The sequence below is a fragment of the Phyllostomus hastatus genome, unplaced genomic scaffold (genome assembly GCF_019186645.2).
Source record: "Phyllostomus hastatus isolate PE091 unplaced genomic scaffold, TTU_PhHast_1.1 phas_scaffold_21, whole genome shotgun sequence".
NCBI lineage: Eukaryota > Metazoa > Chordata > Mammalia > Chiroptera > Phyllostomidae > Phyllostomus > Phyllostomus hastatus.
In genome coordinates this window covers 47,716,276-47,783,540 of record NW_025334017.1, presented here as the reverse complement: position 1 = coordinate 47,783,540, position 67,265 = coordinate 47,716,276, and the positions used below count along the sequence as shown (strand labels likewise).

Genomic DNA, 67,265 nt, shown 5'->3' with positions numbered 1-67,265 from the left:
GTGGGGCCTCTCTCTCCCCAGACTCGCCTCTGTCCAGCCTCGTGCAGGAAGAGCACAGGCTGCCCGCCCACCTCTGGGTTTTGGCCTTGCAGCCCACTGGAAGTTTTATCCGTCATCTGTCCTCAGGCTGACCTTTAAGAATCCACCTAAGAGTGTGTCATCATGAATTTGGACTTGTGTTTGGGGACAGGACACGTCCTCGGGCTGTGAGGACAGCCCTTGTTCCCAGAGGTCAGGGAAGCTGGGGGGCCGTCGCCCTTCCCGGGGGTGGGGTCGGGGTCGGGGTCGAGGGAGGCCACAGCCCGAAAGCACGGTGCCTCATCCGCGCCCTCTCGGCATCCTGGACCTTGATACCGACCCACACGAGATTTCCGGTTCTTACAACAAAGGCTCAGAGAAAGGCCGGGGCTGCCGGAGGAACTCGGCACAGAGGAGGGGGTTGCTTGTCCTAGACTCGCCCCCCTCACCTGGGGCTGGAGTCCCACGTGCAAACTCCCAGCCCTCACGCTGCCTGAAACAGGAGTCCTGGGAAGGCCTAGCCTGTGTAAAGCTGCAGTAAAACCCTTTGCACCACAAGCTGGGAGCAGGGCCCCTCCGCCCTGCTCACTGCTACCCTCTGCTGGACGGAGCCAAGGCTGCATCCCAGCCGGCACCCCCGCCTGTGCCCCGGGCCCCTCTCCCCACGTGAAGGCAGCTCCGATCTGTGCAGGGGTGGGCTGCAGGGTCCAGAGGTGGCCTGCTCTTTGATTTGCCAGGTCGGGCCCAGGAAGGGGAGCCCGGGGCCTTCCAAACATGTCCCGCTCACCCTTGAGGTGTTTTTTTTTTTTTTTAAGATTTTATTTATTTATTTTTAGAGAGGGAAGGGAGAGAGAAAGAGAGAAAGAGAGAGAGAAGCATCAATGTGCGGTTGCTGGGGGTCATGGCCTGCAACCCAGGCATGTGCCCTGACTGGGAATTGAACCTGTGACACTTTGGTTCACAGCCCGCGCTCAATCCACTGAGCTACGCCAGCCAGGGCTGAAGTGTTCTTAATTCTTAAGAGGGCCCGGAGGGGCCCTGTGCCTTTCGTTCCTTAGAAACGCTGCAGAGCCCGCCGGGCCGCCCCTGGCTTTGTGTCCTTGGCCCAGGAGCTGCCCGCAGGTCCGAGCGGCAGCCTCTGTGTTGTGACCTGGAGCGCGTGACCAGCGTTCGTCAGCAAGCCCTGGGGAAATGCCGCACGGAGGCCGGGGCCCGTGCGGAGCGCTCGGCCGTGTGCCCTGTCTGCAGGCCCCGGCGAGGGCTGTGCTGCGCCACCTGCATTTTGCAGAGAGAAAGGAGGACCAAAGAGGCACAGAGAGGTTAAGTGACTGGCCCAGAGCCACACAGTAAGTGGCCAGGCCTGAGTGTGGACTTTGAAGTCTGCCCGAGGGGTGCTGGGAGCTGGGAGTGGGGGCGGGGCACGGGGCACCCTTGCCCACGGGGAGAGTGGGCTTCACAGGTGCCCCGAGAGTGGGTGTTTGCAGCTGGGGGTGTGGTGTCTTTTCAGTCCCGCGACTGTGTGCAAACGTGGGCGACTGTAAATGAAAGAAGTGATGTTGAACACCGAACAGGAGTGGGGCCGTGTTTTCAGCAAGCGAGAAACCAGCGGGCGACGGTTAGTTACACTGAGAATTCCAGACTCTGTGAGCGGGGACGGAAGCCTCCGGCAGAGTCGTGGCGGCCAGGTGATGACCATGAGTGTCCCCGGGGGCGGCCCCCGGTGACGTGGTCGCCCCGCTGGTTATCGGTCTGTGCTCGGCCCGGCCTGACGGTTTGAGCGGCCTCCGCGGGGCGGCTGCGGGCCGATAGGAGAGCCGCGTACGGTGTCGGTTCGTGGTGTGAGGCTCAGATAGGGTTTCGGTGCGGCCCCGCGGGTCTGTGGGGCTGCCTGGGAGCCAGGAAGTGCAGGCCGTGGTTTCTGCCGGCTTATGATATGGGTTTGGAAAGTAGCATTTTAGCCATTTGTCATGTGGACTTCCTCACGATCCCTCAGAACCCGGTCCATCTGGGGATTTATCCCTGCCCACATGGTCCTGCCGCGGGTTGGAGCCCTTCAGACGTGGCCGGCATCCCAGGCCCGCCTCCCCGATGGCACCGCCGGCCCCCGGCCACACGGCCTGCTGTGCAGCTGGAGGGAAGTCCTTGCCGCTCTGTGCAGTCCTGGGTGCACTTGGCCTCAGTAACCTAGGTAGAGGGCCCGGGGTCCCGAGCAGACTGTATTTACAGGGAAGTGTCCAAAGGGCACAGCTTCTGAACTTCTTACTTACAAGACCGTCCGGTGAGCTGACCACATGTGGGGGGGTGGGGGGGGCTGAAGGTCAGTTCCAAGGGACGGGGTCACCCGTGGAGCTGGCGACGCTGCGCCTTGACTGTTGGTGAGCCTGGGTGTCACCTCTCCCCCTGAGTGCTCCTGGGGCCCTCGCAGCCCCACAGGGACCCCATGGCCACCTGCGCCTTTGACAGGTGCCTGTGAGTAGGTGGTGGGGCCAGGCTCCGTGTGAACGGCCAGGGAGACGCAGACTTGACGTCTGACTCTGCCAGCTGCGTGCTTGGCGCAGGAGCAGCGGCGGCCCGTTTTGGAGGTGAGAAAACTGAGGCCGGAGACCTGAAGGGTTCCAGCTGGAATCCCTTCTCCTGACGGAATATCTCCGCCAGAAAGGGAATGCACGAGGGACCGTGGGAGAAGCGAAAGGAGTCTCAGCCTGAGCAGAGGCGACAGCGGAGGAACACGCCAGCCGGAGTGGCGATGGTGTGCTTGTCTCCCCTGCAGGGAGCGGCCGCCTCCTCCGCGTGAGGCTGCTGGGGCAGGAGTGCCCCTGGGGGGTTGAGGGAGGGAGGCCTGGGCGGGGGCTGACCCCTGGGAGGGAGTTGGCAAACGGGGGGCCTCCAGTGGCGCTCAGCACTGGTTTTCGAGGGCGGGGTGTGTCTGGAGCCAGGCAGGGCCCCGCTGCTTGGCCGGTGCTAACGGCAGGGCAGGGCGTGTGGAGGGGCTGCGGCCCGAGAGCCTGGCCGGCTGCTCGGGGTCCTCCTTCCTGGGCAGGCCGGGGCCTGGCTGGCCACTTTTTGCCACAGACCAGAATTTCTGAACTTTTTTCCAACCCATTGTTTCTCATGTTTTCTTCTGCAGATTTTTACGCCAGGAAGATCTTGTCTAGAAACTTTTTTTTTTTTAATTGCAAAACTTATGCGTGCAGTATTCATTTCCAGGCACACCCCCTCCCCCAGCCTAGTCCCCGAGGGCACAGGGACGGGGCACTGACTGCGGTGGTGGCTTGTCCGGCTGCGCCGCGCCTGGAGCGGGGTGCATGCGTCTTCTCCCACTCCGCTGTGGGGCTGATGCAGGTAGGCCGCCGTCTTTGCGGTGGATCTCGGATTCGCGTTAACTGGGCCCACGTCTGATGCGGTTTGTCTCTTGTCTGCGGGTCCCCATGGCTGGAACCTGCACGCACGTTCTGCAGTCCGGCAGCTGAGGGCCCGTCCAGGGCTGCTGCTGCTTCCAGACCGGCCTGGATAACACACTGGCCCAGAACTTCCGGAGTGGGCCCTTCGTGAGTGTGCAGAGGCCACAGTTTTGGTCCCCGATGGCGTCAACGCCCCTGTGGGTCACGGAGGGTCACCCTCACTGTGTCTGCGGCATCCTTCTGTTGCCAGGAAGCAGTTGGCCTCTGCACACAGACGGGAGAGTGGGGAAGGGCCACGGGAGGGTGGGCAGGGTTCACGGAGAGCCTGGTGCCGGGCGCCCCCCACCGCATGGCTGGAGCAGGTCCCTGCGGGAGCCACCGGGAAAAAGGCCGAGGGGGGGCACCTGTCGGGCCCGCACTGCCCTGCCCTCCGCTCAGCCGCCTGGTGCCAGCCCGGCAGACCAGCCTCCCTGGCCGCCTGGCACGGTTTCCTGTTTGGTGGGAGCAGAGGGCTACGGGTTCATGGTGACGGGGGTCTCGAGGAGGTGGCAGGAGGAAGCCGCCGCGTTGGCCGCCGGAGCTGACAGACGCAGGCCGAGTGTGCTCGGGTGTCGCCGTGCCTGGGCGTGTCCGGGCCCCGTGGGGACGGCCACGTTCTCCCTTCCTAGGGGCTGGGGCTCCTGGGCAGCCTCGAGTTCACCCGAGGGCGGTCTGAGCCCCCGGCCGGCCGCATGCCAGCCGCAGGCGCGCCGTGGGGGCTGGAGGAGGGGTGGCCCCGGCAGACCCGAGTTCGAACCCGATACGCACGCTGGGCGGAGGGCGGAGGGCAGAGGCGGACAGCGGGGAGGCGCACCCTGCTCCTCAACCCCGAGGGCGAGGGGCCCTGCCCGACCCCGTGCACCCCGTGTGCTGATCAGATTAAGGTCTTATCTGGATCGAGGCTCCTGGTTGGTTATGAAACTCGAGACCAGTGCATTGCTGACCTGGTTTCTCCCTCACTCGGGCTTTCTGCTGCGCGGTCTGCCCTGGGTCACTTTCACAGCCTCGAGCTAACACCGCGTTCAGGGGTTCGGAGCAGGCTCATGATGGCCCCGGCCGGCCTGCCCGCCTGCACTTTCCCACACAGAACGCCGGTCACCCCACTTGCGGTCTGCCCTTGTGTGCGTTCCTTCAGGGTGGGCTCTGGAAGCAGCGGCTTGATCTGTGGTTTCTGGTGTGGCTGCCTCATGACGTCCAGAAAGTCCTCAGCTCTGTGATAACCTGGGCCGGCCCTGAGAGTTCTTCCTCAATTTAAAATCCATCTTTCTATTTTTTCACCTGCCCTTTTTTGTGTATGAGCCTAAATTGCTCAACCCGGTTCTAAAGGAAACTGCAAAAGGAGGGACTGACTTTTAAAAATTATGAAAAGATTACATAATAACCATCTCGAGGCAGAAATCCCACTGCCCGGTCCAGTGAGCCTGTGCACACCCGCCTCCCCGTGCCCCACAGGGGTGCCTCGGAACCTGTTTGCGGGCATGGGTTCCTCTGACACCTGGTGAAAGCTCGGGGCCTCTCCCGCACGAAACTGCACAGAAGACCCCGTTTTCTGTTTGCTCTGTTTGCACGGCCTTCCGACACATGCAGGGACGACTCCCCCGCTGAGGGGCGCTGCCCTGGGGCCGAGGCCCGGACCAGGCTGGCGTTGGCTGTGGGCGGGGCCGGCCCTCTGCGGAGTGAGTTAGAGATAAACCCCGAGGGGTGGTTGTCAGGTTCCCTGTCGTGACCCCAATGAGCAGCTGCTACCGGTGGGACTCAGGACGTGTGTCCCGGACACTAGGGTGTGTGCTGCGACGCGCTCACGGCGGTGACATCGGGGTGCTCCCGTTTGTTCTGTGTGGGGGGGAGCGTGGGGGAGCGAGGTGTCCGGAACAATCGAGCAGTGTCACGCTGAGATAAGGCCTGGGAGTGGGGGTGGCATTCCTGACCCTGAGCCTGCCGGGCGGAGATGGCACTTGGCTGGCTCCTGGCTCGGGGGCTGGGGGGTCATTGAGGGGCCTGCTTTGCTCGGAGCGAGTGGGTTTCCCTGGTGGGGCTGGAGGGCCCTGGGCTGCCAGTGCTCTCTAGAGTCCACCAGCCTCCCGGGTGGGGGCCGCCTCTGCCGAGGCCACGTGCCCCGGGGACCCCTCGCGTCTCTGGCACGTGGCCACTTAGCTCCTCTCGAGACAGGACCGGGGCTGCTCTCCCCAGCTGGGAGAGACCCGGCGCCCCACCATTTGTAACATCACCTCTTCGCACCCTTCCGGGAAAGAGGGTGCAGCGTCAGTGTGAGCAGTGCCGGTTCCTGACGGTTCTTGGCAGCCTGCTTGGTGGCCGTCTCCGCGGAGGGGAGGCCTCGCCGTGATGGGGAGTCGCGGGGCCGCTGCCCCTGTGTGTCTGCACCCCGCTCTGCCTGCACTCGAGGTGCCTGCCGGCTGTGCGGCACGCAGGGCGGGCGCGGGGAGGGCAGCTTTGAACCGAGACGTTCGGCCCGCCCAGGTCGGAACCCCTCCCGTGGAAAAGAGCGAGCACAGCCCCGGTGCCCCCTTTCAGGGCATGTGCACGCCCAGTGCCCCTCGGCTGGCCCGCCCTCCCGGCCCTCAAACCCCAGATGCCCGTGTCCAGCGCCTGCCTGGCACCTTCCGCTGTGGGGGCTCGAAACTCCCCCAACCCCTCTAGTTCTGGCTGGTCGAACAATTCAAACGACGGGCAGGACAGGAGATGAACAGGAGAAAACCAAGTTTTGATGCGTGTACAGGAGGAATCCCCGTAAGTGTGGAAATTCCAAAGACACTGAAGCAAACTTGAGGATATATGTCATTTTGGACGAAGGAGAATGGGGGTGGGGTCTTTGATTTCAAAAGTGGAAATGGGCCGTTCACAGGCAGCCGTGAACCGGAGGCTGGCCAGCAGATCCACCTGGCAGCCTGGAAACAGTGGGGGCGGGGGGGGCAGCCAAGAGGCCCCGCTCCTTTCAGTCTCTGGCTAAGGTGGAGACGCTGCAGGTCTTTATGCTAACAGCCCCTCCTGGAGCAGGTTTTCCACGGGAGTCTTTAAGAAGGAGGGGGGAGGTACGGAACCAGCCAACCTGCCCTGCCTGAGTTGGTTGGGTTTTGATTCAGCGGGAAAAGTCCGCCCGCCAGGGCAGTGCACTCCTGGGACGCTGGAGCCCCAACCACAGAACCAGACGCGGGGTTGGGGGGCCGGCTTGTGCCCTCCCCTCCCACTCCTGCTGCCTGCCCCAGCCCCAAGGTGACATTGTGTTCGCCAGCTCTGGGAGGAGGCGGCCTGTGCTGGCTGCAGCCCTATGTGTCCCCCGCCCTTTGGGCCGGTTCCTCCCCTGCAACCTGGTGCTGACTGACGCCTGTGTGGGGCTGCAGCGGGGGCTGCAGCGGGGGCTGCGTGGGCCATGGGGGTCCGCGGTAGCCGCCGCTCCCGGGAAGCACTCCCAGAGCTCCAGCTGCACTCTCGGTGCTGCTGGTGTCCTCCGTCCAGGACCCTGCAGTTCCCCAGGGGGAGTAGGGGAGTCTGTGCTGGAGGCAGGCTGGCGGGGTGTCTGGTGGGGAGAGCTGGGGTGCTAGGAGCAGCGGGGGTGGGGGTGGGCGGCGCTCAGAAAGCAGCTGCAGAAACGACGGAGGCCTGGAGCGCCCTGGGTGGGACCCGCCCGCAGGCAGCACGGGGCAGGGGAGACGTGGCTCCAGGCGCCACGCCTCGCCACTGCGCGCCCTGCCCGGGGCCCCGGTGGAGTCGCCCTCGTGAACCGGCCCCGAGCACTGGGGGCACCTGTCTGCGGGGCCTCCCATCTGGTCACCGGTTGGAGCGACTGGTGGCGCAGGGGACTTTTTACATTGAGTTTTTTTTCTTGAGTGACTTATCAGATACCCACAAGAAAACCTCTGTGACCAAACACATGAGTCGTTTTCATGTTTGTACTTAGCTGCCTCTAACCGGCTGTTCAGCCAGCTGGGGCAGAAGGCCGGCGCCCGGCCCTGGGACTGTTGCTTAAAAGGAATTTGCAGCCCAGATGTGTGTGGGGGGGGGCCGGCGGAGGGCGGCCGGGGAATGCGGCCCAGGTGCGGGGGACGTGGCCCCGGCAGAGGGCGCTCAGGGCGGGCCCTGCAGTCCTTGCCCTGCGTGCGGGCTGCTCCCTCCTGAAAACACCATTAGCGTCCAGGTGACCTCACCTGGGAGGCCGGCAGGGCCGCTGAGTCACGACGCCGTAAATCATATCCGCAGGAGAAGCTTGTTAGCTGCGGTGACGGCTTCTCCCTGTTAACCTCAGCCCTGACGGAGGAGTTCCCCGCGCCGAGGAGTTTACGGCCGTCTATTACAGGCTGCCCGCCGGCCCTGCGGGCCCTTTCCCGGCGTGTGGTCCTCGGGGCCGGACCGAAGCTCGCGGCAGACGAGACTCGCGCCCTTGGGGCCATGCTCTGCCCCCTGCGCCCTGCCGACCCTCACGGAAGGTGCAGCGCCCGAGGACGGCACGGTCGTGGAGCTGGCACACAGAGGTGTCGCTGTAACGCGGCAGGGTCGCCGCTGGTGCACGCGGTTTGGGAAGAGCAGCTGCTTCTGCTTTCCCCACGGCCTCGGGCTCATGGGGGTGGGGGGCGCTCTCCCAGACCCCCAGGGGTCACCTGGCACACCGCAGGGGCACTTGGGCAGGCCCGGGCTCCGGCCGCCCCCATCCTGCCAGCGCCTCGGTGGGGACTCGCTTTGGACCGGCTGCTCTGCGTCCACTCCCCTGTAGTGGGACGGGTCGCGTGTGGTCTGAGTAGACACCTGCTTGAAGGTGCGTGTGAGGTGTCCTCGCAGGCATGCGCGCCGGCCTCACGTGAGGGACTTGGGGTGGGGGCTGCGCCTCCCCGGCTGCCAGCCCCCTGGGGGTGCAGAAGGTGGGCCCCAGTGAGGACAGGCTGACTGTCCGTGCCAAAGCCACCATGGTCCCTCTCTCTGTTCCCAAGACCCGTTTCGGAAAGGGGAGAAGGAGGGGGATCCTGAGCCAGACCCCGCCTCCCTGCGAGCCGGGTGGGGGTCCCAGTGGGCCAGAGCCAGGCCTGTCTCCCTCGTGCCTTTGAGGCGGCTCACGCCCACAAGATGCGAGGCGGGTTGGGGGCGGTTGGGGCTTCTCCAAGCAGCCGCCAGCCTCCCGTGCTGGGTGTGTGGTCAGTGCTGGGGAGGGGCCACCCAGGATTCCCCGCCACCTTCCCTGCACATGACACCCCCTGCCTCATGCTGGGGGGTGGGTGTGGCCTAGGAAGCAGTGACTTGGGGGCACCCAGCCTGTGGACTGACTTTCGGGGGTGGATTCTGCCGGCACTGAGGGTGATCCCTCTGTATCGTTGCCCCAACGCACCCCTGAGCATCTGCAGGGTTCTCCGGGCAGGACGAGGGCCCCGAGTCTGCAGACTCGCCTGCCGGAGGAGCCGTGGCCGTGGGAGCAGGGCCCAGACCCGCCGCGGCTGCTGCTCCCTCTGCCGCCTCCCAGGTTTGCCCGTTCGTCTGTCCTGGTACTCTGTGTTTTCTCATCCGGTCTGTCTGCACAGCCGCAGCGAACATCCTGGCCAGAGCGCCAGCCTCCCGGGGTCCGGAGGCGAGTCTGCCTGAGGCAGGCTGCTGTGTTGGGAGCGTGCATTTCGTCTTCCCGGTGCGTCCTCCTCCTGTGGGAGAACGGGCCATGTCCAGCCCCCACCGAGGTCTGTCCCCCTTGTGGGGACTCAGTGGTGGGCAGTGAAGCTCGAGTGGCTGTGTGAGGCCGTAGGGCCGCTGGGGAGTGCCTGTGCCCCATTGCGGGTGGGCGGGGCCTGTGGGCTCAGCTGAGACGCTCAGCAGAGGCCTGTGCGGCACCCTGACCCACGCAAGCCTGTGGCGACATAGAGGGTGGGGGCGGTGTCGAGGACATCAGGCCGAGGGCCGTGCCGTGAAGGCAGGAACTGGCATTTCCTTGTCGCTCACCGAGCACTGGCCGTGGGCAGCTGCGGGGGTGGAGGGAGGGGCCCTTGTCCGGCCCGTGCAGGACACCTGCCCTCCCCGAGCGGCCTCGCTGGGGCCTGGGGCGCTCCGTGGGCCGCGGCTTTCTCCCACGGTGGGGAGGGGTGCCCCCAGAGGACCCGCCCAGGGTGCAGGCGGTTCCCTCCCTGCATCCCGGCCCTCCACAGGCACGGACAGAGGCGGCCGCCCGCTGTGGGCTCAGTGTTTCGCCCCCCAGGAGAGCTCTGCTGCGACCGAGTAAACAGAGCAGAGCTGCCTCGGGCCACCGGCCAAGGGAGGAATATTTTGGATCTGGTGACCTTTTTCTTTGGGTTACCACGCGCTGTGGAAGGTTTGCCCCGTGTTCCGTTTCAGAATAGGAGGGACAGCTTGTTTTTCGGAGCGGCAAATAAGGAAAAGAATGAGGCGTCTTGGAGCCCGTCTCCAGAGGCTCCCGCGGGAGGGACGTTCCTGCAGACACCAGACGTTCTCCCAGCCCCAGCCAACTTTCCGCCCGAGGTGGCGGGGCGCGCCCGAGCCAGCCCACCCCGCGCAGAGCCAGGCCCCGCGGCTGGCGGGCAGGCGGGCACACCTGGGCAGGCACCCTGCGCCTGCCTTCCCCGTCGGGGCCCGGCCTCGGTGTTTCCCGATGGCGGCAGGCCGCTGGCCTCGCTGAACCTCGGGGCCCAGTGCTCGCGGGCGTCGCTGGGAGCCCGTGCGGGGTGCGCTGCTGGCCGGCCGCCACGGGAAGATGCACGTGCTCCCCAGGAGCGTGGTTGAGACTGTACAGCTGAGACCCCACAGGACCGTGGACCCCGTGCCCGGCCCGGGCTCTGGTTTGCTGCCTCGTGGTGCCCGGGGCTTTCTCCTCCCCCGCGCCGCCAGAGCCCGTCACGGGTCTGGGCGGCCCCTGCTTCCTGTGCCTTCGAGATGCAGGGCGGCAGCCGAGGGGAAGTCCGGGAGCCTGGTGCCCTTCGCCCTGTGGCCCCCGGGGCCGCCCTGAAGCAGCAGCTATGTCGCAGCTGATGTTGGCGCCGGGGACTGGGGGAGGAGCGGAGGGGTTCTGGGCTGCGGTATCGAGAGCTTTCTCGCTCGGCTTCTGCAGGGCCCTCCACGCCCACCGGCCCCGGGCTCTGCGCCGGGAGGGGGCCTGGGGCACTGGACCCAGGCCTGCTGGGCGGCTCTGCATCGGCTCAGGACAGGCACATGGGGGGCATGGTGGCGAGGCCCACGGCACGCCGTGGTCCCAGCACACAGGTAGCCGTCCTGGCAGTGGTCGGGCTGGCTCGTGAGCCCTCTCTGTGCCTGCCGCTCTGGCCAGAAACGTCTGTGGCCGCCAGCACGGGGCCTGGGTGGAGGCCAGCCAGTAGGCCTGCTTGGTGTCTGGCCCTGGCCCTGCTCTGCACTGCGTGGGGGGCGGGACAAAGTCCCGCAGACCCTGTTCTGCCCCCTCCAACCCGGCCCCACCCAGCTTGTCCCGGGCTCCCCGGCAGCAGGAACTGGGAATTTCAGGAGGGAAGTAAATTAGCTTGGCCCCAAACCTGTGGCCGCTTCACCCGGTGCCAAGGGGCCCAGCAGACTGGCGTGACATTGTCCCAGATCACAGGGGCTGCCCCCACGGGAGGCTGTCTGCTGTGTGGCCATGGCCTTGGACCATGAGTAGGAGCAGCAGCTGGCTGTTTCGGCAGGGTGAGGGAGCCAGAGCAGGAGGGGCTGAGGGGCACAGAATCCTGGGTGCCCCTCCTGTCCTGGCCCCCCTCGTTCCGGGGACAGAGTAGCAAGGGGCCTTGACCGTCTTCAGGAGGAGTGGCTGAGGGGAACCCCAACACCACGCTGCCAGTGGGGCAGGGCTGCAGGTGGAGGTGGGGCGGCCTGGGGGGCGAGGGCGGGCCCGCAGGCTGTGGAGACCCGTGTCACTGGTCACAGATGCAGCGAGTGGCATGTTTGTAGGCCGGTTTGTAGAGCTGGTTTGGCGGCCTGGTCCCCGGTGAGTGTGCTGCGCCCCCCTGTGCCGTCCGCCTGGCCGTCTCTCGCGTCCCAGGCGCGGCACCATAGATCCCGGTGCAGGCGAGTGGGGGACTCGACTCCTCGGGCGGTTTCCAGCTTCCCGCCCGAGGCCCCCGGGCGCAGCCTCCCTGCACTGCAGGTGGAGGGCACATGGCGTTTAGGCACGGGGTGCCCACCCCGTCCCGGGAGCGCCCCATGGCTGTGGCCCCCTGTGCAGACAGGGACTGGGGTGGGGGCGGTGGGAGGCCCGGCCGGGCAGGCGGCCTGGCTGCCGGTCCTCCACAGCACTCCCACTCTCAGGCAAGGGAGCCGGCTCGTCCACGCGCACCACGAGGAGCGGGGGCTGCTGGGCGCTGCGGGGCCCCGGGGCCCGGCAGTGGGACCCTCCCTGGCTGGGCCTGACCACCGTCACTCACTGGGGCAGCCCTTCACGTCACCTGTGCTGTGCCTGGCTTTCCCTCCAGTTCTGGGGGCGCAGGCCGTGGGGCGGAATGTGAAGGGCCCTGCCAGGTGACGTCCTTCACGCTAGTGACATCTGGGGTCAGCGGTGAGAAATGGCCGGGCAGGCCCACCCTCGACGCGCCCACCCGGCCCGGCCACGTGTGGGGGTGGCCGCCGGTGGCAGGCCCCTGTGGCAGCAGGGTGGCCCGCTCTCTGCTCACGGTTCTGCATTGGGTCACCCAGGCCGCGTAACTGTCTCTGGCGAAATCAAGTCTAACTGAAATTTGAGCAGTTGCGTTTCGTGCTCTGCGTCCCGGCAGTCGCTGTAAGATCTCTCCTTTTAATTAGTTCTGTTTGCCAGTCCTGTCTGCCGGGGGGGGGGGGGGCAGGCTGTCTGCTGAGCGCCTGGTGCGGTGCCAGGTCGGGGCCCGGGGCTGCCCGGGCGGCCCAGGGCAAGGTCAGAGGGCAGCGGCTGCAGCCGGGCCCTGCCACCCCGTGGCCCCGCTGCTCCTTCTCCTTTTCTTTCAAAAACTGCTGCTTTGGCAGCTTTCGCTTCTCTTGTAGGCGAGTCCCAAGCTAATATTTATCCTGCGAAGTATCTTAAAAATGCTGGGGGGGTGAGTGTTTGCGGAGAACTTTATCAGTCTCTGAAAGGGAGGCATTGTTGCCGTGATAAACTGAGGCACTGTTTACAGTCACCAGATTGTGTTTGAACTTGCAACCTTTAGCTCAACAGTTAGTTTCTGTGAGCAGATAGACTCGCTCCCGTCCTTGTAAAGAGCGCTTTATCGCCGCCGTGTGTGTTTGTTCCTGGCCAGCGTCTGCGCGGCCGGGGGAGGGGGGCCCGCGGGGCGGACTTTCAGGTGCCGCTCAGCTCGCTTTACGACTGGCAGGCTTCCGCGGAATGTGACTTCTGTGCCTGGAGCCCCGCCTCTGTGCGGGGTGGCCCTTTGAAACTGGACAGAGACACCTCTGTCCAGGGGAAACGCTGGCTTCACCCTGAGAGAGAAGGGGGCGCGGACCCCAGAACTTGGGGTAGGTGGAGGGTCCTGTTTCGGGTCCGAAGGAGTATGACACTGGCAGTGAACTTAGACCTTAGGTAATGAAGTCCAGTACAAACCTCTTCCGAGAGGCCGTCACTTCCCAGTGGAAGGAGCCACTTTCTGGAGCTGACACGGAGCCCGTGCCCACTCCCTGCAGACTGTGTGTGCAGGCAGATGCTGCCCGGGGGGCTGGGCTGGGGCCGGCCTGGGCCCAGGGCCTGGCGCCCACACGGCTGTGCCCTGGCGGAGCCCCGGACACAGTAGGGCAGGACACGGAGCAGGTGGCGGCGAGGTGGGCAGGGTGGGCGCAGGGGTGGGTGGAAGGAGGTGGGAGTGGTGTCGGCGCAGCCCGGAGACGGGACCCCGAAGGGTGTCTACAGGGACAGTAATGGAGACGGGGGCCACAGGACTGGGGAGGGAGGTCTGGAGGCGAGTCAGACTTCGCCAGGGCTGGGAGCACAGGGCAGGGGGTCAGGCTGGGCTCTGGAGCAGGGCCCCCCATCCAGCCGGCCGGAGTGGTCCCCGCCCGAGCATGGCCCTGGCGAGGCCGCGGCCCCACTCTGCGCAGCCCTGTGTGAGCTCCGTCCGACCTGACCGCAGCAGCCGCCGCCGCACTTCCTCCCGGGTCAGCTGACTCACCCTGTCCTGCCGGCTCGCCACGCCCCTCCTGTCCCTGCCCGTCTCCTTCTGTCTGTGCGCCTCTCCCCACCTCCTGACTCATCCCCTGAGCCGGGCGTGTGGTCAGCGCGCTCCTCACTGCGGGGGGGCGGGCCCCGTCTTCCTGCCGTCCCCACACTGCCGCGCCGGCGGGTCGTCACCCCCGTCTGTGCTCCAGGGGTTCCGCATCCGCGCTGAGAAGATGATTGGTTGGCTGAGTTCATTCTGGGGGTGCCCTGGGCTCCCACAGGGGAAAAGCCCTCTTTTTTGCTTATGCGACTTCCAGGTCATTTTCTAGATGTGTCCCTCGCACGACACGCGTTGAGTTGACTCCACGTCGCAGTGAAGTACACCTGAGAGGGACACGGCCGTTCAGAGCGTGCGGTTCTGGGGCGTGACGCACGGCCGTCCCCACGCTCCGCCCCCAGAACTCTCTCCTCCTCCCACGCGGACGCCGGCCCCACCGTTGTGGGAAGTCTGTCCTCCCTGCTCGGTGCCGAGTCCGAACGCTCGGCCCCGCCGGCTGCCCAGAGGCCGGCCTGAGTCTCGGGTGGGGCGTGAGGCCCAGCTTCCCCGTTCCCGGTGGGAGGGGCACCGGCCTATTTGAAGCCCTGTGGCGGCAGCCGCCTGGAGCCTCCTGGCACGCCGAGCCGACCGAAAGTGATGCGAGTTTCTGTCGGCTTGGACTTCAGTCCGTGAGTCCCGGGCATCGCTGTCACGAGTGTCCGTCCGGCTCCGCGGCCGGGCGTTGCTCTTCGGGGAAGTGGGCGTCCTTCTCTGCGTCTGTGGCCTCCTGCTCGCACGGCAGAGCCTGCTGGCCTCCCGACCCGGCGGCGGGACCCGCCCTGTCTCCTGGCGGTGTCACCTTCCGGAAGGCATGACGGGCATCTCTGACGTGCTTGGGTCCAGCCAGCCTGTCCAGGGCCCGCCTGGCTGGCGGGCGCCGGGGACGGTGGCCCTCGTTGGCGGCTCGGGCGCCTGTGGCCGGCGCTGGCTCAAGGACAGCAGTCCAAGCCCCGAGGACAGGGCTCAGGCTGGCGCCAGCACCCGCAGGGCAGTGCGCTGGGGGGGGGCGGTGCCTGTTGGTGTCCTCACCAACCCCAGGCCAACCCCAGGCTGGCCCGTGTGCAGTGCATCGTGGGGAAATCCAGACGAACCGCACCTGGCCCTGTGGGGGGGGGGGTGGCCCCTGACTCCCGTCCCGTGGGGAGGAGGCGGAATAAAGCCTCGTGAAGTCTGAGCCTCGAGAGGGTGACAGGGCTGCTGAGCGCAAAGTCCTGTCGCTGCGACGGAGACCTGGAGGAGGTGCTGGGGCGGGGGGTGCCCCGCCGGGGACCCCGCAGGAGTGAACAGTCCCCGGGTGCCAGAGCACGGGATGGGCTGCAGCACCCACAGTCCCCGTCACCCCGGTGCTGCTGGCGGGGGAGGGGGCGGCTCCGGGGGCCTGCCATCGGCTCCCACGGAGTCCTCCCCCCAGGACCCCCCACGTCCACCCCTCCCGGGGACAGGTTGGCTTGTCCTGATCTCTGCTCGCCCTGCCAGGGTCTGAGAACTCGCGGTGTGGGGAGGCCTCTGCGCAAGATGCGGGGCGGCCGGTACCGCTTTTAAGAGGGAGCACACGTCGCGTTTGAGGGCTCCGGTTTCCCGGGAGGCGCGTGTGGCGGCGCTGGGGCTGTCCGACTCCGCTCCCGTGGCGACAGTGGCGCGTGGACTGGGTGGGCTGGCCGCGGCAGCTCTCCCCGATGCCGGGACGTGCCCCTTCCGGATGGCTGACCCCTCCCGATGGAGGGGAGCAGGTGGTGTAGCTGCCAAACCGGGTTAAGGGGGCTGCTTGTCTCCGGACTGGAGGGAGAATCTGCGGGTTCGGAGTCTCCTTCACGCAGTCAAGGACACTGGAGCAGTCCCCCCCCCCCCCGGGTTCTGCTCTAGGGGAGCTGTCCTCCCTGCACCTGGCCACTGGCCTGAACTGGAGCAGGGTGGGGGGCAGAGCGGGGGCTGGGAGCGCCTGGAGACCTGGTGAGATGCTGAGGAGCGTGGCCTGGCGTGGTTTTCTTTGCCAGCCCACGCTGTCCCGCACACGGCTGTCCCGCACACGGCTGTCCCGCACACGGCTGTCCTGCACACGGTGCCGCTCTGGCGCCTCAGTCTCCGGCCCGCCGCCCCGTGACCCCAGCCTCAGGTGCCCAGGGAGGTCGGTGAGGGACCGTGTGTCCTTTACGGCCCTGGCCAGGGGTCCGTTTGCCCCAGGGAAAGCCATGCGTGAGTTCTCTGTGTTCATCAAAAATTTACCTTTTTTTTAAAAAAAAAAAACCCTGTTTCGATTTTGACATTTTTTCAGTATATTTCATACTTCCCCTGTTTAAAAAACATTGACGTTTTTGTGTGTACCTGACACACATGGGCCACAATTCAAATCCGCTCCGTCCAACCATTAGTAAGCCGTTCCCGGTTTTCACCCGTGCGCCCTGCCGCGCCCTCTCCTGCGCAGGGTGAGTCCGGGGCCCGGACCTGCTTCCGTCGGGCGCCCCCACGAGCCCCGTCAGAAGGTTTCAGCCCATCCGGCGGCCTTGAGCGGCGTCCGTTGATCACGCCCGGGTCCGTGAGGTCGGCGCTCAGCTACACGTGTGTGTGTGTGTGTGTGTGTGTGTGTGTGCGCGGCACGAGGGGTTTTTACTCTGTCTCATCACTCGGTTGTCGTGAGTGGCTCTAGGCCGCTGGCGGGGCGCGCCCTGCCTCTCGCCCCCGTGTCCTGAGCGCGGGAGGCAGGTCCGTCGGTACCCGGCCTGGCGCCCCGACGCAGGGATCGGACCCTCGGAGCCGGGCTGGTTTCCCCAGAGCCGCCGGCAGTGGTTGCCCGTGGGGCGGGTCAGGTCGGTGCTGGAGCTCAGCGCCCCGGCGGCCGGCAGGATGCCAGGGGCTGCGCCGTGGAAAGCGTGCTGCTTGTTGCCATGGCAGCCAAAGCTTCATTCTTACTCAAGTGGCTTCAGCGAGCAACAAGGGCGAGGAACATGGAGAAGAGGGGGAGAGGAAAAAACCGTCACTGATTCTAACTAAGAAACGAACCCCCTTCTGCTCGGCCGATGGTGCACAGCGAGGAACACTGCGCGAAGGTCAGGCGGAGGGCGAGGGAGCACGTCGGTGCGCGTTCCGGCAGGAGGCGGCCGGGGCAGAGGGGGCTTCTGGGGGGCAGCTTGTCCTCCTCCACGCCACTTCCCCCTAAGCGAGCTCCGTCCCTCGCTCTTCGGCGGCCGTTTGGGCAGAACGGGAAGGGGGGCTGGGTCTGGAACGGCGCGTGGCCTGCCCGCTCCTGCGTTTGGGGAAGTGGGCTGCGAAGGGCTTCCCGTCACCTGAGCCGTCACGCGCCTGCCCCCTTGGCCTCCGTCTGCCGTTCTGCTTGTGGCGACCTGGAGGTGCGGGCGGCACACGGGCAGTGGGCCTGCTGGGCCGAGTCTGGGCGGGGTGCGGGGTGGGTCCGTGCCGCGGGCCCAGGCGCAGTGCTGGCGGCTGTGCGGGCATGCTGCAGTGTCGGCCGGCTTCGGCGGTGGGGTCGGGCCGCGTGTTCTCCCGGGGGCTGGCTCGTGTCTCCCACATGGATCTTGGAGGCCTGGGCGGGTTCGTGGCCCTGGGAACGTGCAGGCGCGCCCTGTCCCCGTGGCCCTAGGGTTCCCCAGTTGGATGGACCCAGTGGCCCTGTTGGCACTTCTGGTATTTTCCTTCGTGGATGGAAAAGTGGCGTCTGGCACTGGTGAACCAGCCAAGAACATCCAGGATCCCCCGGTGGTAGTGTTGATCTCGGGTACTCGGCCCCGGGAAGGTCAGCGTCCGCCGACACCTCTGGGTGCCCTTCAGGAGAGCTGAGGTCCCTACTCCTCTCCCGCCAGGCACTGGCGGTTCGCCCGCGTGCTGGGTGTGGCCTGTGGCCGCGTCCTGCGGTTCGACCCTCCGTGGGGCCTCTGGGTCAGCGCCACCCCGAGAAGACCTCACCTGCCTGTCTCAGACCCGTCTGAGACAGGATGGAGCCTGGGTTCAGGGTCAGCTTTGGGTGCCCGGCCTCGTCCATGTCTGGGGGGGCTGCCTCCCGCCAAGGGTCTCGTCCAGTGTCTCTTCCGTGGCCGGTCGTCTGTGGGTGGCGGTCGGAGGGTCTTCCCGGTCCATCTCCTGGGCGCGGGCCCTCACTCGCACCCCGTGCTGGGTGGGCCCTGCAGGGCGGCCCCGGGGGTGCTGCTGCGGGACGTTGCCATCCGTGCCGAGTAAATGCTGATGTAGGAAATGCCCCACCCGAACATCGCAAGTTTCCAATCTCCTCTTCTTTTCACACGAGCCTCTGCTCTGGCCCAGACCTCGGCGAGTGCCGAGGAGCCCGGCACAGCCGGCCTGCGGTGCTGGCTCTGGCCTGGGCCTCCCTGCCCGCGGGTCTCCAGCGTGCACCGACGGCCCGGCCTCGCGCACATGCGTGTTCGGAAGGGCTCCTCGAGGCTGTTACAGAGCCCCGCTCGCCCGGGAGTGCCGGCGACTCGCGTGGTGTGAGCGCCCTGCCCGTGGGCGTGCAGGGCAGCTCCCAGGGCCGTGAGCCCCGTGGGGGGCTGCGCCGGCTGCGCGCGGACCGAGGGTGCCAACGATGTCTGTTGCTCTCCTCAACGCAGGTGACAGTGACGCCGCCTGGGCCAGACCTGTCTGCTCCCGGGCCGCCGCGTTTGCGCTGCCTGACGGAGGGAAGCCAGCTGTGTGGATGCCTAGGCGCCTCGACTAACAGGTACACCCCCGCGCTCGCACCGCTTCCCGGGAACTTCCGGGAGGCCCGGGCCTCGGGCCCCCAGACCACCTGGGCGTGACGGCTGCGGGGTGGGGGGTGGCTTTCCAGTGCAGACCGTCCCCGGGAAGTCCTGGCCAGCTGGTGTTCTTCATTCGTTTTTGTTTGTTTTTAACTCTCACCTGCAGACATGCTTATAGGTTTTAGAGAGGGGGGAAGGGAGGGAGAGAGGGAGAGAACCGTCAGGGGTCGACTCCCATGGGCCCCAACCGGAGAGCAAACCTGCAGCCCAGGCGTGTGGCCTGACCAGGAACTGAACCCGTGAACTTTCGGCTTATGGGCGGAGCTCTGACCGACGGAGCCACGCTGGGCAGGGCCTTGCACTCACTCCTTCAGCGACCTTCCCAGGCTCCTGCGGTGTGGCCCGGCACAGTGGGGCCGTGAGGACAGGCGCAGGCTGGTTGACGGGATCTCCCAGGGAGCCGCTCCCTGCCCCGGGCAGGGCTGTGTCCCCTGGGCACAGGGGCTGAGAGAGCCTTGGACAGGGAGGGGGGGTCGGTAGCAGCTCTGCGGGGGAGGGTGGACACCTGAGAAGAGACTTCAGGGCTGAGTGTGGGGCTTGTGAAGGGAGGGGTAGGGGCGGGGGGGACGAAGGACACTTGGAGACGGAAGCTGGCGCCCGGCCTGGAAGGGCGCGTCCCTCCCTCGGCCCCACAGACAGCACGGGGGCAGGGGCGAGCCCTCAGACAGGGGCCCCCAGCACCTCGCAGCCCTGTCCCGCCTGGGGCCCAGGGCGTGGGACCTGGCCTGGCAGACTCCCTTCTCGGAGGCAACCGCGTGCGTGGACAAGGTCGGAGTGGGACCCGAGGATGCGTGGAAACCGTCCCGCAGGGCTCCGGGTGGGAGGTGGACGCTGCCGACGAGGCAGACAGCTGCGACCAGCCGCCCTGGGGCTGCCGGCCTGACCGTGCAGGGCGCCGGAGGCCGGCTGGCCGGCTCTGCGGACAGGCACTGAGCGCAGGCCGCGCCGCCCAGTGTGCGTCTCCCCTTCCTTTCACTGTGTGTTCAGGGCTGGCCCTGGACCGCTCTTGGGCCTTTGCCGGGAGACCCCGGGCACGGAAACGGAACTCCGGGGTGGCAGCGTGGTCGGACGGTCCTGCCGAGTGCCTTCGCCCCCTCGGTGCCCAGTTCTGTGCCCCCTCGGCGCGTCCAGGGCAGCAGAGACACGGGCCGGGGCTGCAGGGCTTCCTCCGACCCGCGGGCAGAGCCCCGCGTCGGCAGGTGGCGCGGGCCCGGGGCCTGTGCCGGGATGCCTCCGCTGCTGCCGGTCCTGCTCTCCTGTCTCCCCGAAACCACACCGCCAGCCGCCGCCTGTGGACCCTGCTCCCTCGTAGCGGCCCGGCCCTGGTGACGGCCACCTCGTCCCTGGAGCACGCAGTTGAGCTCACCTGCGCCTTCCTGTTCTGCCCCGAGCGCAGCCTGACTGATGCAGGGAAACACAGCAGCAGCCGGCGGACTCGAGACGCCCTCAGCGAGGGCGTCGGTGTTTCTAAAGAACACTTTTCTGAAAAGCCTCAGCCGTGATCGCAGCCGCGTCTCAGCTCTGGCGCAGTGGGTGTCCGAGGGGCGCGTCCTCTCGGGTGCGGCGGCCGGTCCCTGCCCCCAGCCCAGACGTGGCAGCCACAGCGTCTCCGGACCCCGCTCCACTGCCCTCTGCCCTCTCTGCGGGCAGTGTCTGGCTTCCCTTTGCAGCCTCGCCCCCGCCCACCACGGTCCTGACACCCAGGGGCGCCCGTGCCCGGGAGCCCCCCTTCGTTGTCCTGGCCTCGTCCCCCGCGGGAGGAAGTTCCACAGGAGGTGGTGTTTCTCTAGAAACGAGGGCTTGTTGTCTGGCACCGATGACCCACAGTGAGCCCTGGAGAGCCGGCGTGGCCGGAGGTCTGGGTCTCCTGAGTGGCCCCTGACCCCCGGGGCCGCCCCCTCTCTTGCAGGTCAGCCAGTCACCCGATGGGGAGCACCGGCGGACCCCCTTCCCGTGTCGCCGTGCCGCCTGCCTGCAGCCAGGGAAGCCGCTTCAGCACCGCCTCCGTCATGATGATGAAACTGGTATTAACTGAATGGCCACTATGGATTTTTAACTCTAACTCACAGTAATCCAGCAAGCCGTATGTGTGAAGTCCGACCAGAAACCGTTTTGTTTCGCGGCGAGCGGCACCCGGGGGCGGAAGGCCTCGCGAGGAGGAGTGTGTGTGTCGCTGGCTGAGGAGCGTGGCGGAAGCAGAGAGAGGAGGCGCCCGGTTCCCCTCGCAGACGCGTGGCCGCGGCCGTGTGCCGGTGGAGCAGACGCGCACACGCACACGCACGCACACCTGGTGGGGATGAGAATGGCCCCGCAGAATGCCGACTCGGAGTCCGTGCAAGTCCAGGAGCTGCCGCTACCCCTGCCCGAGCTGCAGAAGCCGGCGGACGCCGAGCCGCACGAGGAGACCGGCAGCGAGGGCTCCATCGACCGCATCCCTGTGCGCCTGTGGGTCATGCACGGGGCCGTGATGTTCGGCAGGGAGTTCTGCTACGCCATGGAGACGGCCCTGGTCACACCCATCCTGCTGCAGATCGGTAAGCACCGCCCGCCCCCCCGGGCCCTCGGCTGTGTCCGCTCGGCAGGGGGAGCCCGGCGCAGTCCGGGTGCGCCCAGGGGCCCTGGGGGCCGCATCCTGGCCTGCCTTCCCTCCAGCCTCCTGGCCTCTCCCCTGCTGGCAGCCAGGGCAGGGGAGGGGCGGCCCCGGCGCTGCTGTGGAATCGGGGTCCAGGCGCGTGCACTTGGCATTGGTCGGTGTGGACAGTGCACGCGGCCGGCCCGGGCAGGGGAGAGGCCAGCCTGATGGGGGACGGGGGCGGAAGGCGCTGGCTGGCGCTTCGCCAGGGCCCTCAGGGTTCTGTCGGCAGGTCTGGTGTTCCCATTAAGTTAAAAAACCTGTCATTTTCCGACTTGGAGGAGACCTGAGTGAGGGACCAAGACATTCAGAACAGAGTTTCGTTCTAGAATTTCCCATGTGCTTGCTCGCTCAAGGTTTTTCAAGTCCACTTCGGCTGTTTAAAGGAGTGCTCCTGTCCCCAAACGCCGTAAGCACACGCTCGGTGAGCGTGAACTCTGCCCCGCGGCACGGAGCAGCCGGTGACCAGCGGGAGCTGCAAACGCCCGCGGGCCCCGCCCCACCTCCGTGCGGGCGCGGGCGTGCGTGCGGGCGGGCCGGTGCTGGCCCCGGCCGGCAGAGAGCAGGCTCCGCCGCCGCCCTGGTGGGCCGGCCTCCGGAGACCCCGTCTGTGCTCGCGGTCACCTTAGTCACGCCGTCGTTCCGGTGGAATCCCCAGGACAAAGTCCGCGTGTTTCTCCGGGTCGGACTCGAGTCACGCTCAGAAGGGCGGCCTCGTGATCAGAACTTTTTTTTTTTCTAGATTTTATTTATTTCTTTTTAGAGAGGGAAGGGAGGGAGAAAGAGAGAGAGAGAAACATCAATGTGTGGTTGCTGGGGGCCATGGCCTGCAACCCAGGCATGTGCCCTGACTGGGAATCGAACCTGCGATGCTTTGGTTCACAGCCTGCGCTCAATCCACTGAGCTATGCCAGCCAGGTCTTCTAGATGTTTTATAGTTTCAGCACTCACATTTGGGGCTGTGATCCATCTTGAATTAATTTTTTTTAAGATTTTGTTTATTTTAGGGGAGACAGGAAGGGAGGGAGGGAGGGAAAGAAACATCGATGTGCAAGAGATACATCAGTCACTTGCCTCTTGAGCGCTCCCAGACGGGGGCCTGTGCCTGATCTGACCGGGAGCCAAACCGGCGACCTTTCGGCCCTTGGGCCAGCACTCAGCCGCTGAGCCACACCAGCCGGGGCCATCTTGAGTTAACGTTTGTGTACGAGAGGAGTGGAGGGTCTGTCCTCACATCATTCGGGGTGCGGGGGGGGCTCTGGGCACACCAGCCTCGCCCCTGTGTGGCCCTGGAGCCAAGACCTCCCTGGACCCTGGACTGGAGACCTGCCCTTGCTCCTGTCCTCGGTGTGGGGAGTGCCGGGAAGGAGCGTTCCTCGGCCCCAGCTCCCGTCCAGATGTGGATCGGGGCAGCCCCTGGAGCCCGGCGTTTGGGTGTTTGTGCTGTCAGTGCTGTGGTGGGTGTTTTTTTTAATTTTATGTATTTATTTTAGAGAGAGGGGACAGGGAGAGAAAGGGAAGGAGAGAAACATCAGTGTGAGGTTGTCTCTTGTGCGCCCCCTATTGGGGACCTGGCCCACAACCCAGGCATGTGCCCTGACTGGGAATTGAACCGGCTGCCCTTTGGTTCTCAGGCCGGCGCTCAGTCCACTGGGCCCCACCGAGCCAGGGGCCACCCCCAGCCGCCTGCCCGGGGCAGCCCCGAGGCGCTGCAGACCAGCACCAGCTGTGGCGTGTGGGAGAGCCGCTGGTCAGCAGGGCGCCGCGGAGGCAGGGTCAGGTGGGAGTGTGGGGCCTGTCTCGAAGGAAACCCCGGGAACAGCCTGCCCCCGCCCCTCCTGGGCCTGTCGCCTGCTGGCAAGGTCTGTTCCCACACAGTGTTTCCCGGGGAGGGAGGGGTCTGGGCACCCGGCCACACACACGCATTGTTTTCCTCTTGGTTCCGGAAGTGGCCCCCGGGGAAAAGGAAAATCGAGTCAAGAAGAAAGGATGTCTCGCTGCCTCTGGGTCTGGCTAACGGGCTGGGTTCACACTGAGATCCCCGATGCTTCTCCTGCCTGGTGCAGCCCCCTCCCCCCTCAGGCGCCGGGGTGGGTTGTGGGCTCGTTCAGGGGAAGGTCAGGTTCAGTCCGCCTCCTGCGGGAAGCGGGGGGAGGCTCACGTGGACTTGGCGCTCGCCCCCGGCTGTGGGAGCCTCGCCTCGAAGAGCCTGCCTCGCGGAGAACGCCGCACGGGAAGCGCCCTGGTGGGGGCCGCTGCCCCCACCCCGTCCCCGGCCAGTGGCCGTGGAGGCCGGCGAGGCCGGAGCAGAGCGGGGTGTGACCTGGCCTGCAACCTGGCGCTGAGTCGCCCGTGCAGCCTCCTGGGAGTCGCCCTCCTGGGAGCTCAGGGTGCCATCCCAGCCCTCTCGGGGATGCGGTGAAATTGCATCTGGCCGTTCCCCGCGTGCGTAGACATGTGCTGAACGGTGCTCTCGGTGCCCCGGCTGAACCTCGGACGCCCCTCCCGGGCGTGCACAGACGTGCTGACCTGATGTGTGGCGAGGGGCAGCCGACAGGGACTCGCCGTGGGCCTGTTTGAATCCCAGTGGCTGTTGTGGGAGGGCCCTGCCGCCCCCTTGTCTGGGAGGCGCCGCTGACTGCAGTGGCTGCCTGCAGGTCAGCACACCTGCCGCCGTCAGTGTGGTGACGCGGGGCAGAGGGAGCCTGCCCTTCTCCGTCTGGAGTGCGGGCGCCCCGAGGGCCTCTGCCGCCGGCTTTGCTGCTCGGGAAGAGCGGACGCGGCCGCTTGCTGCCCCTTCCCTTCGTGCAGGAAGGCTTCCTGTGGCACACCGGCCCCGTTTCTCAGGGTCTCGTGGCCACCGGGTCGCCACAAGCATCTGGGCCTGTTGGTGCGGGGTTGGTCACCCTGGGTTCCCCGGGGCCGGCGGCAGGGCCTGCGCTGGCCCAGACTCTGCCTGGAGCCCGAGGACACCTGAAGTGTCCGGCGTGGCCCTGACTGGAGACAGCCGGCTGCCCGCCCCCATCCAGGAGAAGAGGGTCACGGCACACGTCCTGTGTCCCTGCCGGGGGTCCTGGAACAGGAGTGGGCCGGGCCAGGCCGGGCCACGCTTCTGAAACGCACTCACACCTGCTGCGGAGAACTCAGGCCGCCACGAGGACAGCCGTGGGTCCAGGCAGGACTTAGTCAAGACCCCCTGGTCCTCGACCAGAGTGACCGAGGGCCGCCTGTGCAAGGCAGCTGTGTTTGGTCTGGGAAGCTGGGGTTTCCTTGTGTCTCCGACCGTCGTGTTTTAGAGACGGTGGAAAGTCCACGGCAGTCGCTTTCCCCAAGGAGTCGGTGCCCGCTCTTCTCTCGTCGGACTCCGGGCCCTGCCGGAGCCGTGCCAGGCGCTGTGCCACACGCTGGAGGTGAGCCGGGCCCGCTGGAGGCTCAGGGCGCGGACAGCGGCAGGGGCCGCAGCCCCACCGTCGGCCTGGTGCGGAGCGAGGGTTGGGGGTCGGTGTGTGGCCGTGGGGCCGTGGGCTGGGGTGCCGTCAGCCGGCTGTGTTGTGGACGCTGTGCCAGGGGCGGGCGCGGTGGCCGGGGGGCGTGGTCTGCAGGAGCCCAGTCCGGGAGGGTCCGTGGACTGCCGGCCATCGCCCCCGGCTTGTGGGAGGCGAGCGCGGGGCTGGCAGGAGGAAGACAGAAACCTGCCTGCCTGAGCGCAGGGCACGGGGGACCAATGGGGGGGGGGGGCGCGTGGAGGTGGTGCGAGCGGTCTGGCTCCCGTAGGCAGGGATGAGATCTCGGGAGGCCTCGCAGGCCGCTCCAGGAGGTGGCTGCGGGACAGTCGACGCTGCGTTGGGCGAGAGCAGCTTCCAAGCGCAGCTCGTTACCCCGTTCAGAGTTGCAGGGGCGGAGCCCGGACCCAAGGCACGCCGGCCGTGGCGGAGCCAGGATGGGCCGTGGCGGTGGGGACAGCCGGTACAGTGCGTGTCCACGGCAGAGTCGTCGTCCCCGGGGGCGGCCCTGCTCTCACGTAGGCGCCGTCCCGCACCGAACACACGCACGTCCGAGCGGAAACGGGTGTGTCCTGGTTTCCGTGTGCGGCAGTTGCCACCTTTTAATGGGGGAGGCGGCACGGTGCCACTCCCAGCCTGCGGGCCCGTTCCGGAGTGTCGCACGGGGGGGCTTGAAGAAGCCCCCGCCCGGCGTGTTGAACTGGAAGTCACTCCGTGGCAGGACTCCTTCTGCAGGCCCCGGTCGGGGCGGGGCGGCTCACCAGGAGGGAAACGCGGAGAGGAAGCCGGCGTGTCTGTCTGGGGCGGTCAGCGCCGGGCACCTGCCTGCACAGTGGGCGGGGCGCAGTGGAGGCGCCCGTCACCGGGGCTCCAGCCGGGGAAGGCGTGCCCCCCCTCCGAGGCAGAGCCATCTCGCCCCAGCTCCTTTGGGGCTGCTCCCCCATCTGTTGGCTGTCACTGTGAGTCCTGGCGCCGGCCCACCGGGCTGGGGGGCGGGGTGCTTTGGCCCAGCAGCTGCGTGCCCCCCCTTGCCTGGCCTTGCGATCTGGGCCCGTCTGCAACCTGACACCCTGGCTTCGTCCCGCCGGTGCCTCCCACCCCGGACCGGTTCCCCTGAATGTGGGGGGAGCCGCGGGGAGCAGAACAGGCTCTCTCACCGCCGAATTCCTGTCGGTCTGGCTGCGGGAGGTCCACCTGCTCGTGCTCCAGGACACGCCCGGCCCTCCTCCTGCGGCCCCCAGCCCGGGTCTCCACTCTCACCCGGAGGTGGGGCGCCACACACTGGGCACCACAGAAGACGACGCGGCCTCTGTCCTCGGGCTGACCAGCCTCCGGAGGAGGGACACACCTGTAGCCAGACAGGACCGCCCATCCCACTGGCTGGGAGGGAGGGCCAGAGCCGAGCCCGGCACAGCGTCCTGGGCCCGGAGCGTGGCTTTGCTGAGTCGATGGGACTGAGCCCCTGTTCACTCGGTCCCCTCAGCCCTGCGCACTGCGACGGTGCGAGGCGGGCCCTTGGGAGGTGACGCAGCCCCTCCTGGCCACACTCCATCGCTTGTGTGGCCTCATGTGCCGCCTTACCTGGCTGTGCCCCTGGGAACCCGCTGGGCCCCTCTGTTCAGGTGTCGGTCACCCTCCCATCGGCCTCTCGCTCGGCTCTGGGGTCTTGTGCCCCTTTCCAGACCAAGACCTGGCCTTGCCCTGCTGGGGCCACTCCTGTGTCCACCGCTTCTGTCTGCTGGTGTCCCTGGCCCGTCGTTGGCCACCTCTCACCGTTGCAGATGACCCTGCGCGTTCCCTTCCGGGGGCCCGGCCGCCCCAGGGACGCGACGCAGTGAGGACTGCCTTGAGGAGGGCGGGAGAGCCCTTGGTGCGAGGCGCCGGCAGGAGCCGGTGGCCGGGGCTGAGCTCTAAGCAGAGAGCGGAAGGCTCCGGGCTCTGTCCTTCGCCTGCGTGAGGCCATGGGCTGTGCGGGTCCCCTGGAGCCGGACACCCCGGGGGCAGGAGGGCGCTCCCCCCATTTACAGTGGGGCCGGGACACCCGTCAGCACAGTGTCGGGAAGCCCGGTGCAGGGCGGGTGGCGGCTGAGGCCAGCGTCAGGGACGCGGGGCGTGTTTTCACCGGAGGAGAGGCCTTCGGTGTCGGCTGGAGTGAGTCCGTCCGTGGAGCCTGCGGTCGGTTCGGTGGGGGCGCGAACTGACCACCCACCCTTCTGAACTGCCGCCTCCATCCAGAACAACTTCTCCCACTGCCCTCCCCGGCCAGGCCACCGCCAGGGGCGTGGACCCACACCAGCTCTGAGGGGCGGGCCTCCGAGCGTCTACTGGACCGTGATTGGGTTAAAAGGGTGGGGGGCGTTGGGACGGGGTCTGCAGCCCATTCCGAGGTTGTGTCTCCCGCCTGGGCTGGCGGAGCAGTGGGGTCTGTCCCTGGTTCCCGTTCCCAGCCCTGGGGACGGGCTCAGAAGAGTGAGACCGCAGTCACGTCTCACCAGGCCACAGGCCTGCTCCGCACGTGGGGCCACGACAGCCAACGGCACTGGCTGTGTCCTTCCCGGTCACCCAGGGGACCGGCCCTTCCGGGTGCCGCTCCTGCTCCGCATCACCATGATGAGCCCGGCTTTCGGGGAGTAAGGCAGGGTGCCCGGGCATCGGGGCGAACCCAGCCTGCCCCTCGGCCGGCCCCGGCCCCGGGAGAGGGCCTGGCCCGCGGCGCACACTGCAGTCCTGCGCGCCCCTCCCCCCCGCCCCCGGCGTGGAGGGGACCGCTGTTCCCTGCGCTCCCTCCTTCCTGCGGCTCTGGGGTTCCGGAGCATTCCTTGCAGCGCTGCAGCCTGCCTGCCTGCAGCTGGGGGTGCCATCTGCCCCTTTCGGCCCCGTGCAGACAGACCACTTCTGCTCGGGGGGCGCTTTCCTGGGGCCCTGGGCCTTGAGCCGATGACCACCAGCCCTTGTCCCCCGCCGTTCCCTCCGGGGGCCAGGGACTGTGTCTCTCTCGCGTCTGGCCCTCAGAGGGGCCACTTTGGGTGGGGCTCCCTGCGGGGTTCCGTGACTTCAAGTCCCCACGGGTCAGGGAGGCTCCGGAGGGTGTCCCACCCAGAGCCAGTTCTCCGGAGAGCGGCGCTCCGAGGCGCGGCCAGAGAGCAGCTGTGTCTGCGGAGCGAGCCTGAGGCCTGTCCCCACCGCGGCTCTGTCGGACCTGTGCAGGACGCTCTCCGTCCCCAGCCCCCCACCCCCTCCCCCCACAAGTGCAGCTAATCAAGGACAGACGCCCCGTCGAACGGAACGGAAGCCATCGTGAGTGACGGAGCATGGCCGTCGCCACCGTGACCCCGCACAGCCCTGGGGCCAGCGGTGACACAGCACTTCCTGTGAGCGGGAGCGACCTGGTCCCACCATTGTTGCTGCGCCCGCGCCTGGAGGAAAACAACAGTTATTTACTGCGTCGGCGGTGTTTGTTTAGAGCCTGGGAAAGGCCGTGCCCGCGGCGTCCCAGGGGCAGCCCCGCGGCCGGGCCTGTGCCTCCTGCCCCGGGGCGTCCGGGTGGCTTGCTCACAGCTGGAGTGGCTTCGGGACGTGCTGGGAAATTCCTCTTCTCGCCAGTTTGCTTAGACAAAGACAGCTGTCACCCCCTCGTCCCTGGGCTGTTTCCAGCTCGGGGCACCCGGGTGGGCCGGGCCGGGCCACGGCCTCAGCAGGTCCCACACCCGTGACCGCTCAGCCCGGGTGCAGGCCCCGGCCGGTGGCTGCGGTCTCCCTGCAGCAGCCAGCACCGGCCCCCAGAGGAGCTGGGAAGGGGAAGGGGCGGAGGCTGCCTCGGCCCCCTGCTGGCTCCCCTGGGCTCCCCGACCGGCCTCAGCCTGACCGGCTCTTGATCTCTGCGGGCGTCCCGTCCTCGGGGACGCGCCCGGAGCACAGGGCGCCCTGCCGTCCCCACGTGAGTCCCCACCCCTGCCGCCCGCTGCAGAGTCGGCACGGGCAACGGCGCTGCTGCTCCGCGCATGCTGCCCGGGGCCTGAGGACCCCAGCGTGGCGGCGCCGCCGTCCCTGCTCCCGGTGCCGCCAGAGCTCCTCGGGCCTCGGGGGTGCTCCCAGAAACAGACCCCACTTCTGGGGTCAGGTCACCCCGCCAGCCTCTCGGGGGCCTGTGGCGGCAGCCTGTCTGCAGTGCCCACCGCGGGTATGCGCTGGTCGGTGTGCGTTCGTGTCACAGTGTCTCCTGGAGGAGGGCACAGGCCTTGTGTCGAGCCAGACCCCGGTGTCTCGTGCCGGCCGGCACAGGGTGTGAGGTGGGCAGTGGGCAGTGAGCCGGGAGGGGGGGTGGGCTTGGGGCCTCCGGGGTGCTTCCCGGCTGTGTGGGGCGGGGGGCGCTGGGCGCAGGCGCACAGGTCTCCCGGGACGGGCCCTGAAGCCGAGATGCTCTGTCCCAGCCACAGTAACTAACGTTACAGTAACGTTAGCCCCGGCTAACGACCAGCCGGGGCCTGCAGCGGGGAGGCCAGGCCCAAGGGCAGAGGGCCGCTGGGCGGAGCCGCTGTGTGCACCTGCGAGCTGTGAAGGCCGAGAGCGCCCTGTCCACCGGCCCGTTGGCCCCTGTCGTCAATAAGGGGCTGTCTTTAGCGGTCCCAGCTGAAGCAGGCGTCTCCTCCTTCCTCCTGGAGTTTAGGCCACACAGTCGCTTGTGAGCAACTCGGTGCTCGGCCCCGGCTGTTCCCCTGGGTGTGGGCGGGGCCGGCGGGGGTCAGCGGGGCCCGGCCCGCTGCGGGCCCCTGCTGTGGGCCCCGGCGGCCGCTTGGCTTCCGGACGGGACGCGCCGGTGTCTCCACACGCGGGTTAGCGGTTCTGCAGGGCGCTCCCCTCCCCTGGACACGACCTCCTCCTCCTCCTCCTCCGACACGGCCCGTTGCAGCCGTCGGCACGCTGCCCCGTTTCCCGGTGCCTTCACGGGGCGTCGGCCAGGCGGGCCCTGGTGTGCCGGAGCACCCTGTTTTCTGCGTCAGCCCTGCGCTGAAGTGTGGCACTCGGGTGCAGGAGCGAAGCCTCCAGCTGGCTGGGTTGTCACTGGGGTCCCCCACGCAGGTCAGGAAGGGAGCGTGGCAGCCCAGAGGCCCCTGTCCTCCACCGGCAGAGACCCTGCTGGCCACTGTGCGAGGCACGCACCCGGAGTTCGTCTCTGCACCCCGTGCCTGAGACGCAGCCCGGGAGTGGGGTGGCGCTGTGGCTTGCTCACTCCAGGAGACTCCTGTCCCTGTTCCCTCGTGGGCACTGGGTCTGGGTGGCAGGGCGCCAGTGGGGCCTGCCGTGGGGACCTCGGAGTCAGGCAGCCCTGGCCTGAGCCCTGGGGCTCCCGGCTCTCGCTGCAGGACCCGGGCGGCGCGCTGCCCCTCGGAGCTCGCGCCTCCCCTCCACCTGTGGGCGCGAGGGCTTCGGGCTGGCTCCCAGGCGCCAGCCCCCCTGGCGGGACCTCCTGCCCTGAGGGGTCTCTGGCCATCGGGTGTGTGTGCGGGCCCTAGCGGCACCCTGCCACGGGGCTGACGCCGCCTGTGCCGCAGGCCTCCCGGAGCAGTACTACAGCCTCACCTGGTTCCTGAGCCCCATCCTCGGCCTCATCTTCACGCCCATCATCGGCTCCGCCAGCGACCGCTGCACCCTGAGCTGGGGCCGCCGCCGGCCTTTCATCCTCGCCCTCTGCGTGGGCGTGCTCTTCGGCGTGGCGCTCTTCCTCAACGGCTCCGCCATCGGTGAGTGCGCCTCGTCCCGCGTGCCCCCGCAGCCTGTGCCGCCGGGGCCCTGCAGCGGGGAGGGGGCCATGGGGGGCTGTCGTCCGATGAGGCACGTGCAGGGCCGGTCCCCCGCCCCGTGGGAAAGCCCCGGGAGCCCGCTCGCAGGGCAGCGCTTCCTGTTGTGGCCGAGCGTCCTGTTTGCGGCGGCGCTCGGGGTGATCGCCCCTCTCCCGAGCACTTGGCGTGGGGAAGGCCCGGCCGGCTCCCACTTGTTTTGTGTGCTGGCGGTCGGTCCCTTTTGTTGTGCTTTGTTTTCAGTTAAAGCAGCTGTATGTGGGGAAATAGTTTTGCCCTGAGGGCGCCCATCTGAACTGTTGAAAACAAACCATTGTTTTCTGGCCGCAACTTGTTAAAACCGAGGCTGAACCTGTGTTCCCAGACGCGGGAGCTTGCCCGTGTCTCCCAGCCTGCGTCTGCCCTGGTGCGGTCCAGGAGGCGGAGCCCGGAGGGCGAGGCCACGAGAGCTGGTGGTGTGGCCAGGCCCTGCTCCACTCCTCTGGGGCCCGTGCGGGGACAGGGGCCTGCACCGGGCAGGCTGGGGGCAGCACCACACCCTCCTGCGGGGCAGCCCCGCCAGCCCCTGTCCCTGGTCTCCCGCCCAGAGTGCTGCTCTCGTGCCACCCGTGCCTCCGTGCCCGGGGTGGGTGTCCCTGCAGGCCCGGGGGGCACGCGCACTCCGCCTGGAGAGGCAGAGCTGCTGCCGTCGAAGCCCCTGCGCAGTGTGTGCGCGCACGTGGGTGACCGAGTGCATCACGCTTGCCCCTTTCTCGCTGGCGGGCCCGTGGGGACCCCCTCGCCCTGTGCAGCCCAGGGAGGGAGGGCCCCACCCCCTCCCCCCCCCCCCCCTCCCCCCTCCCCCCTTCCCCCGTCACACAGCGCACAGGTGCCGAGCAGGCAGCGTGCGCGGGAGGAAACCACCGCCCTGCAGGCGGCAGGCGTGGGGGCGCAGCAACTCACACTGGCGCTGGGGGCACGCCCTTCCTGGCTGGGGCCGGCGCCTGGCCCTCCTTCCGCGAGGGGCTGTCGGCCCTTAGCAGCTGGCAACTGATGGCCCCCACCCCCGTGCCCCCCCCCCCCATTAGGTCTGCTCCTCGGCGATGTCCCCAACCGGCAGCCCGTCGGCATCGTCCTCACCGTGGTGGGCGTGGTCGTCCTGGATTTCAGCGCCGACGCGACCGAGGGGCCCATCCGCGCCTACCTGCTGGACGTGGTGGACAGCGAGGAGCAGGACATGGCCCTCAACATCCACGCCTTCTCTGCCGGTGAGGGTGCGCCCCTGCCCCAGTGCGCCCCGACAGGGCGGGGGCGCCTCTGCGCCCGACGAAAGGGCTAGACGGAGGCCTGACCCTGACCCTGACCCGGTGGGCCCGGTGCCGAGGCCGGGTGACGTGCTGGCCGCTCCTGTTGGTCGGCAGCTGTCACGTCCGACGGGAGTGCCCGGGGGCCTTGTTCCCGTCCTCACGTGTCAGGCGGGGTCTGCCGGTCAGAGCCCCCGCCCCCGGGGTCGGCCGGCACGTCCCGCTCAGTCTCTCCCGCTGTTTCTCCCTCTCCTTCCGCGAGCGAGGGTCCCGGCTGGAGGCCTGGCTGTGGGCGGCCCGCTCACTGGCTGCTCTGTGTCCTCCCACTTGCTCAGGCCTCGGCGGGGCCATCGGCTACGTGCTGGGCGGGCTGGACTGGACGCACACCTTCCTGGGCGTCTGGTTCCGGACGCAGAACCAGGTGCTGTTCTTCTTCGCGGCCATCATCTTCACGGTGTCGGTGGCCCTGCACCTGTTCAGCATTGAGGAGGAGCAGTACAGCCCCCAGCAGGAGCGCGGCGTGGAGGCCGCCCCGACCCCCGCCGCCCACCCTGGCCTCCGGGACGGCGGCGCCCTGCTCCCCGACGAGGTGCAGTCGGAGCACGAGCTGCAGCTGGACTGCCTGGACGCGGGCCTGGCGCGCAGCAAGAGCGACTCGGTGCTGCACGTGCCGGACGCCGCGCTGGACCTGGAGCCCGAGCTGCTCTTCCTGCACGACATCGAGCCCTCCATCTTCCACGACGCCTCGGGGCCCAGCACCCCCTGCAGCGCCAGCCAGGACCTGGCCATGGCCAGGCTGCCCCGCCTGCCCTCCCTGCTCAGGGACCCCGCCAGAGAGGACACCGCGCTGCTGGACAACCACGTGAGCGCGGCCCGCGTGCCCAACGGCAGCGGCGGCGGCTCGCCCCCGAAGGACGGCCCGCACGGTGGCCCCCGGGGGGACCCGAGGCCCGCGGCCGCGTCCAGCGCCCAGGCGGCGGCGCAGGCACACGTTCCAGCGGCAGGGCTCCAGCACCTTCTCCTATTACGGCAAGATCAGCTCCCACCGCTACCGCTACCGGCGCGCCAACGCCGTGGTCCTGATCAAGCCCTCGCGCAGCATGAGCGACCTGTACGACCTGCAGCAGCGGCAGCGGCAGCGCAGCCGGCACCGCCATCAGAGCGGGGCCACCACCTCCAGCGGGGACACGGAGAGCGAGGAGGGCGAGGGGGAGACCACCGTGCGGCTGCTGTGGCTGTCCATGCTGAAGATGCCCCGCACGCTGGCGCGGCTCTGCCTCTGCCACCTGCTCACCTGGTTCTCCGTCATCGCCGAGGCCGTCTTCTACACCGACTTCATGGGCCAGGTCATCTTCGAGGGCGACCCCAAGGTGAGCCGCGGGCTGGCGAGGGGGGCCCCCCGGAGCCCCAGCTCCGCGTGCTGCCGCCAGGTGCTCTCCGTGGGCGGCCGGCTGGCGCGAACCCACTGACACGTCATGGCCTTGGTGTGGCCCTAGGGACCGTGGACATCCGGTCCCTGGTCAGCAGTCGGAACGCGGGGGCCGGCCCAGGGCGGGCGCTTGGGGAGCCTGAATAGAGACACGGCCCCAGCTCTCCACGGCCCCACTGGCTGGCCCAGACCACGTGTCCGGGGACAGCCGCCCGTCACTGCTGGTGGGCAGGCCCTGCCAGCCCCACCTCCATCCCGCATGTCCGCTGGCTCACACCAGGGGCTCTGTCACTTTGGGTCCAGCTGGACGACTTTGGCCCAGGCCCAGCCCCCCACTCACCCCTCACCCTCTGGGCCGGTGGGACTGCCCCGAGTAGCCGCCCCGAGTAGCCACTGGGCTCCGAGACAGCCGAGGCCGGGACAGCAGCAGACGCCCGCTCAGAGCGGCTGGGGTGAGGGGGGTTGTCCTTTCGAGGCGGCATCTGTCTCCCTCCCTCTGCGAGAGGGCAGCCCGCGGCCCCGGAGGGTGCGGCGCGGGCCCCGCCCCTGAACCCAGTCTCGTTCCCGGAGCAGGCTCCCTCCAACTCGACCGCCTGGCAGGCCTACAACGCCGGCGTGAAGATGGGCTGCTGGGGTCTGGTCATTTACGCGGCCACCGGCGCGATCTGCTCGGGTGAGTGGTCCCCAGGAAAACGCTCGGGGACCGGCAGTGCGGCAGAGGGCACCCTGCCTCCCAGAAGGGGCATCTCCCTCTGACCGAGCAGGGCCAGCTGTCCCTCGGGCAGGGGCATGGGGGCTCGGGTGTTCTCATCCCGGGAAGCTGCTGCAGCCTGACCCCGGGGCTGGGCGCCCTGCAGCCTGTGCATGCGCTGGCCCCTGCAGGGCCTCCTCAGAGGAGCTCTGACCAGGGCCGGGCCCAGGTGGTGGCAAGATGCAGGAGCTGAGCCAGGAGAGGGGCTTTGGTGCCTCGGGCAGGCGGACAGGGTCAGGCTGGGAGGGCACAGGGCCCGGGAAGGGCTCGGGGTCTGGTGGGACCCGCTGGCGGTCCTGGGGGCCACTCGCCCGGGCTCACCCTCTGGAAGCGAGGTGTGATCGCGGTCAGGACCTGCCCACCCGCTCTGCGCGAACCGTGGAGGTGTTGGCCGGCTTCGCGGTGGCCTGGCCTAGGCCCCAGAGGGCAGCTGAGGTTAATGCCCTGAAGCCGCCGGCAGCCAGCACGGCTGTCACGCCGCCGCCAGCGCTGGAACAGGAGATTTTGGGGTGGTCTGGACACCTCCTGGGGGACAGCATGTCCAACTGCTGTGTCAGGCAGGGCGAGCAGAGCTCTGTCCTTCCAGACCCTGGGAGCTGCCCATGGTGGAAACCAGCCACAGCTTGGGTTGCCGAGGCAGGACTGGGCGGGGGGGGGGGGGAGCAGGGGCCAGAGGAGGCCACTGAGCGGGCCTGGGCGACTGGGTGGGACCGGGCCCGGGTGCCCTCAGGCAAGGAGGCCCTGGGGAGCAGCAGGGCGGGGCCAGTTTTCAGGGCCCAGGACGGAGGAGAGGTGCTGGCATCCCTGGACGCGGGTGGGCGCCCTGCAGCCTGGGCGGTGGCATGGGGCAGGGGCCGTGCCCGCTGGTCACCGCCCTGTGGCCACACTCTCTCCGCAGCCCTGCTGCAGAAGTACCTGGACAACTACGACCTGAGCATCCGGGTCATCTACGTGCTGGGGACGCTGGGCTTCTCCGTGGGCACGGCCGTGATGGCCATGTTCCCCAACGTCTACGTCGCCATGGCCATGATCAGCACCATGGGCGTCGTGTCCATGAGCATCTCCTACTGCCCCTACGCTCTGCTCGGGCAGTACCATGACATCAAGGAGGTGCGTCTGCGGCCGCGGGGTCTGGCGGGGGCTGCCCCGTGGGGGCGCTGGACGGGGGCGCCAGCCAGCCACAGCATCCCCAGGTCCCCGGGCTCCCGTGCCTGTGCTCAGGCCCGCCCCCCCGACAACACCACACTCCCGCAGGGGCAGTGGGGCCCAGTCAGTCCGTCTGTCCGTCCCCTGGGGCTCCGGGTCTGAGCGGGCCCTGAGGGGCCGGCGGAACTGCCACCTGCCGGCTCAGCCCAAGGCCCGGGCTCCGTGGCCACAAGTGTTCCGCTCTGTTGGCCGCCCAGCTGCGGGCACACTTGTGCCCCCGGCACCTGCCTGCAGGCCACGAGTGCGCACACGCGCGTGCACGCACGCACACGGGCACCTGGGGAGGGGCGCTGCGGACTGAGGCCGCACGTACCTGCAGGAGTCACAGTTAAAACGTGGGAAACCAGGGGGAATCCGCCACGGTGGCTCATTGAGCCCCTGCGTCCAGAACATCATCATCACTTCTGTGTGCGCCCAGTGTGCGCCCAGTGTGCGCCCAATACGCAGAACCGAGATGCTCTGCGTTCCCCCACGTCCCTGAAGCTCAGTGTCGATGGCACCCCAGCAGCACCCCTCTCCGTCTGGACGGGCCGCTGCCCGGGGCGCGGCAGGCGCGGCGCAGGTCTGGACGGGCGTTCTCACGCTCGGCACGCAGGCCCTTCTGCGGGGGAGGGCAGCCGCACGCTCCCGTCCCGTCCTCCCCGACCCTCGGGCGGGGGCCTCCTGCTCTGGACGCAGCCGCCGTCACCGAAGTCCCCGCTGACGAAGGTCCAGGGCAGCGTCGGGTTCCACACGGGCCTTCTAGTCCAGGTATACGAGACGGCAGAAACGTGCCCGGACCGCAGATGACCCGCCGGCCGAGTGGGTTTCCGAGAGGGAGACCTTCCGGTGTCCCACGTGTAAAACCAGTGCAGACCACGCCACAGACACACAGGCATCGTCCGGCTTCTCGTGCCGGGGGTCGGCCCTGCCATCGCCCGGCCCGCACTCCTGTCCCCGGGGTCCCCCGGCCGGCCCTGGGGCGGTCTGCACTCCCGCAGCGTGCTGCGCTGCGCGGCCTCACCCCTGCTCCTGCGGCAGGGGCGTCCTCCCGCGAGCCGCACCTGTCTGGGGCGGGTTTCCCGTGAGTAGCCCGGACAGGGGAGTGTGACTGCGTGGTTGCCCCACATCCCAGAGCCGCCTGCTCCTGTGCGTGCACTTTCTCACAGACCGCAGGAAAGGACCGAGTCAACCACGTCTTACGTACGTAGAAAAACGCTGATGCACGAGACAGGCATCCACCAGTTGTCTCTCGCCCGCCCCTACCCAGAGACCTGGCCGCAACCCAGGCCTGTGCTCTGGCTGGGAATCAAACCTGCACCCTTTCCGAGTGTGGGATGACGCCCAACCCACTGGGCCACAGCAGCCAGGGCGGTCTTACTTAGTTTCGTAGGAAGATGGGAAACCCGGTGGTGGTGTCCCTGTGGTTCCTCCTCAGGATTGTCGGGCTGTGCTTGGCCACCTGTCCCCCAAGTGTCAGCACAAGCGCCTTGCCCAGAGTTCGAGCGCAGTGGTGCTGAGCCGTCCCACCCACGGCTGTGTCCTCCCAGCCCGCACTGGGCCTTTGGGACCGGCTGTGTGCGCGGTCAGCCCTGTGTGCGCGGCGGGTGTCCGTGTTACTCACTTTCTGTCCCGTCGCCACGGCCAGGACCTCCGGCTCAGTGTGGGCTGGAAGTGGAGCGTGGTGGGGGGACCCGGGACCCGTGGCCGCCCCGCTGCTGAGAGAGGCCTGTTCTTGCTCCCAGCCTCTGAGCTCGCCTCCAGGCTGTGGGCCGGCGGGGGGTGGGGGCCCCCCCTCACCTCACCGTGCTCTCTCTCCCGCAGTACGTCCAGCACAGCCCCGGGAACTCCAGGCGTGGCTTCGGCATCGACTGCGCCGTCCTCTCCTGCCAGGTCTACATCTCCCAGATCCTGGTGGCCTCGGCCCTCGGGAGCGTGGTCGACGCCGTGGGGACGGTGCGCGTCATCCCCATCGTGGCCTCCGTGGGCTCTTTCCTGGGCTTCCTGACGGCCACGTTCCTGGTCATCTACCCCGAGGCGTCGGAGGAGGCCAAGGACGAGCAGAAAGGCCTGTCCTCCCAGCCCGCAGGCGAGGGCAGCGGCGAGAAGCCCACCGTGCTGAGGCTGTCCCGGAAGGAGCGCCTGCAGGGCCCCCTGGAGACCGAGTCCGTGGTTTGAGCCGAGCCCCCCGGGGGGAAACATCCCGTGGCGGCCAGCCGGCCGGCCGGGGCCGCCTCTGCGGTGGCCGCACCACCCTGCCCCTTCCTTCCTGGACGGGCGGAGCCTCAGCGGTGGGGGGTCCGCGCCTGTGGGCAGGAGCACCGCACCAACTCCCTTTTTCCACGATTAAAAATCATTTGAAAATTTTTTTAACTGAAAAAGACCTTTTTACTTTCAGCTGTATCTTTTATTCTGCAAGTATATTATTCTGCATGTTTTTTAAATTGTAAACCAGATTCACAATCTAGACCATAAGCAATTTAGGAAGCGGTAAGGTTCTTCCTGAAGCATCATCGAACCCCAGACACGTCTGATGGCCTTGGCTGCGTCCTACCTGCGGCCACTACCTGAGGTAGTGGCCGGGCGGCCAGCGGCTGACACGGTCTCACCAGGTCTCGTCTCGGGACATCTGTCGGATTTTGCCACATTTTGTTGGTGCTACAGCTTTGGGCGAGTCTTTTTCTTTATGATTATTTTAGAAAAACCTTTTTCCCCAAACTGTTTTTTTGGACTGACAGCATCTCCTCCTCCTCGTGGAGTTGGACAGACCCTGCCATCCCCAGGCCGCGGGCACCGGGGCCCCTGGGGCGGCCCGCAGGGGTCCCTCCTGGCACCGCCGGCCGGGGCGGCTCGCTGCAGCGGGCCCCGTGCTCGCTGGGCTCCTGGGCGAGGACTCTGACTGCACTGCGATTCGTACTCCAGCCGCCTGCCGGGGCGCAGTGCCGGCGGGACACTGCTGAACCCCGTGACCTCTTCGCCTGGTCCCCGCCGGACCCCGGAGTCGCGGCGGTCGCACGGTGGGGAAGGTGTCTGCACAGACGGGGGTCCCCGTGCCAGGCGGCCCGGCACAGAAGCCCTCCTGGACCTCGGAGGGGCCGGCCAGTCTCAGGAGGGGAGCCCCACGGCCCCGATAGAGTAACAGTCTGTAACACTTCGCTGCCTCAAGTCGACGTTTTTTAAAGAATAAAGTGCTTCAAACTGCATGGGGGTCATGCCACAGTATGGTCATTCTGAAGCAAATACATATATATACACACACACACATTTCAAGATGAAAGTAAGCATTTTGAAATAAATTACTTGAAATTTTCTGTGTATTTGAAGGAAGACTGGTTCGTGTACCCAGCCAGCCTCTGGCCGTGCTGCGCCTCAGCCGCTGGTGGCGCTCCGTGGCCCATGCCCCAGGCCCCTGCGCCCACCGGGCCCCTTGGAGGCTGCGGCCCCAGAGGCCGCCGGCCAGCCCCATGCTCCCTGTGAGAAGCCCCTCCGTGCCGCCGGCCCGCACCCTCAGGGCCACACCTCGGCTGCCCAAGCCGCGGCCTCCTCGCTGGTGTGCCCCGCACCTGCACCTGCTGCCGCGAGGGTCTCCTGGCACCGAAGACCCGGAGGACGTGGGGTTGGCTGCGGAGGGACCGAGACCACGGTCGGAAGTGAGCCCGACACCCGCGCCGGGGCTCCCCCGCGGCCCCCTCGAGGGCTGGCCCGACGCGGCCGCTCCCCTCGCAGCCCTCACCGGGGCCCTGACCTGAGACACCAGAGACGGGGAAGTTCTCGGCGGAAGTCACCTTCAGAAGAGGGACGGCCCTGCAGAGCCACGGCGGGGGCCGCGGGGAGAGCCTGCCCTGTGCCCCGGGCGCGGTGGGTTCAAGGTCTTGACGCCGCGTGGGCGCGGGCCGAAGTCTGCTGTGCTGCACGGCGTGCCTGCGGGCCGGCCGGGAGTTCGCGTGCTCTAACCTTGCACCTCGGACGGACGCGGTGGGGACGCAGCTCCGCGCCGGTGGCCGGGCCGCCGGTGCTGGGGGCGGCCTGGGGCGGCCCGGTAGAGGCCCCGGCGTTCGTGGGCCCCGGTCAGCCTGCGGAGCGTGCGTGTGGCGGGGACCGGCTGGCCGCTGAGGGACAGCAGTGGACTGACCAGAGTCGGGTGGCCGTGGTCTGATTTGCTTGTGTTGTTCCCTCTAGAAGTGGACGAAGAGCCTTTCAGAGACGCCCCAGGTGCTTGGCCAGCGTGTGGACCCTGCAGGAGTGTGCGCCGGCCACCCCACCCCTGTGCCTTCTCCCGGCTGTGGCACAGTGGTGCCGGGGCGCTCCTGGGGCTGCAGAGCTGGCAGTGCACAGGTGTCCAGCTGGAAGTATCCAACTCTCCCTGAGACGGCCGGCCACTGGCCCCGGGGGCGGCAGGACGGCAGGGCCCTCCTCGGACCGGACTGGACTGGACGGCCGGTGGCTCCCCCGTCATCGTCTTCAGGCTTCCCTGGAGGCACCCGTGTGCGGGGGCCGCGGGCAGGGCCCTGGGGCGCGTCCTCTGCGGCCCTTCCGGGCACAGGCTGCCGCAGCCCGGGTGCCGGGGGCGTGTCAGAAGGCTGCGCTGCCCGGACCCGGCGTTCCTCCTCCTGGCCCGTGGTTCCCGCGGCAGCGGCAGGGAGCCCGCCCGGACCTTGCTGGGCCCGGACCTCGCTGGGGGAGACGCCGAGCTCCCTGGACACGGAGCAGCTGCTCCGTGCAGAAGATGCAGAAGAACGAGTCTCCCACAGCAGGCGTTCCTCGGGGAGCCCCGGCAGCTACACCCCCATCTTCTTGCTGCTGCTGCCGCCGCCCCCGGGGCGGCCCCTGAGCACTGCTGGGGTGAGAGGTCCACGCAGCACATTTGGGGGCCAGCCCGGCCTGGACTGAAGCCCCGTGCTCAGGAGGGGCAGCCCCACGGCATCCCCGCCCCCGCGTCCCCGGGACTGTCGGGCCCCTCGTCTCCTGGTGGCAGGGGGACTCGTCTGTTGGACATGCCTCTTGTTACCAGAGAACCCCCCAGGCGTCTCGGAACAGAACCATTTAGTTCCATTGTGAACTGGCCACGGACAACCGTTTATCAACTTATTAAGTTGGAGGGCTGCCGCAGCCCCTGCTGACTGCAGCAGCGATCTCTGTGTGTCGAGCACACGACCTTCCGCGAAGAGCGCAGGTTGTACGGGGGCGGGGCCGCGCATCGCCGAGGTTCTCGGACCCGTGGGCCCGGTGGGCGAGAGCGGGCGGGCGCGGGGCTCGGCCCCGTTCTGCCGGGGGCTTGCACGCCCCGTGCGGCCCACGTGGGGGCGGGCCCAGCCCTTGTGCCTGCTCTCTGTTGTCACTGCGGTGACGGCTAATAAACCCTTCCTGACCAGGTGACGGTGTGTGTGTGTGCGTCTGTGCCACCCCAGGCCGGGGCCGAGGCCTGTGGGTGGTCTCACTGTGTGCGTCCCCAGGGGTCCCTCAGCTCACAACTGGGGTGCCCCTGTCTGAACCCACCGCACAGACACCCTCAGCCCCAGCCCTTCCAGGTCCCCTGAGCCCAGGCAGGGGCTCAGGCTGAGCCAGCTGGGGATGAGGCCCACCCACTCGGCACGCCGGCTGTGCCAGTCACCGTCAAGGGCCCTTTTGGGTCCAGGCGGGTGCGGCCACAGGGCTGGCAGCCCTTCCTGCTGGGTGGGCGGCGGGGCCCCGGTCCCACAGTCTGTGTCCTGAGCAGCCCGGCCGCCATCAGGCACAGGCGTGTGCCGCAGCGCCCAGGAAGTGGCTGTCACCCCTGACCCCGACCCCCAGGAAGCGAAGGGGGTTGAGACTTGCCCGAGGTTGCGCAGCTGGTGAGGTTTGAACTCGGGGTAGGGGGTGGGCACTTCGGGAGTCAGGCCAAGGGAGGGAGGAGGGAGGGAGAGGGGCCTGCCCCAAACCCAGGTCTGGGGACAGTGTTGATGCCCAGCCCCCCCATCCTCCTCCCAGCGCCTGGACCCCATGCCGTGACCTGGGCACCCTGCAGGCCAAACGCAGCCCCACCTCCCTGTTGTGGGGACCACAGGGGTCCTTGTGTTCCCGTCCTGTGGCGCAGGGGAGAGGGAGAGCTCCCCCTGCCGGTGGAGGGCACCCGTGGCGTCCACCTGGCCGACAGACACTGGCTCACAGCGCCCCCTGCTGTCCACCCAGCCCCACGCATGGCGCCCCTCCTGCCCAGGGGCGGCCCCTGAGGGGCCCTGGCCGCAGGTCACAGGAGGTTGGCTCCCCCACCCCTTCACCCTGCAGGCTTCACACCTGCCTCCGTTCAGACCGGGGCTGAAACCGGCTTTTAAAAAATCCTCCCAGGAGAATATGTTTATTGATTTTTTTTTTTTAAGATTTTCTTTCTTTCTTTTTAGAGAGGGGAGAGGGAAGGAGAAAGGGAGAAAATCATAGATGTAAGAGGAACCTCGATCGGCTGCCTCCTGTACATGTCCCAACGGGGGATGGAACCCGAAACCTGGGCCCTGACGGGAGGGCGGGGGACCCTGCAACGTGCCAGACAGCACCCCAACCCAGGGAGGTGCCCGGCCAGGGCCAAAGCCAATTTTTAGGGCAGAAGAAACCACACTACGTTAAGTTTACCGTCGGTTTTTTGTTCAGCAAAACGACCGTCTTGCCTTGTTTGCACAGGTGGGTGGACCACGACCTCACACGAGTGTGAACAGAGGTTCTCGGTCTGAGGCTTCGTGTGTTTGTCAGAAAAGAGACACTTGCTCCTGCTTCTCCCCTCTGTCGTCGGCCCCACCTCCTGTGCGGGTCTCGTCCTGCATCCTGAAAACTCGGCATCAGCCGGGTCCGTCTGTCTGGGCCGAACAGGAAGAGGCCTCACGTGGGACGCACGTCGGGCAGGAAAAAGTCGGTGAAGGGAAATCTTTTTTTCTTTTTAATATTTTGTTCACGTTGAAGGGGGTGGGGGGGGAGAGAAACATCTGTGCCGGGGACTTGACCCGCAGCGCAGGCACGGTCCCCGCCCGGGCGTGGAACCAGGGGCCCTTCTCTCTGTGGAAGGGCCCCCCCCGCCACGGAGCCCCACCGGGTCTGTGCTGTCCACACACGGCGTCTTTCCATGGGTGGCGGGATCGGGTCCTGCCAGCGGTGTGGAGAGGAGACTGTTATTTCCGGGTCGGGACCCTGGGAGACACCGGGAGGAGACCCGAACAGTCGGGCGGTGTCCTGTTTTGGGCCCTTGGCAATGGCTGGGGCCACGCCCGCGTTCACAGACCAGGAGCGCAGGCCTCTCCCGAGGGGCCGGGAACGGGAGTCTGGAGAGCAGCCGGACCCGGAGCGACGCGGGAGCCCAGGTCTGCCCTCTGAGGGCTGGGAGGTGTCACCAGGTGGGGACACCAGGAGGTGTCCCCTGGAGGGAGGTGCTCGAGGGGGGCGTGCAGGCCGCTGGCACCCCACACGCCCACCGGGCCCAGGACCGAACTGCCCGGCCTGGCTCCCGGGGCAGGCACAGGCGACCTCAGACGTGCCGTTCCGCACGGCTCAAGTGAGTAGAGACACAGGGCACCTTGTTTAATTCCCGCACTGTGCTCACGGTCGCATGGCAGCTGAGCCAGCGGCGTGGGCCACAGAAGCCACCTCCCAGTGCCTGGGGGCCTCTGCCCTCCACCCCCACCCCAGGGCCCCAGCATCGCTGCAAGAGATGCAGACGCATGCAGGCAGCAGAGACTTCGGGGCACCCCCCTGGCCTCGCAGCCACGCCCTCATCTTCCTGAGGGCCGTCCCGGAAGGACACGCTTCGGGCCCTCTTAACCCAGACTTCCTGGGGACGTCCAGTCCAGCCCCACGGCAGTCGTCCGAGAGCGGCCCGCACCCTCCCGCCCCCCGAGAGCCCGTGGTGAGGACGTGACCACGGGACCGCCTTGCTGCAGCAGCCGTGGGCAGCGGCCCCTCGCAGGCGTGGGCGGCGCCGCTGAAACGTCTCCAACCGTGTGGGAGCCGGCGGGCCTGCGGTGGAAGGTAAACACTTCCCGTGCCGACCTAATGCAGGCGTCTGAGGCCGGGGCGGGGACGGCACCCGCGCCTGCCCCACAAACCCAGCTCCCTCGGGGCGTTCCCACAGCGGGCCACTCGTCCCGGCGTCTCTGCACAGCGCAGAGGGCTCACCCGAGGCACAAAAGGGCCCCCTGCATTTCAAGAACACCCACCCTAACCCCACCCCGCTGCAAGACCCTCGTTACGTAAGTACGGAGCCCACACTGGCTGCCGCCCATTCAGTCCTGGCTTTTCTTTTCCATAAAACACCGTGTCCTAAAATTTAGCCCTGTTTTTGCTGCATTTGCTGTTTTATTTTTATATAAAGATTTTGTTTCTAGAGAGAGGGGAAGGGAGGAAGAGAGGGAGAGAAACATCAGTGTGTGGTTGTCTCTCAGACGCCCCCACTGGGGACCTGGCCCGCAACCCAGGCCTGTGCCCTGACTGGGAATCGAACCAGCGACCCTTTGGTTCGGAGGCTGGCACTCGGTCCACTGAGCCACACCAGCCAGGGCTGCATCTGCTGTGTTAAATGCGGTGACTGGCAGATAGGACCTCAGGATTAGCCCCAAGAGGGAAGGCGACGGAGACGCTGCAGTGAGCCACGTCGTGGGCACTTGGGTGCACCAGGCGCACCCCCAGAAGGCCCCGTGGCCTCCAGTCTCTCCGCCGGCTCCTGCTGGGCAAGGGGAGTGGCCGCCGATGTGCAGAGCTGGTGAGCAAACTCACTCAGGGGGGCCGGGCCCGGAACACCCCCGAATGCCAGCCAGGGCCCAGGACCTTCCTTGGGGCTCGCGTCCCACGGACGGAGCCAGGGGCCTGACACGCGCCCCAGAGACCTCGGCGGGGCGGGGGGCAGCGAGGGCCAGTGCGGTGTCCGAGCGCCTGAGCCCAGGGTCTGGCAGCCCCGCACACACCGCCGGTGGGCCTCGCGCGCCCGTGCCCGGCCCCCGTGCCAAACCGCGCTTCCCGGACGGTTAGGGAATAATGAAACCTCGGAACCGCAGTAAAATGTGCAAACGGTCTTTATGGTTACTTGTAGTCAGCAGGACCATCTGTAGTTACATAGTGAGGCACCGTCCACACACCCGCACCCACCCGTGGGCACCCGAGGTGCCGCCGGGGGCCGGCGGCCTGGCTGGAGAACTGGGGGGCACAGGCTGTTGCAGAGGGAGCTTCCGCCTGTGATCTTTGGTACAAAAAGCCTCCCTGGGTTTCTTCGTTATAAAAACGTGGCATTAGTTAAAAAGAAAGACCACACACACACACAGAGCTTGCCCTTGCAGCCCGACCCCTGAGCGGGCAGGGCAGCCTTTCCACAGCCCGTCGTCCCCCGCTCTGACGGGGACAGCGAGGGCGGCACCCGGCGGCTGCTGCCAAACCCCCCCCCCGGCGCCGGGCTTTGCCGTGGCCAGGCGTGATTCGCGTCAGTTGCTTCCACTCGGCTCCGGCGCTGGCCGTGGATTCCGGACCTTCCTGGACACCCTACGGGCGCCTGCTCGGCGGACGTCAGCGCAGAGCCCACCCAGGTGCCTGCCCGAGAGGCGCCCCGGCCGGACACGGCTGAGTCGCGAAGGCCCGAGGGAAAGGCTGCCAGCAGCACCGGACCCTCCCCGAGGCGCGGGGGCAGCGGCGCGCCCGCGCTCACTCCACCGTCCAGATGGCGATCTTCCCTTCCTCCTCGCCGGAGCCGCTCAGCACGTACCGGCCCTCCGCCGAGCACAGGGTCCGCACGGCGTCCGCATGGGCCACCAGCTCCTTCTCCACCGTCCGCCGCTCGGCGTCGATCACGTAGATCTTGCCCTTGGGCCTCCCCTGCGACAGGCCCGTGCCGCCCACCCAGATCTGCGGAGGAAGCGGGGCGTGAGGCCCACGCAGCCCGGCCCCGGGGGAGAGGGCTCCCCCACCCCACTGACGCATCCCGCGCGGGCAGGCCCGGGGCAGGGGAAGGGGGCCCCGCCTCACCTGCCTCTTCACCCTGATCATGCAGTGCACCTCGGAGCAGTCGGGCAGGTGCACCCTCCCGGGCGGCCCGGCCAGGTCCTCCAGGCCCCACACGTACACGTCGTCGTAGCCCGAGCAGACCGCCCACAGCTGCGCCTGCTGGAACAGAAGTCACGGCGTGGCCGGCGCGCGCGGGCCCGGGGCCGCGGCCACGCACACGGACGCCGCCGGTACCTCGGGGACGAGCTGGAAGGCCACGAAGCAGGTGCTCCTCTCCTGGAAAGCCCCGTCGATCTTCAGCTCCTGGCGGAGGCAGCCGCTCACGACCACGATGCTGTTCCCGGTGCCTGCAGACGGGGCGGGTGAGGGGCGGTGGGGGCCCGGGGGGGGGGGCAGGGGGAGGGCAAGCCTCAGGGTCAGACAGGTGGGCGGGACAGTGAGACCTGGGCTGAGGCACAGCACAGCGGGGGAGGAGAGAGGCAGGAGGCGCCCTGTTAGCTGCAGCCTGGATGCGCCCGGGGCAGGGAGCAGGGGGGAGCAGGGGGCTCCGAGAAGCAGAAGGGGCCGGAGCTCTAGAAGACGGGAGCGTTCACGGTCAGAGTCGGAAGGAAGCACAGGCAGCTCCCTCCTGCTAGAGCGGGGCGGGCCCGGGCCGGCGCGGGGACTCACAGCACCACAGGCAGCCTCCATGCAGGCTGATGGCCGAGAGGCCGCCGCCCGGCAGCTGGAACCGGCTGGTCACCCGCAGCGTGCCCACGTTCCACACCAGGATCGTCCCATCCACGCTGCACGAGTACACCTGGCTGGAGGTGCAGACGTGCACGTTGGGGCACGGGGGGAGGGCGGCACGGGGGCCCGAGGACCAGCCTGCCGCTGTTCCCGCGGGAGGGACATGCTTCTCAGCCCCAGACCAGAAGCAGCCAGGACGTCACCCGACCCCAGGCCCGCGTCCCTCGCCACGCCCGGCCCCCCCCAGACGCCCGCACCCCGCGGAGCCCCCGCACCTGGGGGCCCCGGGCCCGTCCTGCACCACCAGGCCCGTGACGCTGGCCCGGTGGTCGGTGAGCTGCTTGTTGCAGGACATGCTGTGGGTGTTGATGATGTAGATGACGGAGTCCTCGGAGCCGACCCACACCTGGTTCTGCTCTGCCATCGCCATGCAGTTCTGCAGCACACGGGGGCGGGGGAGGGGGTCCGAGTTACCTCCCGGCCGCCGCCACCACCGCCGAGCCCTCTCCACGGGCCCCACGCCAGAGACCGCTCCAGCCGCCAGACACACCTGGCGCCGCACACGCCCCGGCGAGCCGTTCCGGGTCCCGGTTTATGCCGGACCGGCGGCTGTCTCCCCCGAGACACAGGCCGTGGGACGGGTGACCGGAGAGACGTCTCCCGTTTTCCCGGAGGGAAAGGGACGCCGTGCGGAGGCGGGAGGTGGGGGCCGGGTCTCCCGCCAGCTCGGGCGGCAGGTTGGTGGTCACTTAGCTTTGAATCAGAGGAGGGGTCTTGCAGAAACCAACCGCTCTGATTTCACTAGGAACCACGGAAGAAGGAGATGCTCATTGCCCTGCCACCGGAGGCCTCCAATCCGCCTGAGGTTGGCGCAGCCCCAGTAACACGTCTGCAGTGGCGCACGGGTCCCTCAGGGAAACCGCCCCGAACGGCCCATCTTGGTGTGACTGCCCAGGCCCCCCTCCTGTGCAGCGGCACAGAGCACCTCCGGGGACCGGGGGGGGTGGGGCGCTCCCCGCAGCTGGGCTCACGCACCGCCTGAATCAAACCCCGCCTGGTCTCATCGGGGCGGCAGCCACTGCCACCACCATGGGAGCCTTTCCGTTGTACTTGAACCAGGGCTTTAGAAGCTCCTCCACAATTCAAGGGGCGTCTCTGAAGGGCTGGTAACTGGGATGAACGGAAGTCCCATCCAGAAGGAGAGTGACTTCCTCAGTCCCTCCTGCTCCCTTGTCTGGCCTCAAGCGTGGTGACTGCACTCCCAGGGAGGTGTCGACGTCCTGCACCCCGGGTCCTGTCCCTTGGTCGGCCCTGCTGGGGCCACCTCCAGGGCCCTGGGGCACGTGGGGAGCCTGGGCCCCGGTGTGGGCGGGAAGGAGCACCTTGCAGAGGCCGGAGCGGGCCTTGGGGCGTCTCTGGGCAGCGGGGGCTGATCCCTGTGGCCGAGGCTCAGGCCCCACACCCGTCCGTGGGTGTGAGTGGGGGGGGGGGGAGGGGTGCGGGAATTAACGTATTTACTTTTTAGAAAGCAGTCAGTGTAAAAGCTGAAAGAATTAAGGTTTCTCAACCAGTTACAGTGTCACGCGAATTTGATTTCAGCTGTGCTTAGCTCTCGTTCCCAAGGACCCGCGAGCAGCGCCAGGGGCCTGCGCCAGGTGAGCGGGAAGGCACACGGAACCCAGGTGTCGCTTCCGGGGGCGGGGGGGGGGGGCGGCTAAAGCCGTTATCCGCTCGCTTGAGTGAGACATTTGAACAGAGGCCGAACAAGCGCACGCTTAAGTTACGAACTCAGGGTGGAGACGAAAGCTCTCCTACTCCTGGGCGGAGGGCGCCCGGCGGTGACTGGCCCAGGCAGACGAGTTCGCTTTTCCAAAACCGCGGCTGCGTCTGGACGCTGACCTGAAGCCGCCCACCCGCCCGCCCGCACCTCGAGGCCCGGCCCACTCACCAGCTTGGAGGCGCCCACCCTGACGCAGTGCTGGTGAATGGTCCAGGACGACGCATCGAAGACCACCACCTTGCCCTGGTGGAGGGCGCACCACAGCTTGGGGTGGGCGTCGCTGACCTTCTCTGCTGGGTCGAGGTGCCCTAAGAGGAAAAGGCACCTGAGAGGGGGCCCCGGGAACCCCTCCGGTGCACCAGCACGGCGTCTGTGCCAAGCTCAGGCGCTGCACGGGCGGCACCAGCTGCCTGCGGGTGCCCAGAACACAGAGATGAGCGCCGTGAGGACTGCTGTGCCCTCTGGGAGCTTGGAGGCCTGGGAGCAAGCCGGCCACTCAGAGTGGACAAGAGGGAGCTAGTGGACAAAGCACGGCCAACGGCCCCGCTGACCCAGGCTCTGCAGGGCACCTGGGCTCTCATTGAACAGCAGCGGCTCCCGCAGGGCCTGGGCACCGTGCCGCCCATCTCCCTCTGGATGCTCCGCCAAGGGGAAGGTTCCGGTTTGTCCTCCTGGTCCGTCTGCCTCTCCCGGGTGGCCTCACTGGCCAGTGGGGCACCCATGAGCGGTCGTGTCCCTCCCCACGTCTGAAGCTGGCCGCCCCGCCCTCCTCGGGGCCCCGGACAGCAGCACCCACGAGCGGGAGAGCCCTGTGTGTACCTGGCGTGTACAGCAGGACGTCCACGGCCTGGGGCACCGTCTCTCCGGCCGAGGGGTTGATCTTGTGCCGCAGGGTCTCCGCGGTCGTCTTGGGAACGGCCGTGGGCACTGCAGCGCCAACGGTGAGAGTCAGTGTCCCGGGCTCTGACGAGCAGCTCCCGCTCGGGGAGCACTGCGCTCCAACAATGGGGACCCGTCTCCACAGCGGGCCCGGCCATTGACGTGGCTGCTGGGGCCCTGCTGGCCTGGGCGGGAGTTCACAGCACCCCCGCCCCGCCCAGGGCGTGCCAGCCCCAGACGCACACCCGCCAGGCACGGGGTGAGAACGCGAGAAGATGTACTTCTCAGAGTTCCCGTCACCAGCTACTGAGGTGAGCCCGGGACCGGCACCCAGGCCGCACTCAGCGTCTCACCCAAGAAAACAGAGAACCCTGACAGTCTCCCTGTGCCCGCCATGGGGACAGGGGGCAACGGCTGAGAGGGAGTGGCCCTGACGCAGGGCCAGCACGAGTCCTGGGTCCACTGGCCAAAGCACACCGTCGGTCCAACCTCCCTCCGAACCAGAAACACCTGCATCCCACGTCTCGTTCACGCACTACTGACGAGCAGTCCCCCCGCCACCCCAGCAGGCCTGGTGACAGCCAGGGCCTCCGCTGTCCCAGGAGCGAGGGGCTCTGGGACCGCACGCACGAGGGGGCTCGGTGACAGGTGCAGGGAAGCACCGAGGCGAACACACGCCAAGGTGGATTTTCCACGCCCCAGCACACTCTGCACACCGGGCTGCCCTCCCCCGCCCCCTCCCCCTCCCCGGGAGAGGCATCCACACAGACGTGCACACGCGGTCACAGCACGGGTGGCGGCAGCGGAAGTGGACACACCCCAGGAGCCCACCCCCCCCCCCCACAGCGCTCAGGGGGTGTTCTCGAAGGGGGACAGGGCGGGCGGAACGGCGACGCCGGAGGGAAGCAGAAGCGCAGTAAAGTAAACCACCCCGTGGACTCGGGTCCGGGTGGAAAAGCGCGCCGCCCGGGGAAAAACCACTTCAGCCGCGTCTCTCACTTTCGCTCTTCATCTTGTCGAAGTGGGCCAGCTTGGAGGCGGCGTAAACGGCCCCGGGAGACTGCAGCGCGCCCACCACGGCGTCCATCAGCAGGACGTGCGTCAGCGCCTGCTGGACGTACTGCGGGTCCTGCAGGGACACGGAGCCGCCGCGGTCAGGCCGTCGGAGCCGCAGGAGCAGCGGGGTTTGGACCCGACGTCCCCGCTCCTCCACACAGCGGCACTCGCGCACTACCCCGGCGAGCTCCTCCCACCGTGGGGACACCCCGCCCACAAACGACAGCTCCCCCTGAACACGACCTTCCCGACGCCCGCGCCGTGCGCCGTGCTGGGAGCTGCCTCCGCCCACACCGCTGAGGGGCGGGGTTGTCGCACGACCGCCCCGCCCCCGGTGCGCATCCTCCGTCCACACTCCCGGCCCCTCTGGGGCGGGTTCCACGGGACACAGTCTCCCCCTCGTCGGTCCCCCGTCTCTCACCGCTGTCCCGGGTCCCCTCCGTAACCTAAGGCATCCCCTTGGCCTAAAGTAAATGAAGGCGCAGAACCGCCTGGCTACAGGCGTGCCACTGCGGGGGGGACCCGGGGTGCCCCGGCCCTAGCCCTAAGCCTGTGACAGAGGAGAGGAGCGCCCCGGGGTGCCCAGCCCAGACCAGCCGAGCCCCGCCCCCACACGCGAGGGGGCGGCATGAAGAGAACAAGGCCTTCGCCCGGGTCTCGGGAACCGTGGTAGCTGTGACGCGGCTGCCCACCGACTCCCCCGAGCCCCAGGGAACACGCGGGTGACCGGACCTTGTGGTCGTCCGCCAGCGTCTTCCCCGCCCACATCTCCTTCACCATCAGGTGCCACAGGTCGCACTCCGACTTCAGGTTCGCCTCGAAGACCTCCTTCTTGAACGCCGTCTTAATCTTTAAAGTGGGCACCCGGAGAAACAGGACGGCGACCGTGGTGCTCCGGACTTCCTGTGCGGGCGGGCGAGGGGAGGTGAGCGCGGCGCCCTCGGGGCGTGGCGGCCCCTGAGGACCACGGCTGTCCAAGGCGTGCTCGCGGGAGGGGGGGGGCCTGCGAGGGCCCCCGGCTGTGCCCAGACACGAGGGCAGATGCAGAGGGGGCAGGGGGCGCCCGGACAGAGCCCTTGGGCTGGTGGAGGCGGGAGGGGGTCCCAGCAGCGCAGGGAAGGCGCTGAGTGACCCCGGCCCCGGAAGGGAGCGGAGGGACAGGGTGGTGGCCCAGTCTCAGAAAGGGACGATCGAGTTGAGGCGGCTGTCTGGGGGCTCAGCGTCGTCCTGTCCCCGTGAGCAGTCCACGGGGCCTGGTCCACGCAGAGGTGGCTTGCCCTCTCTCCACCCCATGCCCCCAAGGGTTCTGACTGAGCTCCAGGGGGTTGTCTGGCAAAGCCAGCGTGGGGAAGAGCTACGGGAAACCGCGTGAAGTGTCCGTGGATCAGTGGTCACCACGGTGCATGTCCCGTTGCCTCCCCTGCCCTGGAGAGTCGTCCGCGCAAACAGCACGCCGAGCCCGTGGGGGTGTGTCTGCGAGCTGCGCCGCGCATGCGCTCCCGGGGCAAGGGCGCGCTCAGGGGGCGGGGCAGGCGGTGGGCGGCTCCCAGGGCAGGGCCCCGGCGCGCGCACCTCCAGGTCCCGGAAGGTGGTGATGTGCTCGTAGCCCGGCTTGCCCTCCGTCAGGAGGAACAGGCGCTTCTGGGTCATGGCGATCTTGCCCACGCCGCGGTTCGTCTTCACGGACCTGGACAGCTTGAACACGCACTCGCTCTTGTCCAGGTGCGCCAGCACCGACGCCGGCAGGGTGGCCTCCTGGGCCTCCGCCTCCGTCTCCTTCCAGCAGGTGTAGAAGTCCTTGAACGTCTCCGGGTCGATCAGTTTCTGCTGTCCTGCGGTTCACAGAGAAAAGAGAGGCTTCTTACCTGCACAGCGGTTTGCTGAAAAGGGGGTGCACTCCCCCAGCAGGGCAGCAGGTGGCGCCAGCACCCGCACACCCGGATGGATGGGGGAGGGGGCATTTCTCCCCTCCCTTCCCCGCCGGGATCCTGGAGGCCTGCGTTCTCCCGTGGCCACCCTGCTGGCGCCCTGCTCTGAGGGCAGGACCCTGTGCTCCCTGTCCCCAGCCTGGCTCAGGACGTGGGGCCCTGACGTCTGTCCCCTGTCATACTTCCTGAGACCCTGCTCACCCCAGGAGCTCCGGGCGGAGACCAGCCAGGGTGGCGCCTGCCATTGGGAACGCTGCCCGGAAGGCACGGCCACCCTCCGCCCGGCCGCCAGCTGGTCCTCTTACCCACAGTCAGGGCCTCGAACAAGCGGCTTATGGTGTTGACGTCCCTCACGATGCCCGACTCCTGGACCCTGCGCACGAACTCGTCCAGCCCCATGTGCTTGCTCGGCAGCTCGAAGTGCTTCACGCGGTCGTCCGCCTTGGGGGCCTCCCCGGGCTGCTCCAGCACCTCGCTGATGAGCCTGCGCAGCTCCGGCCGGCACTCGGCCTGGGCCCGCGTGGGTCCCGCCATGGACTGCACGGTGCGCCGCACCAGGTCGGCGGGGAAGATCCGCAGGTCCGTCTTGTACAGGCTCTGGAAGTCGAGCAGGGCGTCCAGCAGCTCGCCCTGCATCAGGCGCACGAGTCCTCGCAGGTAGAAGTACCGGGCCAGCAGCACGGAGTTGTCGGGCGCCAGGCAGCTCATGGCCTTGCTCAGCAAGTCCACCCAGTCGGAGTAGTAGGCCTGCACGCACTGGCTCACCAGCGGGAAGTGCACTTCCGGGATCTTGAACGTGTACGTCGGCCTGGGGCTCACGTCCACAACTAGAGGGCCGGGCAGGGGGTCAGGCGGTGAGCACAGTCCTGCGCGCGCGCACAGGCGCTCCCTCCCCATCACGCTGTCGGGGGCATCGGCCTCTGGCCCCGCGGAGCAAGAGCCAGTGGCCTCTTCCGGAAAGCCCCACGGACCCCGAGCTGAACAAGCAAGCGGCCCGCACTCAGCTTCCACGGTGCCCTGTGGATAGCGGGTGACACCATTTGTGGAAACTGTTAACGCAGAACTGATGAGATGGCCGCGCAGGCGGGGCTCAGCCCGGTGGGGTCCGTGTTCCCTCCCTCCCCAGCAGCCCTGTGATGTGGGTGTTGCCGTTCCCACTGCACAGACTGGCGGCTGAGGCCCCGAGTGGCCCCAGGGCCCAGTGGCTAAGTGCCAGAGCCAGCCCCACGCCAGAGGAGCCTCACACCAATGCCTTCCGCACAGGCCACCGAGGGGCCTCCCGGTGCCCGGGGCACCTCCTCTCCCGGGAGCTCCCTGGGCAGCACAAGGCCGGCCCCGCAGGTAGGGGCTCTCCCCCAGGAGCGGGGTCCCACCCTGAAGCCTGGCGGAGGGGTGGGGAGACCAGGTGAGAGCTCAGAGGTCGCAGAACGCGCCCCCAGAGGAGCGAGCACGGGGCAGAGGTGACCGGAGAAACCGCAGGCCCCGAGGGGTGCGGCAGCCTGCCGGGTCCCACGGCCCGGGGGAGCGCGCGCGGGAACCCGCAGCAGTCCCTGCGGAGGGAGCCCTGCCGCTGCCTCCTTCACAGAACACTCCGCCATCTGCGAGGCGGCTCCTCCTGCCGTTTCAGCCTCCGCAGCGTCGCCGAGCCTGAGACAGCGGCCACCAGGGGGCCCACGCGGCACACGCACCAGGCCTCCCGGTTCCACAGAGAGTGAGACCTGGTCTGTGCGGAGCAGGGCCCCAGCACAAACACGTGTTTTCACCCCGCGAACGTCAGCTCCGCGGGGCGGGGTGGGGGCCCTCTGCACCCCAACGACCAGAGAGGGCGTGAAGGTCACTGTGTCCCACTGGACGCTGGCACATGACACGTGTTTTGCACACACAGACACGCACACACGTGTGAAAGGCACACTGCAGAGCTGTTCGCAGTGAGACCGGGTGGAGGGCATTGTGGACGCGGAACAATTTCCTACAACGAACACGGTTTCCCAAACGGACACTGTGACCATCACAAATACAGTTTTTTTAAAAAAAAAGGCCCGTCCCTGTCCCGGAATCGAGCTCTGGTGTATCTTTCCAGGACCTGCGAGGGCACAGCCCGCAGCCCCAGGGGGAGGAGAGACCGTCACCTGAGCTGCTGCCCCTGCCGCGCGGGATGTCGTCGCGGAGCGAGGCGTTGCGGGGCGGCAGCTCGGGGACAGCGATGTCCTGCAGGTTGGGCATGCTGACCACCATGCGCCGGTGGGCCGCGCGAAGCGGCGAGGGCTTGCGCGAGGGCGTTTTCCCCATGGTCGGTCTTCTTGGACTCACGAGCACCCCGTCGATTCTGGGTAAGAAAGAAGCGACGTGCGCTGGACCGAAGATGGCTGAAGGCGGAGCCTCAACCACGTGTGCTCCCGGGGGCGTGGCCAGCGCCTGGGACTTGCGCAGGAGGGGAAGCTGAGCGGCGCCCCGCGTCCCCCGGAGAATGCACAGCGCCCAGAAATAGCGAGGCCGTCACCCTCCGCGGCTGCCCATCGGAGGGTCTCAGGAAGAGCCCCGCGAGAACGTGGGGAGCGCGAGAAAGAAGACGGGGAGGGAACAGCCGGAACGCAGACCCGGGCGTGCGAACGCAGGGGGCGTGCCCCCGAAGAGCACGCCCAGCGCATCGCACGCTGCTGCCCTGGAGCCTCCTCACTGGACCTGCCCTCCGCCTGGGTGAGCGGCTCGGCACCTGTCCTCCTCCGACTGCGTGCTGAGGTCCAGCTCGGCGAAGGCGTCCATCCTGCGGCTGAGCCGGGCTTTGAGGAAGGAGTGGAACATGTAGGTGTCCAAGACCTGGAAGAGACAGACGGCAGAGGTGGCCGCCTGGGACACGCTCCGCCCAGTCCGCCCCTCCGTGCTGCCCCTCCCCCGGCCCTCCCCCCTCCGACCCACACCGGCTCCGGTGGACACAGGCCCCAGACACAGCTTTCCTAATTTGTCACAACCTCCACCAGCTCCTCGAGGCTCGAACCGACGACCGGTCCGTGCATTTGGAAAGGCACAGGAAGCTCAGAGCGCAGGCCCCGCCCCCAGGACAGCACAGCCACGATCTCTGGGTTTTGTCATGGATTCTGGGATGTCCTGGGGACTGCAGCTCTCCCTGCACCCTGCACCTCGCAGGAGCTGCCCTGCCTGCTTTCCCTCGGCCCTGGGGACACCTGCCCCAAGCTCTCGCCACCCCCGCAAAGGTGAGCGCCCCAAGCCGGGGCTCGGGGAGGAAGGACCCGGACAGCCCAAGTGCCCAGCAAGCGAGCACCTGCAGGAAGATGCAGGGAGGGCAGGGCCGGAGGGGTCGGGCGGGCGGCAGCTGTGGAGCAGGAGGAAGGGCTGGGTGAGGACACTGACGGGCCATCACGGAGCCGGCCCACCAGGAGGGGGACACGCAGGGGGCTCAGCCTCCCCGAGAGTGTGGGACCGGGCCCTAAGGAGGCAGAAGACCTGCACGCGGCTGATCTGCCAGAACAAGCCCAGAACGGCACCTTTCCCAACAGACAGACAGGGAGGGAAACGGAAACCAGCCGGATGCTGGGGAGCAGACTTGGAAAAGGCGGGAAGAGAGACAAAGAGGGCGGCGCCCTGACCCTGGGGGCAGAGGAAGGAGCTCGGGGGTCGCAGGCTGGGGAGGCCGGGCTGCGGGAACGGGAGGGAGCAGGAGGGCACGGGAAGGTCTCCACCCAGACGGCGGAGGTGACAGCTCAGGTGGCACATTTGTCAAAACCCACCCCACTCGGCACTTCAAGTGGGTGCGCTCTGTCCCGTGTGAGTGACGCTCCCAGACGCGGCCAGAGGGTGGGCAGGGGCGATGCTGAAACGAGCTTTCGGGAGAGCTCACCCGGTAGGACGCGAGGAGGTGCTGAGAGCAGGTACACGGAGAAGGTGTGGCCCGCGGGAGGGCGGGTGGCGCCCCCCTGCCCCCCCCCACCCACACACACACACGCCAGCTCTGCTGACCTGCTTGTAGAAGCGCTGGTCGCTGGGCGCTCGCGTCTTCAGAAACTCCTCGCTGTTGAACACTCGGTGTTCGTAATTCAGGTGGTTCCTCACCTCCCTGGCGGAGACAGAGACAGTCTGGCCGTCGGGATAGTCTTAGGAACGTGAAAAACTCGTCACCGCGGGGAGCGGAGACACGGCAGGAAGCACACTTGGGACAGCCCCGTCCTTCCGCAAGACCGCCCGGGCCGCAGGGAGGGCGCCGTGCGGCCGTGCTGGGCGGCCCAGAGGTCTCGGGCCACGAGCACAGCCGTCCCTCCGACCGGAATGACCGCCAGGGGCTGTCACCGTCACCTTCAAGCCCCCTGGGTCCTTACAGAAATGAAGGTGCAGGACCCGTGACTGCTCGTACACACAAAACCGGGTCCGGGGAGGGGAGAGCCGGGAAGGGCAGCCAGGCTACAAGTTAACCCGCAAGGCCGCCGGCCCGAACACCCCCCAGGGCGGCCCCCCCAGGCCACGGCCCCACTTTGCACCCACTTCCTCGTCTGCAGATTCAGGGTGACTGGCGAACCAGCCCCCAGACTAAAGCGACAATCCGCAAACACAGTCCGTGATCTCATAGCGAGAGTCAGTAGTAACAGGGTCACTGTTCTCCCCGCTGGGAGGGAACAGACTTTTATCATCTGCAGTTACATCTTCTGCTTTCTTTATGAACGTGTCACGCTTTTCAAGTGCTAAAAGGAAAAACCTCGTTCAGGAACGATCTCCCCTTAAAAGTGCAGAAGAAAAATCAACGTTTCTACGTGCAGATCACGCCGTTTTGAACAGAGAGACCACGTGAACCACCACCGCCCGTTTCTTCCTTATGAACGGTCTGCCTCGTGCAAACAGACGCATCAGAGCGCGCGGCCACTGAACCGTCCACTTTGGAACAGTCGCAGGGCGAGTCACCGACTCTGGTCTGAGCCCTCGGGGAGGAGGCCCGGTGGGGAGTGAGGGCTCGGGGTGGGGTGGGCGGGGGGGAAGTACCTGAAGACGCTGACCAGCAGCTGCAGGGTGAGGTGCTGGATCTGGCTGTTGAGCTGCTGCTGCCAGGCCCGCCGGCGGGTGCGCCCGGCGTTCAGGTCGGTGCTGGCGCCCAAGTGAGCGAGGTCCAGCTCACGGTGCAGCTGGAGGCTCTGAACCCTGGGGGGGGGGGCGGGAATGCTGGGTCAGGGACGCCCCTTCCTGGGATGGGTGGGTGGGCAGGGAGAGGGCACTCGGGGAAGTCAGGAGCTGGAGTCAGTAACTGGGGGGCGGGCCCTTGAAAACGCACGCTGGGGGCGTCCCTTCACCTCCCCACGCAGACATGTAACGGGCACACAGCCCACGGGCCCGAACCCAGGGCCGCACTTTGTCCACGAGGAGCCCTGTGCCCCGCGCTCTGCGCGGCGAGGCCCCGCCACCCGCCCTCCCGGGCTCAGCCCACGAACAGGGTCCCCACCCGGCCTCCCCCCAACGGGACAGGGCTGCAGGGCCCGCCAGGCCGGAACTCTGCGAGGGCTGGTGCGGCCTGGGCCTGGGCCCGGGCCGGCGGGGTCTGGCAGGAGAGAAGGGAAAACTGGAAGAGCCACGACACAAGGTAGGACACAGGAGGGCGCAGGCAGACTGTGGGGCGCAACAAGAGACAGTTCCCTCCCTGCTCAGGGACGGCGGGTCACACCCTTCCGGGCCCCAGGACGGACGGTGCCACAGGGCGGGGGCTGGAAACACCTAGGGGTGCACAGAGGGTGGGCGGTGAACAGCAGGTAGGTGGAGGGGTGGGCGGGAAGGAGCGTCACAGAGCCGGCCCAGGCCCAGGCCCAGGTGCAGGGGGGTGGGAGGGCTCCTGGGGGCTGCAGCTGTCGCCTGACGGCGCCAGGCTGTAACGGATATTTCGGTGCAGCCGGAATAAAGACCGGATGGTTTCGTTTTTAAGAACTCCCGTGACTTCCCGACCGCGCACACACACAGCCTCTCTCTGCCGGAAAGACCGGAACAGGTGCACACACGGCCGGAAAGGACCTGGGCCAGTGGGGGGTGTGTCCCGCCACCCGCGGCCCCGGCCTCACCTCTGGACGAAGGTCTGGGCCGCCAGGAGGGGGATGTCGGGGACGTCCACGTCCTCGTCGCTGGAGGAGGTGACGCTGCCGGCGTCGATGTTGACCAGCACGAGGCCGTCGGCTTCCTGCGGAGCGAGCAGAGGGCTGGCGTGAGAGCTGCGCCCAGCTCCGACCCCACGGAGCGCACCCTGCTCACACCGAGACGGCGTCCTTGCCGGGGACCCTGCTTGACTGGCGAGGCCCGGGGGCCTTATCTCCCACCCCGCCCCTGCCCCCACCCCCGCCGGAAGTGCGGCGAGAGCCACGGGCTCCGTGAGCGAGCTCAGGGCCTCGGCCTTCCGCCTGAGATTCCCACGCCGGGCTCCCCCCTGCCCTGTTGCAGGCACGCAGGCACCACAGCTGGGAGCCCAGAGAGAACATTCCGGAGCTCCAGAGAGAGCTGCCCCGCCAAGTGCTGGGTGTGGCAGGGCCCTGGGCTTGGTAACCACACACACTTAGGATTTTTTAAGTGTGGGCCGGGCTCACTTGTGACATCTGTGTCAAAGCACGCAAGTGCCGGGTCGGGCGCTGGAGTCCTGAGGGCCCGGAATGGGGCGTGGGCTCCCACGCCAGGTCCCCGTTCCCGGCTGCCACGCCGGGTCTCGCCCAGCAGGAAACGTGCAGATGGCCACGCCCGTCTGGGGCGATCTCTCTGTGGCCGTGGGCCCGGCCCTCCCCCCGGGGCACTTTCCAAGCGACTTCCCGGGAGTCCCCGCCACGGGCGCACGGGGATGGAGCGCTCGGCCCCGGGGCCGACCCTGACCTTGCTGACTTCCTCGAAGTGGCGGAGGTGGCAGCCCATGAGGAAGGAGGTGGGCGCCATGACGAAGTCCAGCATCTGCCCCGACAGGACGGGCACGAAAGTGTGCTGCCACCGCAGGGGGTGCAGGTAGACCAGGAAGCACTCGGCCACCAGCGTCAGCAGCGCCCAGCTGGCCGAGAAGAAGACGATCCTCTGCTCCGTCAGCAGGCAGGTCAGCACCTGGGGGCGGGCAGACCGCAGACACGCGTCCGACCGGCACGGCCCACTGGCCACGCCGGCCACCGAGTCCCCGAGGCCAGAACGTGGGTACAGCCCTGCCCGGGTCTCCCCGCTCCGCCCGCCGAGACCAAAGCTGCCTGCCGGATGCCCCCCGGAAAGTGCAGTCTGCAGACAGCGTGCACTGAGGTGCAGGTGGGCTCTGAGCAGCAGCAGCAGCAGCACCCTGAGCGCACGGGTCTGTGCTGGCGGAAGGCGCTGCGCCTGTCTCCTCTCTGCTGCGACCGCAGCGGCGGTGCCCGTGCAGCCGGTCAGCAGGGGCCCTCGGGGACAGCGGCCGGGGGAGTGGGGGCGCACCTGCAGCACCTTCTCGGGGCGGAAGCACAGCAGGGGCAGGTGCAGGTCCAGGTCAATGACGGGGCTCTCAGGGTCCGCCCGGGAGGGGAAGACCACCTGCAGCGGCTTCACGTTGAAGACCTGGGGAGACCGATCACCCCGTGAGTTCAGAGAGCGGCTCCCGGCCGCTGGCCGGCACGACAGGGGGGGCCGGAAGGCACTGGAGTCGGAAAGCACTGCTGAGGACCCGTGCAGTCGTCAGCGGGTGCGTCCCGGAGTGAGCCCAGGGGTGCACCCGTGGGACCTCAACCTCAGGCCATGGAAGCTGGGCACTGCAGGTTTTCCTCAGCCCAGCCTCCTCAAACTCTCCAGTTTCTAGCAAAACGAAGGTACACCACCACCCAGCGGCCCGTCCCCCCGAGTGCCAGTTCCACACCCAGCCAGCACGCCTCATCATTCATCATTGCCACACGGCACGGATCCTCCCAGCACCTAAGAGCTGCACTTCCTCTCAAGACAGGTGGGTAGTTCAGAAAAGGTTAAGAAAGACGCTTGGAACTTAAGAAATCTCCTAAAACACGGAAGCCACCTGCGCCTTGTTGCTTTCACCGTTTGCAGAGAAAAGATACAATTACCAAATGCAGCGGTCCGGGCGGAGGGCTCGGGATTAAAGACAGTTTCGCGGCGAAATCTTTTATGTGCTTGTCGACTTCAAAGTCCTTACAGAGCTTCAGGTGCACCAACAGGCTGGAGCGGGGGGAAGAGAGTCGCGTCACGAGGTCAACCTGAGAACCCGGCAGCCGCCCTCGGAGTCTCTGGTCTGGGTGGAGCCTGGTGGGGGGGGGCCCTGGGCAATGCCGGGGCGCTCCCTGCGGGCAGCGAGGGATTCTTGCAGGGGCTGTGAGCACGCGGGGGTCCTGCTGGCGGGGCGGGGCGGGGCCTGGCACACGCTGCTCTTGGCCCGGGTGCCAGCCCCACGCGTGCGCTCCCTTTGGGGCGAGCTGCCCGGGGCCCTGCCTCTCTCCGGGGGCGACACTTCGGGAAGGGGCACTCGGCCTCTCGAAGGGAAGTGCCTGAGAGAGCCTGTCTCCAAGATGCACCCTGACGTTTGGCGTACGTGGTGTGAAAACGTCGGGGGGAGATAGGGAGCCAGGGCAGAGGGGCCGGGGGCGGACTCCGAGGGGCCTGAGGGAGCTTTGGGGGGACGAGAACGACACGAGTCCTGACCAGGGGCCCCACAGGCGCCACTCGGCCAGCTGCACGCTCGCTCGGCGTGCGCGGGCTTTCCCAGGCGAAGCCGACTGTCGGGCTGAGTGCACGTCCCCGTCAGGCGGGCAAACTCTGGGGGCTGCGTTTCTGGAATGACAGCGGTGGCAGCCCGGAGCGTGTTCCACAGACAAGCGCACTGTCCGCTGTCCACCGCGCGCGCCCACCAGACAGACAGTTCCGGTGGCTCACCGCGGGCAGTGGCTGAGCGGCCGAAGAGACACAGCTCAGCCCTCGGCAGGGAGCCCAGCTGGGACCCCATGAGAGTGGACGCTACCGCCGTGCTGGCCCAGAGGTGGCCGTGGGCTGTAGAGAAGGCCGGCAGGTCCCAAGTGGCCAGGCGGTCAGAGGCCCAGCTGCTCCGGCCACACCCCACACCAGACCCCATCCGCGCCGGACCGCACGCGGCCACCACACGGTGTGAGAGCGCCGGCCGCCAGCTATGAGGGCACTCGGGGGTTTCTTTAAGGAACGGACTCGTTCGTGGAGCCCGCCTTCACGGCGGCGGGGGGGGCTCACCAGGACAGGCAGTCCCTGAGTGCGTTGTAGTAGGGGAACCTGGAGACCACGCACACAGCGAAGGGCACGAAGCAGCCGGCGGCGCTGGCGGTCGGCCAGGACGACTCCCAGTGCGGCGTGCCGTTGTAGAAGCAGTGCTCGTCCTGGAGGGAGAGCGGTGGCCACGGGTCACCCCCCGGCCGGCCAGGTGTCGGCGTGCCCGCCCCACGGCACGGCCCCTCCAGACAGAAAGGGGGACTGCAGCGGCTGCACAGGGCCCTCCCCTCGCACACCCCCGTCCCCTGGGCCCTGCCGGGCTCACTGCCGAGTCCGAGAGGGAGACCCGGCCTTTCAGTCGTGGTGCCGGCCCCCCGGGGGCTCGCTCCGCAGAGAGGGGAGGTTACAGAGAAGGTGAGCTGAGGACGCACAGGACACAGCGAGACAGAGGAAGGGGCTGTGGGCTTGGCTTCACCGGGGCCAAAGGCGGCATCGTGGGTGCCCGGGAGCCAGGGGGGCGGTCAGGGGCAGGAGGAGGGGGCCGGAGGGGCCTCGGCCAGTGACGCAGGATCGCAGCCAGAGACGCAACGCAGCAGCAGCAGCAGCAGCAGCAGCAGCAGCAGCAGGTTCCGGAACGCACAGCTCCCAAGGGGCACCATGTTTGGGGCCTGTAATCTGGGCCCTGGGGTGCTATTTGCGAGTTTTGAGCAGGGATGGAGAGGTGTGAGGACAGCTTCAGTTTGGGACTTTTGGAACTAGAGGTCATTGTAAGGTCGACAGCCGGGTAAAGGGAGAAGCCCTGGGCACAGTCGGCCACGTCAGGGCCCACCTGCCACGGTTCGGTGAGAGCCCCCTGCTCTCGTGGGTCTGTCTGCTCCCGTTCAAATCCGGTTGCTGTGTGACCTTGGGCAAGTCGCTTGGCCTCTCTGTGCCGCTGTTTCTCCCCGTAAAGTGGGCGGGTCCTAAGAACCCCACCTCCCGCCAGTTTCAGAGGGAGGGCGGGGCGCCACCTACGTGCAGCGGCCGGTAGTACTGGGCAACGACGCCGTGCGTCCTGTTCCCGCAGACGTCGGTCAGCACCAGGAAGTGGACGCAGTCCTCCTTTGGCTCCGAGGCCACGCTCAGGCCCCCTGAAGACGGGAAGAGAAAGACTCTGTGAGGCCTGGGGTGGCAGCCGGCGGTGGTTCATGCCCCCCGAGGGCAGAGCAAGAAGCAGCGTCAATTTCTCGTGGAAACGGCCACATGGGCACTCGGGTGCAGCCCTCGGTCCGAGCGCTCACGTTTCTCCAAGCCCAGCCGAGACACGCAGCCCCCAGACCCCAGCCTGCAGTTTGCAGAGCCGGCCACTCTGGGGGAAAAGACACCACCTCTGCTTCCAGTCCCAGGGACCCAGGAGGCGGGGTGACGGGGGCGGCTAACGGGCCCCTCGGGAGGACCGGTCTGAAGTCTGAGCTGCCGGTCCCGTGCACACTCCATAAACAACACTGTGTGACCTGGCGACCCCGTCTTCTGAAATGGGGACTGTGCCCTACAACCTGAGGCACCCTTTCGCCTCGGAACCCCCAAGAGCAGGAGAGCTCGGTGCTGGGGTGGGGCGCAGGGCCCTGGGGGTGGCCACCTCGCCCCGGCCCACTGGGCTGAGCACACTGAGCACGCTGACTCCTGGACACAGAGCACGGGGGTGGCCCTCGGGCAGGCAGCCCACGGGGCACAGCGCACCTGGGAAGCACAGCTGAGGCAGGGCCAGCAGGTCCACGCCGTTGGGGACGCTCACGTCTTCTGCGTCCGGCCCCCGAGGGCCCTCCGGGAGACCCTTGCCAGGCTCCGCTTTGGCCTTCTCCCTCTTCTTCCGGAAGGAGCGCCGCTTGGCTTTGCTCAGGGTCCCGCAGCCCGCCCCGGCCGGCGGCCCGTCCTCCCTGCTGACGAAGGGGGGCGCGAACACGGACAGCACCTCCGGGTCCAGGCAGGGCAGGCTCTGGGCACCCCGTCTCTGGGCCACCTGGAAGGGGCAGGAACAGGCGTTACACGGTGGTGTCGGCCCTCGTGGCCACGAACGCAGGGCGGGCAGGTGTGCACCGTGGCTTCTCCCAGCAGTGGCTCGTGACAGTGAGGACCCGGGAAGTCGCTCTCGGGGACTCCTCGGGCCGACACCCAGGCACCTCTGTGCCGCCTGCGGCTGCTCGCAGGACGTGGCGATTCGGCCCTCCCAGACAGGGCCCGGTGCCGTGAGGGGCAGCCTGGGCTCCGATTCGGGCTCGGGCTCCACTGCGGTGGCCAGTGAGGTCCTCGGGAGACCCTCGTGACTTCCCGTGCTTTTCTTGCAGACAGGGACTTAGGAAACCCCTTCCCCCAAAAACATCGTTGTAGTTAAAAAAAAAATCTAGTTAACGACTAAAAACCACAACGCCCTAATTCCCCTGAGTCGCAGTTTTCTGGTAGACTACACGGCGGCCAGGGCCTCCGCGGTGGGATCTGCCTCATCTGCGACACAGAACAGAAATCCACAATTTCTCAGGGCTCCGGAACTGCTATCCACCGCAGCCGCCAGGAGCTACCGGCGGCTACTTAGATTCGATCTCAGTTCAACGTAAAATCCAGTTCTCGGTGGCACGAGCCGCAGCTGGAGCGCCCAGGGGCCACCGTGCTGGACGGCACAGGTAAACAACACAGGCGGTCATCGTCCAGAGAGTTCTGTCGGACAGGGCTGGTGCAGAAACGGAGAGGACACTCCCCACCGAGAACCGCACACGGGCCTTCCCACCGGGAGCCACGCCAGTGCCCAGCACAGGCAGAGGGGCTCTGAGCACCTGCCCAGCGCTGTGCACTGGATTGGTGCCCGATCCTTCACCACCACCCCCCGTCCCCATAGCAACCAAGGAGTGGCCGGGAAATGTCACTAACCGCGTCACTCACACAGGAACCGAACTGTGTCCTCCAATTCTCTGTCACTGTCCTCAGACAAACAAACACGGCCCCATCTAAGCAGCAAGCGGGCCCGAACGTCAGGACACTACGCTGTCCTGAGAGGTAGCTCCACGGCTCTCGCACCTGCAGGCTCACCCAGCAGACGCGCCTGCCTCTCGGAGAAATGGCCATTCGAAGAAGTCAAAGGAAAAGTTATTGAAAAGCTCTGGCCACTCAGAACAGAGCTGCTCTAAAGCACAGCACCACATAAATAAAAAGTCATCGGCTTGGTTAATTTTAATACGAACGAGAGTGTCCCCAGCAGGACCGCCCCGGGAAGTGGAACTGGCATCGCTGCACCCCCTTTTCCTGCTCCTGCTCCGACTCCTCTCCCCGTCCTTCGCCAAACCCCCGACAGAGGCGAGGTAGGCGCGGAGAACGTGCAGGTGAGGGGCCGGGCAGCAGACCGCGCACTCGACCCGGGGGACGCTGCGGCCGGGCGGGGCCAGGAAGCAGCGCCGTAAAGATTTCGGTTGCCCCATCCTGCGGTCCGAACGTGCCTCACGTGGGGGCCGGCAACCGATGTGTTGTAACCGCCCAAGACGCGAGGAGCCTCACGGCTGGGGAGAGCACAGCTGAAACCCGGCCATTTCCGACCAGAAGCGAAAGGAGGAAGGGCCGTCTGGCAAGTGAGGGGCAGGGAAACAGCTCAGCCGCCCGGGCGGGCTCTGGTCGGGGGACAGAGACATTTGGGGGCTCGGGGAGCAAGAAAGGTGAAGACAATGCAGACATTATTGCAACTGGCAGAGGAGTGGAGACCAGGGCAGCATTCACAGACATGTGTCTGAGAATGCGAGTGTTATTTTTAGCAACACTTAGCTTCTCTCCGTGACCCCCGTTTAACTCTGCAGAGTTACACACACAAACTCCCCTCTCTCTGCCTCCCACGGACTTGTCTGCACAACCAGTCTCCGGCCACCCTGGGCATCACCTCCGGGCGGAGAAAAGGAGGGCCTCAGACCCATTCAGAAGAAAGCCAAGTTCCGGGACTAAAGAAAACGGAGATCCCGGGAAAGGAGGAGAACGAGGAAGCCCAACAGCGCCTCTTTGCCAGGAAGGGGGACTTCAGTTTATCCCTTTGGCTGCTCAGGTGGAGAGACGGAGAAAAGGGGGTGAGGGGTTGCTCCTGGGGCACCCTCTGCTACACGTGAGAAAAAAAAAGTTTCCTTGCAAAACCACTCAGTGCAGGCTATTTAAAGGTGGCCCTTAAGTCTGAAACATCTCAGGACGCGGCGAACTGGAACCTGTGCAATGAACTAACTAATGGGTAACAGGTGAGGACTCCACGCGCGAGGCCGTGGTTGTCTCGCCCACCTGGCCCTCGCCCTCGCCCAGGTGGGAGTCCTTAAGACAGCATTTAAGACTGCAGCCCGGGAAGCCAGGCCCCTCCCCGAGGAAGGCGGCTCGGGACGGAAGCCAGCGCTCTCCCGGCCAGTAATCTCTGGAACCAGACTCGGGCGGGTCCCCACCCCGTGGGGTGTGGGGGATGGGGAAGCCCCCGGAGGCAGCCACCTCTGGGGAGAACGCCTGGGGTTCCCGGCACCGGGCAGGCTGAAGGCAGCCGAGCTGGACCCCGGGCTCACTGTCTGCACCCCGCAGACATGTTGGGTCCCTGCCCGCGGGGGGCGCCGCGGGTACGGAGCGGAGGTGCCATGGGGGGTGGCGTCCTCCGGGCACTGACTCGGGGCCCCGGGTCGTGACCCCGCTCTCTGACTGTCGCGCGCCTTGGTTTCCCCGCAGAGTTCTTACCTGCTCCAGGCCGCGGAGGCTGTCCCTGGGGGGCCCGAGCAGCGCGCACAGTTCCAACAGCCCCGAGGGCAGCGCCAGGTGCTGCGACGCCGTCTCCGCCATGGCTGCCTCGCCGCCCTCTGGGCGCACCGGGCTCGGCCGTCTCGGGCCTCCTGGCCCGGCCCAGACCCCGACCCGGACCCTGCGTCCCACAGCGCCTCCCCCTGGCTCGACTCTCACTACCATCCGCCGGCCGGATCCGCCCAGAGCGCCGTCCGCGGGGCGGGGCCGGGGCCGGGGCGGGGGCTGGGCCGGAGAGCCGGAGCGGGGGAGGTGGCTGGTCGGAGGGGGCGGGGTCTGGGGGCGGGGCCGTTCTCGAGGACGTCATTTCCGAGCGGGACTGGCTAGTCCGGGCGTTCGCCGCTTGTGAGCACTCGGCCCCTTCTCTGGGGAACCGGAGAAGGATCGGGCGGGGTCTCCAGGTGGCCGGTGACAGCACCAGGCCCGGGGAGGAGGGTGAAATCGCCCCGTGCTCCGGCAAGGCTCCGGGCCCACCTGGAGGACGCGGAGGGACTGACGCGGAGGGACTGGCACGGGGCACGCACCGCCCCCTCCCCCCCACCCCCACTACCCCGCCGCCTCCGGGAAACCCTCTAGCCCTCAGCGCCTGGGCGTTGGCCGGGCTTGGACAGCAAGAAGGGCCAGCCGGGAAAGAGGATGGAAAGATCCATTCCTGGTTAGCAACTCAGACAGGTTAACCCAAGGCTGGCCACGTCCATAAGAGGTTCAAATAACACTCATCAGGGAGTGGGGCGGGGGTGGGCGACACTCCAGTGGAGCCCTGGAACACAGGGCCGAGGAGTGTCCGGGGCCGGCCAGGGCCCTCGCCTGTCCAGCTCCGGGCCTGGCCTGATCCCTGGACCGTGGGCCTCCCCTAGCCCCAGTCCGGGCCCAGTGAAGGGAGGCTACCTGTGAACTTGGGGGCGGGCTTTGGTGCCTGGTCATTGGACACGATGGGAAGGGGACTGGGCCCCAGCGGACCTTGGGCAGATCCGCGCTGTACCCTAGCATGTGCATCTACTAGAAAACCAAGAGGAAAATTACTCCAAAGGAACTTTTCCATTTCTAACCATCTGAGTTTTAAAACCGGCAATGCTTAATAGTCACTTCAAACAGCTGCCCTCCGCAAAAGAAGCAGTAACTACTACAAGGCAGGGTGGGAATCGCAGGCAGGGGGTGGGTGGGGCGGCCCGGGTCTGCAGGGGAAGAATCCCACATCCTGTCCATCCTTTGCAGCTGGTGAGGCCTACAGCCTGACTCACCCGCGGGATTTGTTGTTTCACCTGAAACTAACTCATCGAATGGTCTGAATCACCAGCTGGTGCTCGGTCGGGTGCGGGAATCCCCACTGCCCCGGAGAGAGGCTGGAAGCGCCCAGACAGAGGCACGCGCGTCTCCCAGGACGGCAGCCAGGCCTGGGGCTCGCGGGCTGCCGGGTGCCGGCCGAGCTCTGGACGTCCCTCAGCCTCGGCTTCCCGCTGCTTGCGCACGGCCCGGGCGGGCGGGCGGGCACCCAGCCAGGCTCAGGCGGGAGCCGCGTCTCTTCTCCCAGCCGTGGGAGGGTGTAAGGAAGGGGGCCGGCCCAGGCCGGCTCCAGGTGAGGGAGAGCGAGCCAGTCCGTGGCCAGGCCTCCCTTTCTCCTCCTTTGTACAGACAGGGGCTGGCGACCTCCACGGGGCCCCCAGCTCTTCTGTGCATTTTAGCAAGTCCCCAGCGCCCCTGCATCTCACAGTGCCTGCCGGAAGCTCGCCCATCCCCCATCCCTGCGAAAGTGCTAATGGGGTGTGAGGTAGAAATGGGGGTCACCAACCAGTGCCTGGGAGGGCCACTTTTTAATGTCGAATTAACATAAGGCAGGTTAACAGAAGAAAAACAAGTTCACTGACGTCCAGTAGGGGAGCCCCCCCCCCCCCCCGGGAAGATGAGACCCCAGGACGAGTCGGACGGACCTGGGGGCCCAGCTGAGGACAGGGAAGGGGCTGGGGCTTCCGAGGGGGGGGGGGTGTTCACGGGAGGCTCAGGAGAGCAGACGTTTGCCGGTGGATGTTCGTGCTGCCTGCCCCGCAGGGAGGACAGGT

General features: G+C 67.5%; 2 protein-coding genes across 3 annotated transcripts; one reads left to right on the top strand and one right to left on the bottom strand.

Annotated features, from left to right (window-relative positions):
* The first annotated feature begins 14,092 nt into the window (after window positions 1-14,092).
* SLC45A4 (solute carrier family 45 member 4) lies at window positions 14,093-37,346 on the top strand. Its single transcript, XM_045861080.1, is given in 10 exon segments — window positions 14,093-14,247; window positions 18,196-18,305; window positions 20,294-20,918; window positions 30,072-30,260; window positions 31,385-31,564; window positions 31,936-32,573; window positions 32,575-32,970; window positions 33,603-33,702; window positions 34,679-34,890; window positions 36,790-37,346. Coding segments are annotated over 8 exon segments (2,307 nt in total). The 5' UTR covers window positions 14,093-14,247; window positions 18,196-18,305; window positions 20,294-20,680; the 3' UTR covers window positions 37,144-37,346.
* Window positions 37,347-44,480: 7,134 nt separating this feature from the next.
* On the bottom strand, window positions 44,481-65,412 carry DENND3 (DENN domain containing 3). 2 transcript variants are annotated; one of them, XM_045861180.1, is made up of 23 exons: window positions 65,149-65,412; window positions 62,155-62,434; window positions 61,450-61,565; window positions 60,460-60,602; window positions 59,310-59,421; window positions 58,696-58,815; window positions 58,123-58,341; window positions 57,330-57,445; window positions 56,269-56,424; window positions 55,258-55,354; window positions 53,996-54,099; window positions 53,412-53,608; window positions 51,588-52,109; window positions 50,927-51,186; window positions 50,087-50,257; window positions 49,298-49,427; window positions 48,239-48,346; window positions 47,588-47,727; window positions 45,915-46,075; window positions 45,580-45,713; window positions 45,145-45,257; window positions 44,932-45,066; window positions 44,481-44,811 (listed from the first exon to the last, which is right to left on the bottom strand). In XM_045861180.1, the coding sequence occupies exons 1-23, from the start codon at window positions 65,371-65,373 to the stop codon at window positions 44,611-44,613; spliced, it is 3,960 nt and encodes a 1,319-aa protein (XP_045717136.1). In that variant the 5' UTR covers window positions 65,374-65,412; the 3' UTR covers window positions 44,481-44,610. The 2 variants fall into 2 exon arrangements, with proteins under 2 accessions (XP_045717136.1, XP_045717135.1); XM_045861179.1 differs by having other exon boundaries at window positions 44,932-45,069; window positions 65,149-65,411.
* Between the last annotated feature and the right edge of the window lie 1,853 nt (window positions 65,413-67,265).

Bases quoted from the DNA above. Each gene is read 5' to 3' on its own strand.
- DENND3 (XM_045861179.1), bottom strand. From the start codon at position 65,373: ATGGTAGTGAGAGTCGAGCCAGGGGGAGGCGCTGTGGGACGCAGGGTC. The intron at 58,816-59,309 runs GTAATTGTATCT...CGGTCTCCCCAG, and splicing joins CGCCCGGACCGCTGCATTTG to GTCTTCAACGTGAAGCCGCT. The intron at 50,258-50,926 runs GTGCGCGCGCCG...CCGCCCGCACAG, and splicing joins CCACCTTCCGGGACCTGGAG to GAAGTCCGGAGCACCACGGT.